Below are 72,089 nucleotides of genomic sequence, written 5' to 3' on the forward strand. Positions count from 1 at the left end.
AAGTCATCGTAGTCCATTTGTGGCCAACTATGCCTCAGCATTTATGGTAAGAGGCCTTTTCCGGAAGTGGAAGCAACTGTTTGGATATTGCTTCACAAGTGGGCCCATACCACATTCCCGGCTTCAGTCATTGCTGCTTGAGGGAATTTGTGAGCTGAGGAAGGCTGGAATGGAATGCATAGTCTTCATTTGTGACCAGGGTGCTGGTAATCGTGCAATGCTTGCTCGCCTTGGGGTGACAAAGGAGCAGCCATACTTTGAGGTTGATCATATCAAAGTGTTTTGCCTGTGGGATCCACCTCATTTGATAAAAAACATACGCAACAACTGGCACAACCGTGGCTTTGCATTGGATGGAGATGAAATCACCTGGGCTGTTCTGGAAGATCTATATGCTTACGACAGCAGACAGGAGATCCGATTGTGTTGTCGTCTCACAAAGAAGCATGTTTATCTCCCTCCTTTTCCGCCATGAGAGTAAAGTTAGCTACACAGGTCTTGAGTCACTCAGTTGCTGTAGGAATCAAGACACTGGCACAGATAAAGCAACTCAAAGGTCAACCACAGAGAAACTACATGGCCGCTGCCAAATTCTGCAAGAACTTTGATGGCCTCTTTGACTGCTTCAACTCCCAGCGCCTCAAGGATTCTCGCAAGCTTAAATCTGTCCTCTCTGATGTATCCGCACATTTTCCTTTCTTTGATCAATGTATGGAGTGGCTCCCCCGTCTGATGCTTATTGGTACTCCCCCCGGAACCAAGCAGCTCCCATGTGTGGAAGGATGGCAACATAACATCTTGTGCCTCAAAATGCTCTGGAGGGATATCTGTGAACGTCATCAGGGGCCTGTACCATGAAGCCGGATTAGGTGGCTAGCCGGCTATGTTTCAGCTTAGTTTCCGCCAACCCTGGGTTTTAGGTACTATGAAAGTAGCTCGGCTTAAATCGGTGTTCGTTGCCATGGTATCTTACGCTGCACGGCTAACCTGCTCCGGGGCAGGTTATGTTCTGGATTCGAGATCTCAGACTGAAGTTTGACCAATCAGCTGAGAGCAAAGAAACATATAGGTGACGTAACTTATTCCAAGTGTTTGTTGCAATGACTTCACCTTTTCTTCCAAATCCGGTGGACATCTCAGCGCAAATTGTTAGACGAGCACTTTGTAAAGAAAGAGTTTTTAGCCTGACAAAATCCCCTTGCCTTTCCTGATAGTTACTTGTATGAAAGATACAGCTTTTCCGCGGAAGGAATGTCTTATTTTGCGAACTTCTTGAGCCGCACATAAATAATTTAACACGTCGAATTCATGCACTTACTGTACCGCAAATGGTATTGCGTTTGTGTTTTTTTGCAAGTGGTACATACTGCACGGTGGGTGATGCACAGAAGCTGGGGGAAAACACGGTTTGTCGAACCATTCGCAAGGTGGTCCTTGCTCTGCAGGAGTACATGAATAGTTTCATTAATATTGTTCCCCGGACATTTATCGACTATGTCCATAAAAGAGGGCTTTTATAAAATTGCCGGTAAGATATATTGATAGGGAACACTTTTTTTTTTTTTCTTCTTCAAAAAGCACATTTCACAAATGTACTATACAATATAATACATGTTAAGAATTATTTTAAATCTTTATTATTATTCTGTTAATCTTATGATAGGATTCCCTATAATTGCTCCAGTCTCCACTGCTCTAAGAGAACATGAGGCAGATGTTAATAGGAAATCCTATCACTTCAGGTAGAGATGTGAATTTGTGAGATGATTATTTTCTGTGAGATGAATCTTTAAATTAGTAACATTAACAGATATAAAAATGATCTACTAAACATTTCATCTGCTGATGACTTGTGGTCATGAACGTATGATCACAAGTTTGGATGCTAAATGGCCTGGCTCCAGTGCTTGACTCACAAATTTTCCATGAGTCTGTGTTGTGTCAGCGCTTTGAGGAAAGCAAGTTAAATTTGGTACAGTACAAAACAGTTAATTTGAACTGAGATAGAAAAACCTACACAATAACCCCCTGACCTCAGATAGGGCCACAGCACCGCTTCAATGTGGCCCTCAGTAAAACCAGAGTGAAGATCGAGATGACCTTTGGCATCCTAAAGGCACGTTTCAACTGTGTTCAGTGCTTAAGAGTCACCAGAGCGGGCATCAGAGATAGTGGCTGCATGCATGTGCCATTCTGCACATTATAGCCACCAGTAGAACAGAGCGAGAACCACCACAAAACCAGCTTCTCCCCGATGAAACTGACCCGATCACACTTGACCACTCAGCTGGTGCAGATGTAGATGCAATCACCATACAATATTACACTTAATAAAAGCACATTGAAACTGCAGATAAGTCTCAAACTGTTTTATTGGTTTTGTGGGATGAGAGCCCAGTTAACACAGAACGTTCCCCTAATGTTATTTTTTGGTTATTTTTTTGGGAACCAAATACTTACGTTAGGGGAACGTTCTTTTTTGGTTTTATTTTTATGTAACAATAAAATAACGTTCCCAGAACGTTGCTGGGTGGTTACCATAAAAAATAACGTTCTGGGAACCATAAACTAACATTCTGAGAATGTTCTGGGTACCAAAAACTAACGTTATGGGAACCAAAAATTGTTAGCTGGGAGGGAGAAAGAGAGCAAGAGAAAGTTTCATTAATAAATATTAATACTAAAGTGTTACTTGGTTAAATAAGTTCACATACTGAGATCAGTTTTATTCAGCTGTTTGATCTCCATTTTTTTTTTTCTCAGCTCACAGTCAGCTCCTAGTGAACAGTCTAGTTCAAGTCTCCTTTAGTGTGCAGTCTAGTTCAAGTCTCCTTTAGTGTGCAGTCTAGTTCAAGTCTCCTTTAGTGTGCAGTCTAAGTCTCCTTTAGTGTGCAGTCTAGTTCAAGTCTCCTTTAGTGTGCAGTCTAGTTCAAGACTCCTTTTGTACAGGGCCCTGACTGAGTCTGTTTCCACCTGAAACATAATTCCACCACAAACATGATCATTACAAGTTTTCTGGAGGCTCATCAAAATCACAAAAAGTTCCTTGACTTCCTACAAACACAGGACTGACTGTAATTTATGTCAAGGGTTTTAAATCCTTACACATTTCTTCTGAAGGCCATTGAGGTAGAGGCCTCAGTTTCTGGGGCAGGTTGTGAAAAATCCTACAATAAAAGAGATGTGTAAGGGCCAGTCCCTTTTTTATGCCACACATTCAAATGTTTGCCATAATAAAAAGCCCAGTGCATTCACATCAGCAACTGTCTGAGAACACACCGACAGAGTGTCTTCATTTCCTCCACCCTAATAAATAAAAATAGGCCAATGTAAAGCATAACTGTTGTAAAGCAGGTTATGTTTGGTGTTCTGTCTGCTGCATACTGACCTCTGTGTGGGAGACTGTGTGTGTGTGCTGGCTTCAACAGAGACACTGTATTTCTCTCTACTGCAGAACATACAGTCAGCCATATTTACAACTTAAAAGTAGTAATGTATTGCACACGTACCCAGTGTTACTTACTTAAAGGAGCCAGCACCAGGGTCAGATTGTACAGCACCTGTAATCCCATCCATAATCGGCCGTCCCTTATTGCCTACTCAGAGCCAACTCCTCCGCCACAGTGTATTCTGGTTTTCTGAATTTAACTCTTTATTTCTGTTTGCTGCAAACAAGTATTTGTGATCAAATGTTCACAAAAGTAATAAAAGGTTGTGGTAAATACTCATCACTTTGAATTATTATTTTTATATTTTGTCTTTATCTGCTGCCAAGAACATTTGGAGTTGGGGTTGCATCTAAAAATCAAGGAATATTAATCTTTCTTAGTACATACATGTACATTTTTTATATATTATACAAATAGGCTATAGGGTATAGTAAACATATAGGCTACACATACATATACATAATTTTACATAAATATAGAACGTATTTGTTTAACTTACACATTAACAATCAGCAATCTTTCTCCAACAGTCTTCTCTTGCTTTGGCAGCAGAGACCGTATTGTTTCGAGCTTGAAATACATATTTAAATTCATCGTAATTCTGAATAATTATCTCTTGCTCCTCCGCGGAAAAATATAACGCTCTCGCTCTACTACCCGCGATTGGTTGTTCAGTGTCGACGTCACTCTTTTATGTGCAGGCGCGCGTGGAGTAATCATAGCTTAAAGATCAAAGCCTGAGTTGACAGAGAAAGTTGATGAGCTGCATCATGGTACCAATAAAGCCTGATCGCATCGGTTTGGATTTGTCAACTCAAAACCAATCCTGTAACCCCGAGTTTGTTCAGCTACCTTCATGGTACAGGCCCCAGGTGTCTTACCTGTTGACCAATCGGCTGAATCAAGACTGCCTTGAAAATGCATACTCATAGAGGTAAATAACATCAATGTTATATATTGTATTCACCTTGCCTTACACGTTATTTACCTGTAATCGGGGATGTTCTTCAAAAAACACACAAAAAAACAACACTTATAAAAGATTTAAGTGTATTCAGTAAAAAAAAAAAAATATATATATATATAATGCTCTCAGTGCCAAATTTAATTTACACTGTTGGTATTAGTTTGAATTGGGGCACACTTTTTTTAAAACACTTAGGAATTTAAAATTGTTGTAATTGTAATAAAAAGTTGTAATTGTAATTACTGTATTTAGCATGGTGGTGTGTATGTTTGTTTCAGCTCGTGGCGGTAATCGTGACAATCCTGATTCTGTCCAGTTCGAATGTGAATATCGGCCCGTGGCCACAGGACTGATGTTCAACAATTCTGAAAAGACCAACTGTGAGCAAGATCTTGACACCTTCCTACTGCAGTTCAGTGCATATGCCTCCCAGGAGAGTCCCCAGGTCATCAATGACACAGAGATGGTTCTGAAAGAACATGACTACAGTAGAGTGGCTGGCACTGGCTGCAGATAGTGGGGTGGTTGAGAGAGGCCCCCCTTCAGTACACATGTGTTATCCCCACCAAACAAAACCATGCTATGGAGACCATGGTAAGTAATGGTTTTTTTTTTTACTTTGTATATTAACATTGCTAATTAACTATTAATGTTTGCTTATATTTTATTATACATAAAGAAGATATGATGAATTACACTGAGGTCAGGGAGAGAGAGGTTCCCTTGATCAATGAATCAGAGAGGCCAGAGAGAATGCTCAGCCAGGACAAGCCGTCTACCTCTAGTTATGCTCAGGATCTCAAAATTCAAGGAAAGAGCTCAGCCAGGACCAGCTATCTCCAAGAACATGAGGTCTTAGCAACTCAGAATCAGAACTGGTTTATGAAAAAAAAAAATTGCTTTGGTTAACAAAACTAGATGTAGGGGAAAACAACTTGTGTAATATACACACTTATATCAGTAGATTTGGCTAATATTGTTATCGTTTTTGTTCTTAGAGCAGCAATGCTGTCCTGCAGCTTGACGACCCTCCTGAAGATGTCCTGGACGTACTGAGCAACACACCAATGTCATCAGTGCCTGCCTTTCAACACAATGAAAATGTGCTGGTGTACATGGCTGGTTACATTGGCAGTAAGGTGGTGGGAAAATTTGGTGACTGTAATGAATGTCCACTTTTCACTACAGCTGTTTCCACTATCTCTGATTTGAGGTACACTTTTTTGAAAGAAAAACAATACACTGACCTCACTTTGGAGGAGAAAGGCCTAAAAGTGCCCAGCACTGAACTGGTAGATTTCATCATAGCCCTGGAGTCAAACTTTAGGAGAAAAATCAGGTCAGTCATCCACACAGTTGGTCTGGGAAGGAAGCTATTTAATAGCGGCATGGGGGTGTACAACAGTGAGTGCAGGGAAGTTGTGTGTGACAAGGAAAAGTGCAAAAACACTCTTGTATACATGGTGAAGCTATTTAATAGAGTCAGAATCCATCATATATTACGGACCCAAAATCGACAACTCTCACAGCCCAAACAGAAGCGCAACAGAAATTTTTTAAAGCTAAGTCATCTGTAAATCTGTACATTAACTCTCTCTTTCTGTATCAAATGTAACGTGTTGTACAAAGTTTTTATCAGTCAAGATTAATTAAATTATAATAAAACTAAAGACTAAAACATATAGAATAGCTATACTTCCATTGTCATTCTATTTGTAGTAAATGTGTGCACTTTACTTGCACGATGTTGATTTGTGTGTAATGCAGGCAGAAATGATGTGGTGATCTACTTACCATCACCAATTTTATCAGTTAATTTTGTGATGATCTTCTATTACTATTAAATATTCTCTCTTGACTAATGTGTTGTCCCTTTCACCTACTCACTGTTCATTGTGTTTTTGGCTTTTTTAAGGAATTTGTCAATCATTTCATGAGGAACATGGGCTGTTGTTACTGGTGTTGGTAACATTGTGCTGTGTATGAAAATAGGAGTTATCCCCAAAAGTTATTGGGGTAAATAAGTAGCCCATTTGACAGGTTCATGCCGAAATTGTTTAATTATAAACCGATCCATAAGCATTATTTTGTTGTACATTATTCAACATGCTGTTTTAGTTTAGGCTATAGCAGACATCCCAACATGCAAAAGGTCATTTCAGGGAGGTATCCCCCCCACCCCCTGTAAAGTAAAAGAATGTGTCTTTTACTTTCGTTTTCGTTTCAACACTCTACCTCTGCCATGGCGCTCCTGTTTCTAGATACAGTTAACTGATTCATTTGGTTGGGGAGAAGAGATAAAATCCCGCCCACAATGACACTTGATTGGTTGACTTAACGAAACAGGCCAATCAGGATGCTCTCTATCTTACATGCGCTTGTTGAGTGCACACACACGCAAGGTCTCTCGCTCCCTCAGCCTTTCTGCCGTGTGCTCTACACGGTTTGGAGCTCTAGATTCTGGGAAATTTTAGCTAATTTGCGGGCATCAGGAAGCCGCTATCAATATGCGGGAGACTCCCGGAACTTCCCAAAGACTTGAGATGTCTGCTATAGAGATATTAAAAAAACTAGAAACTACCATTTAATTCCCTCAACCGCTTTTTAGAATTGGAACCGGTATCATTCAATTCTATGACAGCTGTGTTGCGTTCAGTCCAAAATGGCGGCGCTGCAGCTCTGCGCATGGGTGCGTTTGTTGCTATGGAACGTTCTATTGAGTTTCGCCTCTTGTTACTTCTATACTCTTTGCCAGGGCGGAACAGGCTGTGGGTGTGGCCACGACGGAGCAGTCTGTGGGCGTGGCCAGGGCGGAGCTGTCGGACGTCCAGGGCGGAGCTGTCGGACCCTCGGGTGTCCAAGGCGGTGGTGACCCTTCGGGTGGCCATGGCGGTGAGGACCCTTCGGGTGGCCATGGCGGAGATATTTCTTCAGGTGGCCATGGTAGCAATGGGACCCGCGGAGGAGAGACCTCCGCGGTTCCTCTAGCAGGTATACTGCGCCCCCCCCCAAATTTTAATGGGGAACTTGACAGTTACAAAGATTGGATCTCAGCGCTCGGGACTGGACTCCTTGTACTCAGGGCTGGGCAGGACTGGCGTCGGATCAGCGGGCTCTGGCGCAGGATCAACGGGCTCTGGGCTGGGCATGACCAGTGACAAAGAGGGCTCCGAGTTGGGCAGGATCAGCGGCGAAGAGGACTCTGGGCTGGGCAGGATCAGCATATCAGGAAACTCGGGGCTGGACGGGACCAGCATATCAGGAAACTCAGGGCTGGACGGGACCAGCATATCAGGAAACTCAGGACTGGACGGAACCAGCATATCAGGAAACTCAGGACTGGACGGAACCAGCATATCAGGAAACTCAGGGCTGGACAGGACAAGCATATCAGGAAACTCGGGGCTGGACAGGACCAGCATATCAGGAAACTCGGGGCTGGACGGGACCAGCATATCAGGAAACTCAGGGCTGGACGGGACCAGCATATCAGGAAACTCAGGGCTGGACAGGACCAGCATATCAGGAAACTCGGGGCTGGACTCATGGACAGCAGTCGATGCGCGTGCCGCCCGCACACACAGAACAGCCACAATCAGCACCGTGTCCTCATGAGCAGATCCAAGTGGAGCATACTCAGTCTCCGGCGGGCAGGTGACGGGCTCAGACTCTTGCTCGAAGACTGGCTCTGGCTCTTGCTCGAAGACTGGCTCTGGCTCTTGCTCGACAGGGCATGCGACTTCTTTAGTCGGAACTGGACTCGGAACTGGTTCGGGGGACATGACGCTCTCAGTCTCAGGCTTGGCGGGCATGACGCTCTCAGTCTCAGGCTCGGCGGGCATGACGCTCTCAGTCTCAGGCTCGGCGGGCATGACGCTCTCAGTCTCAGGCTCGGCGGGCATGACGCTCTCCGTCTCAGGCTCGGCTGGACTGGCGTGAAGTGCAGGCTCGGCTAGACTGGCGTGAAGTGCAGGCTCGGCTGGACTGATGATAGGAGGGAGATCAGAGAAGTCATCATCTCTGGAGATAGATTCGATTGTGCAGATGACTGGCTCAGGTTCTGGCTTTACTGGACTGATGAGATGAGGATCTGGCTGGACGTGGGGATGTTGGTGCTGAAAAAGCTGTCTGGACCCATATCGCACATATCCTCCCCTGTGACCTCCACGGATACCCCGGAACACAGCTTGGCGGGTTCCCACAAAGGTCTGCCTACATATCTCCATCCTTTTCTTTTTTATGGTCGGTTCTTCTGTCAGGTTTGTGCAGGTTTCTGAAGACGAGGGAACAGAATTTCAGTGCAGCTGGTTTATTTACAAACTCAGGTTACAGAAAAATCCAGGAACTCAGGAAAATCCAGGAACTCAGGAACACACAACCATACATAGACAAGAACCAACAAACACTGAGGGAAAACACAGGGCTTAAATACACTGGGGCTAACAGGATAATTAACGAGGTGATTGACAGGACACATAGGTGAAAGACATGACTAATTAGAACATAGGAGAAACTAAGAAACAGGACTAAACCAAAAGCACAAGACATGAACTAGATCACAAAACTAAACCACAACACAGAAACGTGACATATATATTGCTATAAAATGTACCAACATATCCTGAAATGTCTAAAGAATTAGAGGTGATGTTATTATAAATTTTAAGAGTAGTTAAATTGTTTCTCTTACGATTTCGTTTCTCTAAAGCAAAGAAATAACTCGAATTTCTTTCCCCTTGTTCCAGACATTTTGCTCGAGACCTTACAAATGCCCCTTTAGCCATTTCAATATACATATTATCTATGTCCTCTTTTAATTTTTTCATTATTGTTTCTTCTTCCTCTGAAAGATTATCCTTAGTCATTAAAACATTTCATTTATCCATAATACTTATTTCTTTGGCTATATATATTTTTTTATTACTTTACTTCGTTTAATTGCTATTTCTCTCACTTTAAACTTGAAAAATTCCCATTTTTGTATGTGATTCACTTCGTTATTATCAAATATGCTTTTTGCAGTTTTTTTGACTAAATCACAAAACTCATCATCTTTTAATAAATTATTATTTAGTTTCCAATAACCACGTATATTACCCTTTTGTTGTTTTGTTCCTGCTAAATGGATTGAAATTAATTTATGATCAGAAAATGGGGCATATGTGATGATTCTGACACAAATTGCAGACAAGAGGGAGATATAAGCAGATCAATTCTATACTGTAAGGTTCTACTGACGTTGCTCCAGGTAAATTCGTTAATGTCAGGGATTAAAAACTGCCAAACATCTATAATTGCTAGTTGTTCACAAATATACACAGTACTTTTAAATCTTGAATGTGGAGTTAATCTAACAGGTACTCTATCTACAAAGTCATCTGGAGCATCATTATAATCGCCTCCAATAATCAAGTCTGCATCCTTATATTTGTTTTTAAAGGCTTCCAGTTTCATACAAAGTTGTAAAAACATTATTTTTGCTTGAGCTGTATTGTTATAGTTATATCAATTACAAACTATAAAGAATGAATTGTCTAATTTGAAAACCAATATTATCCATCTACCCTCATTTGAGGTCACTGATTCAATTATATCTCCTTTAACTGTATTAAGTAGAATGGCGACACCTGCTGATTGTTGAGAGGCATGACAGAAATAACATATATCACCCCACTGTGCTTTTCAAAGCTTCACATCATTGTCCACCGAATGAGTCTCTTGTAAAAATATCAAATCAGCATTTTTTTCGTCTACTGAATAAAAAGACTGCTTTCCTCTTGGTGCTATCAGGAATACCCCTGACATTCAACGATATTATTTTTAAGGAACTACAATGGAAGTCTGTCATAATGTAAGAAAAGAAAAACACTGAACTGGATGTCTGTTAAAGTTCTAAGAACTAGTTAAAGAAAAAATACTCTGAGATAGAAAATATCAGAGATTAGCTTACCGCCAAGTAGAAAACTCTGAACACGAGTACCTCAATTAACTCCTAAAATTCTTATTTTAACTATTGGAGTGAACAGATTGCTCTTTTAATTGTCTACCAGGAGAGCAAATTAACCCATTATGATCGGTTGGCATAATTAACTTGAAATTGTACCTCACATTAAGGGAAGTTTAACAAGTTATGTGGTGTGTCTCACACCGTTAATGATGACAGCAGGACCCTGCCATTTAGTTTTCTCTCCGTCAGCGCGCGCTTGCTTCACAAGAGGCCACAGTATATTTCTGCATTGTCTCTCCTGTCGGGTTAAATCCTCATCCATCCGGAGGTTCTTTCTCTTCATGACATCAGCGTGAAGCTCTCCATAGTTTGAATCTGAAGGTGCGCATGGTAAACTGAATGATGATTGGACGTGAGCTCTTATCCTCTCTCGGGCGTCCGACCCTGTGCACAGTGTCCACCATGAATCCAAGCTTGCTCTTTTCCTCTGGAATGATTTCTGCAATAATCTCCAGCACCTCATTCCTCACATCCTCGTTGCTGCTTTCTAGAAGATTCAGAAGACGAAGATTCCATCTCCTACTGTACCGCTCCGACGACCAGTGTTGGGGAGTAGTTAACTACAAGTAGCGACGCTACTAACTTAACTACATTTTTCAGTAGCTTGGCAGTAGCTCAGTTGCTTTTTAAACAGTGTAGCTTTTCCAGTAGCTAACTACTTTTTGCAGCAAGTAGCGGTGTAGCGCGAACAAAAGCTACATTGCGTTTTGTCGAGCCTGTGCGAATCAGCGCGATGCAAGGATATTCTTCTTGTTAGATTACAAACTATTTTTTTGCCATTACCGCCACCTGTTGTTTAATCACGCATCTTGCGGCTAACGAACTGACGTACAGAAGTGGGTTGACACACCCATATTATCCATGTTGGAGCAAGACGTGGCGGCAGATTTGGAGGATGGAGAAACAACTAACGTTAATTACCCATGGCCTTATTTGTCCAAGTTCATGTCTCTCAAAGAAACGACAAGTAAAGGTTACACTTTTGTATGCAATCTTTGCAAACCAAAGTTTAAAACGCTGTCTACGTCGAAGACCTCAAGCACAAATTTAAGGACGCACATACAGGTGAGTAATGGGCATTTTAAATGTATTAATTATCCTGCTTTTTTGCTCTCTATGTTACATCAAATTTCTATTTCTGATTTAATTACAATGACCCGCCATGATCTGTCCGCCAGTTTGGCAATGAACATAAAAGACCACTAACGTTTGCGCCATCGTGTTTGTCAGTTGAACAAAAAATGTAATCTTAGTTTGTTTATCGCACGACAAAGGCTTTGATCTAATTAAATTGCTGTATAGATTTGTTGTGAGTGACTGGTATTTTTGAGAAAATGTTCAACATGCAATTTACGTTGGCTGTATATTTTGTTCTTGCAATGTTGTATTTGTTGCAATTTTGCACTTTTGACAAACAGTCTGAGATATTTGAGTGTTCTGTGTAATAAAACAATACTCTTTGAAATCATAATTGTATTGCATTGTTTTAAACACTAAATATTTTACTTAAAACATTCCTCAGACACTTATTCAGTTATTTATAATATACGTTGTTCAAAAAAATCAAAAGTAGTTTCAATGTAGCTAGCTACTTTTTGATAGTAACTTGTAGTGTAGCTAACTACTTTTCCAAAAAGGGTAGCTTGACTGTAGTTTAACTACTTTAACTTACGAGAAGCTTGAAGCTTGTCAAACTACAGTTTCAGAGTAGCTTCCCCAACACTGCCGACGACTCTTGTTTCTCCGATTGTCATCTGGTCACTCATTTCTGTCCTCAGTACCTTTCCCACTGGATTTCCAACCCTTTCACATTTTCTTGCACTCTAGCAATCTTGGACTATTTTTCGTTACCATTTCTTCAAACTTCAAAAAACGGTTGTTTAAGCCATTAATGGCTTTTAGGATGTCAGCATTTGAAACTGTTTCCTCTTCTTTAGTACAGACCTTCTTGGGATTTGGACTTTTTGTGGGAGTATCAGGAAGTACAGGTGTACATAAACCAGAGAACGAACTTTCAGCCTCTATATCCATTATCAAGCCTTCCTTTCTCACCTTCTTGGCATCTCTCTTTGACATCTTAGCAAACTTATCCTGGCTAATTAGCAAAACTTTAGCAACTTTGGCTAACAACGAACAGTTCGTAAGCTAATTACTATTTCACAAACTTTGACCAGCTAAAGTCCTTTTATTCGAGCGAAAGAACTTACTGGATGCAAGAGCAACGTTCCATTCCTTCGTTTATCGATGATACAGTCTCAATAAGTCAATTTAAATCATTGGCACTCGGTCAGAGTCTCGGAGCTCAGAATAAGACGTCTGCACAGGTCGCCATCTTGGACCAACCCATCTGAATTCCGCGCTCTCGCGATGCAGCAGCGTGACGTCACGTGAAACCAACCTATTCTGGATTATTCTGATTTTCAAATTTGTGTTCATTGTAATGGTCTTGTTATAGTCAAATCACCTTCATTTATATAGCGCTTGATACTATACAGATTGTTTTAAAGCGGCATCCCTGTAGTAAACAGGAAAATTACAGAATCAGTAAACCAAACAGAATTCAATTCTGTTCTAGCTCTGAAAAAAACATTAATGTGTTGACTTGTTCATATACTCTTTGTTTTGGATAGGAAATAACATACTTGCTGAGAGCTCTGAGCTCGAGACTTGACCCTGTAATGGAAAAAAAATTATTTACATTGATCTTCAACATATATTGCAAAGTAATGTGTCACATGTCTATATTGTGGAATGTGAACAGGATATATGTATGCTTGTACATCTGTCTCCGTGCAGAGTGAGCCAGGATGGGGATAGCTGAAGAGTGAACATCTGACCTTAGAGGTCAGGATGCATCTAAATTTGTTGGTCCCAGTGTCAGAAGTAGTGATGTGGAAAACTACTAGGAAAAGCAACAGCTGAAGGAGACCTTGGTAAAGAATATAAAAGGTGTCGCACAGCTCCTCCTCCGTGTCTTACACTCTGCAGGCTGGCAGGCTCTGAATGTCTGTAAGACTGTCTGACCTTCTCTCGCAAGGGAATAAATACTTTTTAAAAAAGACTAAATTTGACTCAGTGTCTCTTACACAGTGATGATTGTTTAATTATTGTTTTTGCCACAACAACCCGAAGCCAGAAGTCCAACACCAACCTGACAGAAACTCAGAGCCTGTCCACGGGCCTGTACCATGAAGGTAGCTGAACAAACTCGGGGTTACAGGATTAGTTTTGAGTTGACAAATCCAAACCGTTGCGATCAGGCTTTATTGGTACCATGATGCAGCTCATCAACTTTCTCTGTCAACTCAGGCTTTGATCCTCAAGCTATGATTACTCCACGCGCGCGTGCACATAAAAGAGTGACGTCGACACTGAACAACCAATCGCGGATCGCGATTTTTCCGCGGAGGAGCAAGAGATAATCATTCATAATTACGATGAATTTAATTGTATTTGTATTACAATTAAAATGTATTTCAAGCTCGAAACAATACTGTCTCTGCTGCCAAAGCAAGAGAAGACTGTTGGAGAAAGATTGCTGATTGTTAATGTGTAAGTTAAACAAATACATTCTATATGTAAAATTATGTAGGCCTATGTATACGTGTAATATAGCCTATTTTTATAATATATAAAAATGTGCATGTACTAAGAAAGATTAATATTCATTGATTTTTAGATGCAACCCCAACTCCAAATGTTCTTGGCAGAAGATAAAATATAAAAATATAATTCAAAGTGGTGAGTATTTACCACAACCTTTTATTACTTTTGTGAACATTTTATTACAAACACTTGTTTGCAGCAAACAGAAATAAAGAGTTAAATTCAGAAAACCAGAATACACTGTGGCGGAGGAGTTGGCTCTGAGTAGGCAATAAGGGACGGCCGATTATGGATGGGATTATGTGCTGTACAGTCTGACCCTGGTGCTGGCTCCTCTAAGCAAGTAACACTGGGTACGTGTGCAATACATTACTACTTTTTAAGTTTTAAATATAGCTGACTATGTTCTGCAGTAGAGGGAAATACAGTGTCCCTCTTGAAGCCAGCACACATGCACACAGTCTCCCACACAGAGGTCAGTATGCATCAAACAGAACACCAAACATAATCTTTATGCTTTACATTGGTCTATTTTTATTTATTAGGGTGGAGGAAATGAAGACACTCTGTCTGTGTGTTCTCAGACAGTTGCTGATGTGAATGCACTGGGCTTTTTATTATGGCAAACATTTGAATGTGTGGCATTAAAAATGGACTGGCCCTTACACCTCTTTTATTGTAGGATTTTTCACAACCTGCCCCAGAAACAGGCCTCTAACTCAATGGTCTTCAGAAGAAATGTGTAAGGATTTAAAACCCTTGGCCTTGACATAAATTACAGTCAGTCCTGTGTTTGTAGGAAGTCAAGGATCTTTTTGTGATTTTGATGAGCCTCCAGAAAACTTGTAATGATCATGTTTGTGGTGGAATTATGTTTCAGGTGGAAACAGACTCAGTCAGGGCCCTGTACAAAAGGAGTCTTGAACTACACTGCACACTAAAGGAGACTTGAACTAGACTAAAGGAGCTGAATGGCACATGCAGCCACTATCTGTGATGCCGGCTCTGGTGACTCTTAAGGGCTGAACACAGTTGAAATGTGCCTTTAGGATGCCAAAGGTCATCTCTCTTCACTCTGGTTTTACTGAGGGCCACATTGAAGCAGTGCTGTGGCCCTGTCTGAGGGTCATGATAGGGGGTTATTGTGTAGGTTTTTCTATCTCAGTTCAAATTAACAGTGTTTTGTACTGTACCAAATTTAACTTGTTTTCCTCAAAGTGCTGACACAACACAGACTCATGGAAAATTTGTGAGACAAGCACTGGAGCCAGACCATTTGGCATCCAAACTTGATCATATGTTCATGACCACAAGTCATCTGCAGATGAAATGTTTAGTAGATCATTGTTATCTGTTAATGTTACTATTAATTTAAAGATTCATCTCACTGAAAATAATCATCTCACATATTCACATCATCTCTACCTGAACATTAAGGCTGTAATAGGACTTCCTATTAACATAATCTGCCTCATGTTCCCCTAGAGCAGTGGAGATTGGAGCAATAGACTGCATACATGTTGCAATGACTCTAGGGAATCCTATCATAAGATAAACAGAAGAATAATAAAAAAAGATTCAAAATAATTCTTAACATGTATTATATTGTATAGTACATTTGTGAAATTTGCTTTTTGAAAAAAAAAAAAAGTGTTCATGTGATGTCACCCTATCAATATATCTTACTGGCAATTTTATAAAAGCCCTCTTTTATGGACATGGTCGATAAATGTCCGGGGAACACTATTAATGAAACTATTCATGTACTCCTGCAGAGCGAGGACCACCTTGCGCATGGTTAGACAAAACCGTGTTTTCCCCTATAGCTTCTGTGTGTCACCGTGCAAGAATGTACCACTTGCAAAAAAAAAAAAAAAAAAAAAAAAAAAACGCAACGCAATATTTGCGGTACAGTAAGTGCATGAATTCGACGTGTTACATTCTTTATGTGCGGCTCAAGAAGTTCGCAAAGATAAGACATTCCTTCCGCGTCACCTATATGTTTCTTTGCTCTCAGCTGATTGGTCAAACTTCAGTCTGAGATCTTGAATCCAGAACATAACCTGCCCCGGAGCAGGTTAGCCGTGCAGCGTAAGACACCATGGCAACGAACACAGATTAAAGCCGAGCTACTTTCATAGTACCTAAAACCCAGGGTTGGCGGAAACTAAACTGAAACATAGCCGGCTAGCCACCTAATCCGGCTTCATGGTACAGGCCCCACGTCTGAGCAAGAAAGTGTTTATTTTGTTTAACGTGTTTATATTTTATTTAACATTTGTATCTCTTGAATTGAAATGTTGCATGTATATTTTTAATAAACGTTAAAGAAAATCATAAATGTGCTTTTTCGTTTAGACTTGTTTTGGGATCCTTTATTAATTTGGATGTATTTTTTTATTATTAATATGGATTTATTATTATGCAACAATAACAAATACAAAACAAGACAAAACAGTAACAAACAATAATAGACAAAATAGATACAAATTAATTGAAAACAATATAACAGGCCAAAAAATGGCACATCTTTCACACTGTTTACAAGTCAAAACGCCCTTGGTGTCATGATCAATGAGACGGAAGCAAAGATGCAAGTAAAACTCTTTATTTGTAATATGGTCAGATCGAGGGTCTCTGGAAGGCTGGTGACGCAGGGACTAGATGGTCAGCAAACCGGTGTACGAAGTGATGTGGTGATGTCGGTGAATGGTGAAGTAATCCAGACAAGGAACGCCAGGTGAACACGAAACAGGAACAAGAGCACGAGACTGAAATGCCGACTGGAACAGGACCAAACACACACGGAGGACATCAAACAACGATCTGACAAAGAGAGAAGAGTGCAATGAGTATTTAAGGATGATAGAATAGACTGCAGCTGGTGAGGGGAGTGAGATCAGCTGGATCGCCAGACTCCCTTACCTGTCGATTGTAATCATCAATAAGGGAGTGATCCAGGATGTCTCTAGCAGGTACCCAACTTCTCTCCTCCGGACCGTAACCTTCCCAGTCCACCAAGTACTGGAACCCGCGTCCCCTCTGCCTTGAGTCCAGAATACGATTAACCGAATATGTAGGTTCCCCTTCTACGAGTCGCGGGGGGGGGGGGGGGGGGGGACTGGCGGATTAATACAAGAACGCAACACGGGTTTTATTTTGGATACATGGAAGGCGGGATGAATCCTCCTGTACACTGGAGGGAGTTTGAGGTGAACTGCCACTGGGCTAATGATCTTGGTGACAGTGAACGGGCCGATAAATTTGGGAGCAAGTTTATTAGAGACGGAGCGGAGAGGAATGTTCTTGGTAGAAAGCCACACTTTTTGACCAACGACGTATACGGGAGGCTTAGACTGGTGGCGATCGGCTTTGGCCTTGGTGCTCGCCCCCACTTGGAGTAGAGTCTCACGGGCTCTAGTCCATGTGCGGTGACACCTCTGGATCAATGCGTGAGCAGAGGGGACCGCGACTTCGGTTTCCAGACTGGGAAAGATTGGTGGCTGGTATCCTAAACTACACTCGAACGGAGATAGGCCCGTAGATGAAACTGGTAATGCATTGTGGGCGTACTCCACCATTGACAGATGTTGGCTCCATGAGGAAGGATTCTTGGAGACCAAACACCGCAACACTCTTTCCAAATCTTGGTTGGCTCTCTCGGTTTGACCATTGCTCTGGGGATGAAACCCTGAGGACAGACTGACAGTCGCTCCCAACAATCTACAAAACTCTCGCCAAAATTTGGACACAAACTGGGGTCCCCTGTCGGAAACCATGTCTGTCGGGAGGCCATGTAAGCGAAAGACGTGATCTATGACGGTCAACGCTGTCTCCTTGGCTGAGGGTAATTTGGGCAAGGGAAAAAAGTGGGCCGCCTTTGAGAACCGGTCCACCACGGTCAAAACTACCGTGTTGCCCTGAGAGGAAGTAACCCATCTGGGGGTCGATTGGAAGTCTTACCAGTGGCACAAACCGAGCAAGCCAAGACAAAATTGTGAATGTCGTGAGCGATTAGTGGCCACCAGAATCGTTGCTTGACCAGAAATTTAGTGCGATTAACTCCTGGATGACAAGCCACATTGGAACAATGCCCCCACTGAATGACGTCGGACCGCAATCCCTCCGGCACAAATAACCGATTCGGTGTGCAACCGGGCGGAGGCGTTACCCCTTCTAAGGCCGTCCTGACCTTCGATTCGACCTCCCATGTGAGTTTGGAGACAAATAGGGTCTCAGGTAAAATGCACTCGGGATTAGACGGGCGTTCAGAACGGTCAAAAATGCGTGATAAAGAATCGGGGTTGATGTTTTTGGAACCCGGGCGGTACGAGAGAGTAAAATCAAAACGACCGAAAAAAAGTGCCCACCGAGCCTGCCTGGAGTTCAATCTTTTGGCGGTTCTAATGTATTCCAGATTCTTGTGATCAGTCCAGACGATAAAAGGTACCCCCGAACCTTCTAACCAGTGGCGCCATTCCTCCAATGCTACCTTGACTGCCAACAACTCTCTGTTACCAATGTCATAATTACGTTCGGCAGGAGATAAACGATGGGACAAAAACGCGCAAGGGTGCATCTTGTCGTCTGAGGGTCGTTCAGGTCGTTCAACGCTGCACCTACCCCCACCTCTGACGCATCGACCTCCACCACGAACTGACGTGATAGATCAGGGGCAATTAAAATGGGGGCTGAAACAAAGCAACCTTTCAGTTTGACAAACACAGCCTCGGCTGTGTCTGACCACCTGAACGTAGTTCTGGGGGAGGTCAAGGCGGTCAGAGGTGCGGCTAGTTGGCTGAAATTGCGAATAAAACGCCGGTAGAAGTTGGCGAACCCCAGAAACCTCTGTAGGGCCTTACGGGAATCTGGACTTGGCCAATCTACCACAGCCTTAACCTTCTCAGGATCCATACGCATTCCCTCAGTCGAAACGATGTACTCCAGAAAAGGAACAGACTGTGCATGAAAAGCGCATTTCTCCGCCTTGACAAAAAGCCCATTCTCTAGCAACCTCTGAAGCACTTGTCGAACGTGCTGCACGTGTTCCTGGAGAGAAGAAGAAAAAATCAATATGTCGTCCAGGTAAACATATATTAATTGATCGACCATATCTCGCAGCACGTCGTTGACGAGTGCCTGGAAGACCGCTGGGGAGTTGGACAACCCGAAAGGCACGACCAAATATTCAAAGTGACCCCTGGGGGTGTTAAAAGCGGTCTTCCATTCATCCCCCTCCCTAATGCGGACCAAATGATAAGCATTACGTAAATCCAATTTCGTGAAGATCGACACTCCCTGCAACCTCTCGAAGGCTGAAGACATCAACGGCAAAGGATAAGTATTCTTTACCGTGATGTTGTTCAGCCCCCGGTAATCAATACAAGGTCGCAGAGATCCGTCCTTCTTCCCCACAAAAAAGAACCCCGCCCCCACTGGAGAAGAGGAAGGGCGGATGAATCCCGTTGCTAGAGAATCAGAAATATATTTCTCCATAGCCTCCCTTTCTGGAGCAGAAAGCGAATACAACTTGCCTTTAGGCGGAGACTTACCTGGCAGTAAATCTATGGCACAGTCATAGGGACAATGCGGAGGAAGAGAAACAGCATTAGACTTACTGAACACTTCCTTCAGGTCGAGGTACTCCGCGGGCACGTTAGACAAATCCACTGCCTCCTCCTGAAACACAGAGACAGAAACAGACGGACAGGCAGACACAAGACAAGACTCATGACATTTAGTGCTCCAGGTCAAGACAGATCTCTGTTGCCAGTCCACTCTAGGGTTGTGACGGATGAGCCAGGGGTGCCCGAGAACGATGGGTGCCAGAGGTGAGTCCAGTATATAAAAAGAAATAGTCTCGGAGTGGTTGCCTGACTTGATGAGGGTGATGTCTTCAGTGGTGAGGGAGATGGTGGGAAGTTCTTGACCATTGAGGGCGTGTACAGCAATCTTGTGTGTGAGGGGTTTGAGGGGAATCTGAAGTTTGTGTGCGAGTGTGTGTTCCATGAAATTACCCTCAGCCCCAGAGTCCAGAAGTGCCTGACAGTCGTGGGTGTTGGTTGACCATCTCAGTCTTACCGGAAGGAGGGTAGATGTGGATGAGGTCTTTTCGGCGGAGATCCCACCCGATAGTAGCCTCATACTTACTATCGGGATTTTTACCGGACAGTTGAATGCAAAGTGGCCTGCTCCACCGCAGTATAAGCAGAGGCCCTGGGATCTCCGCCTTTCCTTCTCCTCCCGGGAAAGCCGAGCTCGCCCTACCTGCATGGGTTCTTGATCGTAGACAGGGCTGACCACGTCCCCGCCACTGGAACGTGGATCCTCAGCTCCTCCAGAAGTGCGGCAGGACCCGTCGCTCGACACGGGACAGTCGTGCATCTACTCTCAACGCCAGCTCGATCAGTCCATTGAGAGATGTAGGCAGGTCCAGGGCGTAGATCTCCCTCTGGACGCGGTCAGCCAACCCATGCAGGAACATGTCCCACTGCGCCTCTTCGTTCCATTGACACCGGCGACGGCCCGATCAAAGACTCGTTTCATTTCAGCGGCGAGTGTCTGGAACGAGGCGCAGCATGGATCTTGGTTCTCCCACACCGCCGTTCCCCATAGCGCCGCTCTCCCAGTCAGCAGCGTCAGGATGAAGGCGACCTTGGCTCGCTCACTGCTGAAGGTCCTGGGTTGGAGAGAAAAATGCATAGAGCATTGTGTTAGAAAAGCTCTGCAGTAACTGGGTTCACCAGAGGAGGATTCTGGGACTGGAAGACGGGGCTCTGACTGGGAGGGGCTCTCTGGTGGTGTGGGGGGAACGGGCGGCGTGGGCGGCGCAGTGGGAGCTTGCAGATGTTGGAGTTGCTGGGTGAGCTCGGACACCTGCGCCACCAGAGCCTGAACTGCACGACCCGTGTCGTTGAGATTCTGCTCTTGGGAATCCATTCGACGAACACTGCTGGCAAGGAATTCTTCCAGCGAGGTGGATGAATTACTCGCTGCTTCCATTGCTTGGTCAGATCGTTCTGTCATAACTGACGACAGGAAGCAACTGCAAGTAAACTCGTTTATTGAAGGTAACAGTTCAAAATGTAGAAGATGCAGTAGCTGATGGGTGGCGCAGGGACTTCGATGGTCAATGGTGGTGCAGATGAAGTGAAGTGACTTGAGTGCGTTGGTGGTGATGAATAATATCCAGACATAGAACGGAAAACACCGAACAGGAACAAGGAAGCATAAACTGGAGACGAATCACAGGATTGGGAACACACACACAGCACGGGAGACTTCAACAACGATCTGACAAAGGAGATGAGAATTGAGTGAGTATTTAAGGATGATGAGATTAACTGCAGCTGGCGCCGTGAGTGAGAACAGCTGATCGCTGATGAACAATAATGGCCGGTCACGCCCATTCACACACCCACACACATGTAACAACATAAACACGAGACAAGCAGGAAACAATGCATTCATGAACCGTGACACGAAGATCTGCCGAGATATCAGACGATACTTGCGTGGGACCCGGGCAAATTTGGAGAAAGTGCTAGCCAGGATTTCAGCCTGACTAGCCTACCGCTGCGCACTCCTCTGTGCCGGCGTTTCCTGGGAAACAGAGCCTTCAGGTGGAGCAGGTGCTCTGGTATGTCAGCCAGGTAGAAGGGACGCGACTTTGAAGAGCCCTTGTTGTTATATTCAGCACACTAATCCACCAAAACTTTGATATTTTAAAGCTCTATACGATCATACGTCCGCAGAGAGGTCCTGATGATATTCAATAAAAACAGTAAAAAACTTGCAACAACCAGGAGAGCCAAACGGCGAACCAGCCACGTCGGCGCCATTTTGACGTAATGAAATTTTGACCTGAAGTTGAAGTGGATGTTTTGCAGTTTATATTAGTTTAAGGCCTTCAAACATATATATGAATGGATTAAGATAGGTCTCTGTGGCCTCTCTCTTTGCTTCTGCATCCAGGAGGTCCTGAAGGAATTTTTATGGCGGTTCTTACCTAAACCCAAGGAATGAGTTTGGTTGTTAGAGTCCACCTGTGACCAATGGGAAGTCCTCTCCTTGGTGGTGGTGGTCCCCCTTCCTGTCCTGTAAGAGGTATCTGGTAGTTGTCTTAGCATCTTATCTGATGTTGCTGCACATTTGTTTATATTCATTCACCAAGGATCCAATCACAGTGTGGCACATCTTCTTCCACACCGGCAGTTAGAGGGGCCTTGCCATAAACTGGTCCCTGGGATGCCATCTTAACTGATTTTCACCACAATAGCTACCATGAAAATACTAAGTCAGTGGATCAGTTACACAAAAGAGAGTCAATATTAAAGTGATGGATTTAAATATATTCATAGATTTAATAACGACGGCTGGCATTAAAGATGCTGAAGCAACGTTTTAAAACTTTAGCCTAAAAGAAACAAAAAAGTGTTATTATCAGTGTCCAGACCACTCATAAGCATTAGAGACCCCCTATAAGGACCAGAACAAATAAAATGAATTGAAAATAGAATACTAGAAACATAAAACTAGATGTTTCTTGTTTTTGTTTCATTATTGCTGACAGGATAAGTTATTTTCCAAGTTTCTGATCAGATGGGATGCATTTCCCTTTTCTGACAGTAGATGGCAGGGTTGCTCACGCTCTCACGCCACACAGTGTATTTAACCGTATAAACATGCGACTATACGTTGACAGACAAGACATAGCAGGATACTTTCGATAAGTAACAAAGTCTCAGCCTTTAAATGTTGTACGTTTTATTACGAAATAAAAAAAAATGCATATTGTGCACGCAATTGTGTACAAATCAGTTATTAAATTAACCTTTAATAATAATGTACCAGCCGAACCACAGAGTTCACAGTGTAGTTTTTCTCCTTGAGAAAAATTAACATACTATGTGTATGTATATCCAAATGAATAGATATTGAATCAACATTGATTCGCAAACTTGATGCTCACTTCATGCTGAACTGGAAGATGGTGATGTAAGTTTTCCTACCGGCATAAAAAAAATAAAAAAAAAAAAAAATAAAAAAAACTCTGAATTCAGAAGCACATACTAGTACACTACTCGTACTACATTTACCGTATTCTTTTGTCATAAATATGAAGAGTATGCTTGTATGCTGTCTGAATTCTGCAACTGATACTGTAACGTGCCAGAGAAAGCAGGAGAAGGTGAGGATCTAAATGCATTTTTTGTTGTTTTTTTATCACAAGGTAAATAAAGTAAAACAGATATCAACATGAAAAACTACAAAGGACTACAAAACATGGCACAGCACAGGAAATAACATTAGTCCACACAAAACAAGGGGAACACAAGACAGGAATCATGACAGATACCATCCATTACCCATCCACCCCCCACCCACACACACACACACACACACACGTACACAAACACACACAAACTCCACCCTCTTACAAACCTTACCAGGAAGTGACTAGTCATTATTTTTGCCTTTCATTTTTACTGAAAGCTGAAACGAGTCAGTGATTTGAAGAACAGAGGAGGACACATTATATTATAGCATTTTTGTTTATTTCTGAATTAACCCAGATTAGATTTTAATTGTAATAGTTGTTTAACCAAAGTTCAGAAAGTGAAAGTAAATTGTAGATCATTGGATCTTTTACAAGACGAGGAAATGGATTCAAAATCTGTGGAAGAGCTTTCTTGTCCTGTTTGCTGTGAAATCTTCAAGACTCCTGTTATTCTGTCCTGTAGTCACAGTATTTGTAAAGAGTGTCTACAACAGTTCTGGAAAACTAAGGAAACTCAGGAGTGTCCTGTCTGCAGGAGAAGATCCTCAAAAGATGATCCACCAGTTATTCTTGTGTTAAAAAACTTGTGTGATTCATTGATCAAGGAGGGAAATGAGAAACGTTCATCAGGATCTGAGGAGATCTGCAGTTTACACAGTGAGAAACTCAAACTCTTCTGTCTGGAGGACAAACAGCCTGTGTGTTTAGTGTGCAGAGACTCAGAGAAACACACCAATAACACATTCAGACCCATAAGTGAAGTGCTTTCATCTTACAAGGTAAGACAAATATCTCTAATTTCATATGCTGAATACAGTGCTAAACATAGAAACAGTATTATTTGTGTATACAATAGACCAATAGACCATTTTTACTCAGACTAAATCTTTATATCTCTCTGATATAAAATTCTGCTCTTCGATCCTCTGATGTTCAAATCTTCTTGAATGTAACAGCATTGGCACAAAACATCTTTTGAAAAGATAGAAATGTTCTGTATTTGCACAACCACAAATTTACAACTGCATGGATATAATAATTAGAATTTGCCATGATGATTTCTTGATGTTTCTTGATGTCCTGCAATTTTCAGACACACATGCTTCCATGAGAATGACCCATTCAACATATGAATAATTTAAAAACATCCAAACATACAATGTTTAAACCTCTTAGAGCTGCATAAGTTTCACAGATTTTCATCTTAACCTGTAGGAGGAATTTAATACAGCACTGACGTCCTTACAAGACCAGCTCAAACATGGAGAAGAAATGAAAGAAGAGTGTGATAAAACAATTGAACACATCAAGGTGAGGATATAAAGAGTTAAATACTCAACATTCACACACAGAGTTTATTATTGACATTAGTGGAGTGTGTGTTCATACAGCGCTGACTGAAGTGAATGTGATTTGATTTCAGTCTCAAGCTGAGCACACAGAGCGTCAGATTAAAGAAGAGTTTGAGAAGCTTCATCAGTTTCTCAGAGACGAAGAAGAAGCTACAATCACTGCACTGAGAGAGGAAGAGGAGCAGAAGAAGCAGAGGATGAAGGAGAAGCTGGAGGAGATGAACACACACATCTCAGCTCTTTCACACACAATCAGAGACATGGAGGAGATGATGAAAGACAATGACGTCTCGTTTCTAAAGGTGACAAATCAATCTGGCTTCATTCTCTGTGCATAAATCAACTTGTATAGAGAGACTCATTGACACTGAGAGTGTTTGATAAGATATTAAAATGTTTTCAAACTCTATATTTTCCAGAACTATAAAGTCACGATGGAAAGGTGAGTGAGCTGCTCGTATCTCTTCTCTCAGTGGATCTGAACTCAAATTCACTGCAGTTCTGACTCCTGAATGTTCCTCAGAGTCCAGATCTCACAGCCGGATCCACGGATGAGTTCTGGAGCTTTGATTCATGTGTCGCGTTATCTGGGTAACCTGCCGTTCAGAGTCTGGAAGAAGATGCTGGAAACTGTCCAACACAGTGAGTCTCAGCAGATTTGACACCAGTGCAGAAGATAGTTCAGATATAAACACACACAACATCAACATTTGATAGAAATATATTTAATAATTTCCAAGTGAATCTGAACTGTATTTCAGAAAATCATCAGATCATACAGCGAACTCATAATGAAAAGTTTATTCCTCATAATCTATATTTAGGATACAATTTTACTGTGTTTACTGAATTGAATACTGATTTTAAACCTGAAGCCTCAATCCATTCTGACAGTAACTGAGAGACCATGATTTTATGATTCATGATTTCTTTCAACAAAGTCTTTATATGTGTTTTACATTTACATTTCTATAATCATCCTGTAATCTGATGTTATTCTCTTTGCAGCTCCGTTGACTCTGGATCCAAACACAGCACATCCTTGTCTCACACTCTCTGCTGATCTGACCAGTGTATTGGACAGTGATGGAGATAAAACACTTCCTGATAATCCAGAGAGGTTTGATGAGTATCCATGTGTCCTGGGATCTGAGGGCTTTAACTCAGGAACACACTGCTGGGATGTGGAGGTTGGAGACAATACATACTGGAGTCTTGGAATAACCACAGCATCAAACCAAAGGAAGGGAGAGGATTTCTTTAACTCTAATGTCTGGCGTGTGTGGTACATGAACAGCGAATACACCTCACAATCCCCAGAGCAACCCGGCACTGTCTTAACTGTTAAACAGAAGCTTCAGCGTGTGAGAGTTCAGCTGGACTATGACAGAGGAACAGTGTCATTCTCTGATCCTGTAACTAACACACATTTACTCACATTCACATCCACCTTCAACGACACAGTCTTTCCATTCTTATATAATCTCTGCACAACTTCTCCTCTGAGGATCTTACCAGTTAAACTGTTTATTACAGCAGAAAATCACAGTTAAATCTGATTCTGTTTTTAGATTAATTCAGTTTTGCAAATTATGCTTCAATAACAACACTGTAATCAAAGGGTCTCATTGATCAATCACACTTAAATGTTAAACTTTGAGCTAACTCAGAGTTCTGTTAAGTCATTCTGTTTAAATATGTATATATGTATATATATAGCACCATATGCAAACTAATGCACTTCAATGTATTTTAAGTATATCTGCAGTGACAAATATGAGTCATAACACCATGAATAAAACAAAATGTCCACTGATGATGTAACAGGACCCGTTCTCAGCACCAGAGACTGCAGTGCATGCTGGGATTTGGTGACAGTGACACTGTTATTGAACTGAATGGAATCAATGTTGAATGTTGAAGTGAATAACAACATTATCATCTTCTGTAGAGCTGCTTATAGATGAACTGAACTCATTTCATAGTTGATGATCTTCACACAGTTATTGAACTGAACTGAATCAACACTGAACTTCAGCTGAACAATGACACTGTCGTCTTTTTAGAGCTGCTTTACAGCAGAATTGATTTCTGTTTGCATCATTGATCATTATTTTCCTGTTTATCTGTAAAACTGCTTTATAAAATAAAGGTATATAAATTTATTAACATTCTGCTAATAATATATAAATTCTGCGTGTTATAAATAAAGGTAATTTGACCTAAAGTCGCAATGAAAAGGAAATAGTGACGGATCTTTTCTTACATATTGTGACGCACATCCAAGTGTAACATAATAAAAAAAAGAAATAGTGTAGTGCAGGTTCATCAGCTGGTAATGAATCAGATGTTGAGATGCGGATGTTGCACTCAAAAATGAAGGTGAGCTTACAGTCGATTGTAGAGTTTAAGGAGAATAAATGATTGGATTAAATATTACAAATAAATAAATACGTGTACATGGATGAATCGTTTACAATAAGATCTGCGCTTTTTCAAAATAAATGTAATTTCATAAAAAAAAAAATTTCTTTTAATATGCACTTGTCACAATAATCCTGTGTAAATTAAATTTTACTGAAATAAAAGTTCAAAGTTAAATGATTTTCTCTACTCTTCCTCTTCCCTGAGTCAAAGGAAAATTGATAAGGAACTTGATATAAGGACATCATGTAAGTATTAACAGTGTTGTTGTCAACTCTTCACTATAAAGTAGATTCTGTTGACTATAAAGTAGCACTCTGTTGACGAAGGCTGTCCCAATGCGAAGGCTCCTCCAAATGTGTCCGTCGTTTCCCGAGAGATAAAGGATTCAACAGATACAACAGCTCATTCGCAGCCTTGCAGAATTCATTTTTTGAGAGAAATTGCTGGATTACAACCTTTGAATTGGGACACAGTCTGTGTGTGTTTGTGTGTGTGTGTGTGTGTGTGTGTTTGTGTGTGTGTGTGTGTGTGTGTGTGTGTGTGTGTGTGTTACCAACTCCCTCTGCTGGACAGGCTCATGTAGTGTAAGGGAGGATGCTGTCACACAGTATTTCCCAACCCTGCTGCCCTAGTGAGAAAAACCTACACCAAAATATATTTAAAATACATTTATTTCACTCAGTATACTACAAACCCATTAACATGTTTACTGACATTATTGTTTGAGACTTACTGGTATATATATTATAAATAAACTTTATTTGGAGTACTTCTTTATTGCACAATGCACATTTTTTTTATTTTAAGCCTAAAATGTTTTAGTAAGGACAGTATGATTTCTGTATAATATCGGTCTTTAAATGCAAGATATTTAAAGTGTGCCTAGAGTTTACTTGCACTAGTTCCATTTAAGCACAATCACATATACTTAACCTGCAATTAATGATTAAAGTGAAAAAATGTGAATACACTTTCTATTTAATTATCAATACAATGACTTTTACAACTGAATGGCACCAACAGAAACTACTGAAGGATATTTCTGCCCCCAAACACAATATTGAATTATTTTACTGAAAGATTAGTCAAACTCATTAAAACCAGTAATGTGTTTGAAAGTGAATTATTAAAAGAAGCTGCTCAAAATTAAGCGTAGTGTCAGTTTTGGCGGGTCACGTTAGCACATTAGAGCACATTAGAGTCCTACACTCAGCTGATCCACATCTATCTATAGGAGTATGACACCTATCACTGTATTCGTATATAAGCTCCACATATTATCAGCAGCTGTCGCATTTCTCAGGAGCTCATTACCCTCCTCCCTCCCCAGCTCCTCTCGTCCAGTCAGGATTTGGCATTCAGATTCCCCTTGAATCAGAATAAATTCTCGAATTATGTTGTACTTTAAAATCTTGGATTAATGATATCTGCAATACATTCATGTTGGTTCTGTTCTGTTTGCCATAAGGGGGGTTATTGCTGCTCTTATCCATGCTAGACTGCATGGACGCGCAGGGAGTTCTTGCCCAGAACAGAACCATACCGCCAATCCAAACTGTATGCTAATTGTCAATCGTATTTGACGATAGTGGTCCTGACAGAATTATTCAGAATCTGAGACTGTGTTTGTTTTTGCATGCAGCTTGCGAGGACAGGTCATGTGCATTATTTTTATCATCAGATTCAGATTACAAAATTACATTCTCAAATCAGGTAAATATTTCCATGATATTACCATAAATCTGTAACATAAGGTAAAGTAGAGTGTGAGTAACGCAGCTTACACTGGCACAACTGTGAAAGAAATGTTAATCAGAATAAATCTATATTAACAAATATGTTTTAACTGTCACCACCCCAAATCACAATTATTTGTAACTCTGGGGGTCCCGTAGCCTGACGTCGTCATACTCAGATTCTAGTCAGAATATGAGTCTGACACTGCTCCATTGGGCTGTGATTATGGGGCGTGTTTCAACCGAACCAGTAAAGAAAATGCCTCTGCACTCAATTGGATAGACCTACAACCAATCAGAGCAACGGAGTAAGTGACGTATGTTTTTCATTCATATTTCCGATCGACAAATGCCTTGATCGCGGTTCTCTGTTCCTCTTTTAAAATTAATACGCTGTCGATATCTTCTATAACAGGCGCGATGGCAGAATCTACACATGATGTTTTATAAACAAAGTTCAGGAGGAGCACGTTCAAATAATCAATCCAATCAACTTGTCATCAAACAATTACCGTCTACCCAATCAGCATGAGAAGAAGCATATATATATATATTCACTCTGTCAACTCACCTAACATTCCTTGACAGTTTTCAGCATCCCTCCACTCACTCTCGGCTTGTTCTTCGACAGCCTGGAATACGCAGGAGTACTTTGGTTTTGGGCCGAATACCAAGCCCGGAGCCCTCTCCTCGGACAGCATGCCAAATATGCATTTATTCTATCTGACTTATTTGTAAGTGTGAACTCGTGAAATCTCAATTCTCCAGCGGCAGTCATCTTTGTTGTAAACAAATTCAACCCAAGCGCTTTTTGGTGACGTGAATGATTACGTTACTGTTGATCATCTGTCCATCATCGTATAAAGCCCGCCCTGACAATTTGATTGGTCCGAACAGCTTTTGTTCGGGCATAATAGCTCCACAACAAGTCCTGACCGAACTTCCCGACCTAAAAATTTTGTGGGCGGGGCTAAGTTCGGCTGGCATCCAGGCTTTTATTTTCTAGAAGACTAAAATGTCTGGAGTCCTCATCTCATGTGGGTATAGACTAGTTTAATTGTATTTGTCAGAAGTACGGTTAATGTTTTATGTGGGAATTTTTTTTATTTTGGAAAACATCACACAATAAGCAAACAAAGTAAAGGCAGGATGGCCAAAAACGTAAGGAAATTATGTTATTTTGTGTATAACTAGGGTTTGTTCCATGACATTTATAAATATAAATGAAACAATTCCACATGTGTACTAACTGTTTTGACAGCTATAATTGTTGTAAAGTGTTCATATATTATTGCTATTGAGTGGTTATTAAGACTAGTACAAGGTTCTCTCTTAAAAATAAGTGCTCAGAGTTGGATGTTGACCTCACTGTGTGTACCATCACCATCAATAGTGCTTTCATTGCCATCCGAGAGGAATCCGCTTCCAGAGTGATGTGTCCTACACTCCAATGCTGTAAGTCTCTGCTTCAGCCGCTGTTGAGTAGCTGTGTATTCAGCCAGTAACCGAGCAAACCGAGTCTGTAGTATTTCAAGAGAAGCTTCCAACCTCTCCACTTTCTCCTCAACCCGCTCTTCTCCCATTCCACCGGCCTCCAACTCCTCCAGCAGACCCTCTTTCAGGAGAATCTGTCTTCCCCTCTCTTCCAGAACTTTCTTAGCATCCGGATACTCCATTACAGCCTCCATCAGGTCATCCTTTGACAAACAAAAGAGGTCAGAGTAGCCAATGCTACGGATGTTAGCTGTACGACGGTTGCCCATTTTGCTCCCTTTGATGTTGAGGATGCTAATCTCGCCAAAGCAGCTGCCGCCCGTCAAGTGTGCATACTGGGTCACCCCATCATCAGCCACAACAGCAAGGCGACCCTCTTTAATGATGTACATCTCTTTTCCTATGTCTCCCTTTCGGCAGATGTAGTCTCCAGGGCTGAAGACCTGAGGCCGCAGCTTGAGCACCAGTTCCACTAAAAGCCCTGCCTCACAGTCCTGGAAGATACGGACCTTCTTCAATGTTTCTAAGTGCACATTGATAGCAATCTCAGCCCGCAGTTTGTTTGGCAGATTCTTTAGGACATCCTGCTCATCAATTGCTTTCTTGTTGGTCCACAAGTAGTCGAACCATTTGATGACTTTAGCTTCTAGCTCTTTGCTGACCTTTCTGAACTGCATGTAGTGTTTGATGGCATCAATGTGAGCTTGGAACTCGGTCCGTGTGGCATTCATGTTTGATATCATGGCTCCTACATTACCAACAATGGTGGCGAAAATGAGAACGCCAACAAGGAAATCAAAAACAACAAAAAGATACTCCTCATCCCGCACCGGAGCTGGCATTTCCCCAATGGTCGTCAAAGTGAGGGTTGACCAGTAGAGGCAGTAGACATATCCTCGTGTTAGAGTCCCAAACTCAGGGTCAGAAATGTTTGGGTAGACCCACTGGTCGGATCCAAAGCCCAGAGACTTGGGAATGGCAAAGTAGATGCAGGCATTCCAGTGAATGATGACTAGGATATAGAGCACCAAGATGCAAATGCGGAAAATGTTGGGGCAATTTGTGCGGGTCTCTGTGCGGTTGAAGAACTCGAACAGGCGTGAGAAGCGCATCAGCCGATTGAAACGCAGCTCTGGTACGTGAATGCCAATGACGATGTAGGCTAGATCCGTGGGCAGTATGGATAGGAGGTCTAGCTTGAATTGCAAAGTATGAAAGTAGCTTTCTCTTAACTTGGTAAGGTCCTTCACCAGAAGACCCTGCTCAAGGAAACCTATAGTGAAGATATACATTGTCAATTCTTGATGATTGCTCATATACACTTAATTTTAGCACCAAAGCACCTATCTAATCAATAGTGCGAAGTGTCACAACAACTCTTTAAAAACATGTGAGATGCTAAAAGATTCTGACCTGTTCTCAGTCTTGCACAGGTGTCCAGTATATAAATGACATCAGAGAGAAAATCCAAAACCAGCCACAGAATGAAGCTCATCAAAGCAGGCTCTGTGTTTGGGATATGAATAATGAAACACCATCAGCTTGAGTCAGGACTAACCCTTTCACATATGGCACAACAACACTTATTTACATGAATCATCATCAAAATGAGTGCCTAGATCACACACTCTTGCTCATGAGGTCTAATTATACCGCTTGGATTTAATGGATGAACAGCTGCTACAAATAATTTCCTCACAGGCCATATACATGCAGTGTTCAGCATGCAAAATTAGTAGGTTTATTATTTCTTCCGCTTACAGTATTCAGATTAATTTACTGTATAATTTGCTGTCAAGGTTTTCATTGGAATCATTGGATTTATTTTAGGACCTTTGCTAAGAAATGCTATTGATGATTAATATATCAGCTTTAAACTCCAAATAAAATGATTAGTGTGTAGATAAATTTACATTTCTTTTGTCTTACCTAGCCACCACAAAGCACCAGTTGTACAATACAGCTGTGGCAATAACAAACAGCCAGCGGTAGTACAGGTCATCAGCAGGTGCCAGTATGAAAACATCAGACTTTTTCCTGATAACCAAATGCATTTCATAATTTTATGTGGTTGCATGTTTGTTAAAAAGGGCAATGGATATTTCATACAGCTATATATGAATGGTGATAATGGTGTGACAGGACAAACTCACTTGGTTTTGGTGCTGTTGTTCCCATCAGATATACTGATGCTTATCCGACTGGGAGCAACTTGAAGTTCAGGTCCTCGGAAGCGCTCTAAAAAAGAATCTGGCCTTTCCTCTTCTTCCTGAAGGCTCTTATGGGCCCAGTCTCTAAGAGTGACTACCATACTCACCAACCTTGCAAACAAAGGGAAATAATAAATCAATGTGGAAATACCCATTGTGAGAAACTGACCAGAATTTCTGACCATCCAAGTCTAAATTGAAATAAACTAAATAGCCTTCTAGATGTTCCCTAACTTCATATATGGAGAACTTTGAAAGGTACTGCAGCTTCCCAAAGGATCTCAACAAGAGTGCCCTGTCCTTTGGTTCTGGGGAGTCCTGGGAGAAATTGCCTGATTAATTTGGTTCAAACATTGTACTTTGCCAGGGTTCCTAAATGCTGTAGTTTCTGCTGTATGTAAGGATGTGAAGCTTAGGAAAATTACAGATCTACGGATCTCGCAGCACATTTCAGCTGTCTAAACAATGCACAGATAAGTGCAGGGAGTACCCCTATGTGCTTCAGCGGTGAGCTAAAAGAGTTCCCCTCTAAAAGAGCAACACAGTGAATCCCGTCTTTAAGCTGATATGGGTAAATTATGCAAGGCACAAATAGATCTGTTCGCTTCCCGTGAATCCTCCCTCTGCCTTCTGTGGTATTAACTGACCTAGCCCTCAGCATCAACGCACTGTCACCCCAGGGGTCTGCACAAGTATGCAAATCAGGGAGAAGGACAAGAAGTCCTATTAGTTGCACAATCTGGCAGCTGCGTCCAGAACACTGGAACCTCCATGTCTGGTCCCTGGATGGGACATGGAGGAATTCAGGGGGCTATCACCAGCAGTGATAGATACAATCATTCAGGCAAGAACCCCCTCTACTAGACGGCTATATGCTTTGAAGTGGCATCTTTTCACTACATGGTGTTCTTTCCGAGATTAAGATCCACGGAGGTGTGGCATTGGATCAGTGCTTTCCTTCCTTCAGGAGGGCCTAGATAAGTAGTTATCCACTTCCACCCTTAAGGTGTATGTGGCTGTGATGGCAGCAAATCATGACAATGTGGGCAGTAGTTCTTTTAAAATATTCAAGGCATTGTATGGAACAGATGGCAATGGCAATGGCAATTTATTTATATAGCACAATTAAATACAATTTACATTGTCCAATGTGCTTTACAGTATTAATAAAAATAAAAAATCATAGAAAACTACCAACAATAAAACCACAATACAAATATAAATTTGAGTAGAATATCATAAAATAAGTGCTTCACCAATTTAAAATAATAATGAGATACAATAAAATGGCGCATCAGCATGTGTTAAATGCCTTATCAAACAAAAATGTTTTCAACTTGGATTTAAAAACAAATACCGATGAGGCCACTCTAATTGAAATGGGCAAGTCATTCCATAATCTAGGGGCAGCTACAGAGAAGGCACGGTCCCCCCTACACTTCAATTTTGACTTCGGGATAGACAGGAGTCTCTGATTTGATGACCGGAGTGATCTAGTTGGATGATGCTCAGTCAATAGAGCAGACAAGTAGGGTGGAGCCAGACCAAATTTTAAAGATTTGTAAACAAAAAGTTAAAGTTTAAACTCCACTCTATAATACACTGGCAACCAGTGTAAAGAACGTAAAATTGGCGTGATATGATTCCGTTTTTTTGCACCCGTCAATAGTCTAGCTGCCGCATTTTGTACTAATTGTAATCGTGACATTGCTGAATGACTAATCCCAACGTAGAGAGAATTGCAGTAATCCAGCCTTGAAGAAATAAATACATGTATTACTTTTTCAAAATTTTTAAAAGAAAGAAATGTCTTTACTTTTGATAATAGTCTTAGCTGAAAAAAGCAGGATTTCACAACTAAATTTATTTGCCTCTCAAATTTCAACGTTTCATCCAATACTACACCCAAATTTCTCACCCACGGCTTCACACAAGAAGACAGACCACCAAAATTTACTTTAGGAATGGTGGAGAAATCTGAGGGTCTAAATAAAATAATTTCCGTTTTGCTCTCATTAAAATTCAGAAAGTTTGAAGACAACCAAGTCTTTACTTCGGTCAAACAGGCCATAAGAGTTTCCAAATTTTCTGACGAGCGTTTTAAGGGCAGATAAATTTGAGTGTCGTCCGCGTAAAAATGGAATGACAACCCGTGTTTTCTGATAATAGAACCTAGTGGAAGCATGTATAAAGAAAAAAGAATGGGGGCCAAAATTGACCCTTGAGGAACCCCACACGATAACACAGCTTTACTAGAAGAATATTCTCCAATCTTCACTGAGAAACTTCTGTTTGTAAAATAAGATATAAACCAGTCCAATGCACTCCCAGTAATGCCTGCACACTGTTCCAATCGGGCAATAAGTACAGAGTGATCTACTGTATCAAATGCAGCAGTTAAATCTAAAAGCACAAGAACTGCAAAGTCGCCAGAGTCACAGGTTATTAGTACATCGTTAAAAACCTTCAGCAATGTAGTCTCTGTCGAATGATGTTTTCTAAACCCAGATTGAAAAGTTTCAAAAATCGCATTATCAGTTAGGAAGCTTTGTAATTGTTGCAGAACTATTTTCTCCAAAATTTTTGTCATAAATGAAAAATTGGAGATTGGTCTAAAATTTGCTAACACTGTGGGGTCCAGGTTCTGTTTTTTAAGTAAGGGGTAGACTGATGCATGTTTTAGTGGTTCAGGTATAATACCAGTTTCTAAACAACGATTTAACATGATCAGAAGAAAAAAACGAACATCATCAAATACTTGTTTGAGAAAAAACGGAGGAATCACATCAGCAGAAGAGCCTGAAGGCCTAAGGAGCTCTACTATTTCTTGAAGCTGAGTGCCAGTAATATGGTTAAATCGACTAAAAACAGCCGTACAGCTATGGCGAATTGAGGGATCAGAAGGAGATGGAATAATTCCTAATCTTAGATCATGTATCTTACTAACAAAAAACTTTAAAAAGTCCTCACACATAGATGAGGACACATCAGCGAGAGAGCAGACCGAAGGGTTGATAGTGTTGTTAATAATTTTAAAAAGAATTTTAGGTCTATGACAGTTCTTATTAATAATTTCAGTAAAATACCTTGATTTGGCTACTTTTAGCGATTTCTGATATTGATATAACGAATCTCTTAATATTTCAAAAGAGACCTGAAGTTTGTCTCTTTTACATTTACGCTCCGCTCTTCTACAAATCTGCCTAAGAGAGCGTATTGTCTCATCTCGCCAGGGTTCAGCTCTTGGTTTAAAATTTTGTGCCTTGAGTGCTACAACCGTGTCTAAGACGTTTTCACATATAGAATTAAACATAGACAACAGCTCTTCAGCACTCATATTACCAAGACAGTCTTCCATTGGTATAGTAACATCATGGAAAGCTAAAGAAAAGGCATTTTTGGCAGCATTCGTAATACGCCGAGAACGGCGAGCGTGATTAATAGATTTAGGTGCATCAAAACTAAAAGGAATAGAAAACAAAATGGACTTATGATCAGAAAAAACATTCTCACACACCTCAAGATTACAGAGGGAAAAACCATGAGATAACACTAAGTCAAGTGTATGTCCATGATGATGAGTGGGAGTGTTGACTTGAAGAGCCAAATCGAAGGCATTTAATAAATTAGAAAATTCCTTAGCTAGCCGGTCGTCAGCACAACAAATATGAACATTAAAATCTCCTAAAATCAAAAGTTTGTCATATTTCGGAATAAACTCTACCAGGAAGTCCGCAAAGTCAGTTAAAAACTCCTTGTTGTATTTAGGAGGACGATATATTACTGCAATCAGAAGAGGCTCGTTAAGTTCCAGCGTAAACAGCTGCAGTTCAAAGCTGTTATACTCCTTCAACACAATATTACGGCAAGAGAAAACGTCCTTGTAGATGGAGGCCAATCCTCCACCTCGACCAGTCAAACGGGGAGAATTAAAGAATACGCAGTTTGACGGTAACAGTTCAGAGAAAGGACTTAAATCCCCAGCAGAAAGCCACGTTTCAGTTATAAATAAAAAATCCAGATCCAGAGAAGAGAAGAAATCATTAATGATAAAAGTCTTATTTACCACAGATCTGGCGTTAATCAAGGCCATTTTTAGCCGTGGCCGGTGCTCGGTGGATACCTCAGGTTGCTTCGCCCTAGGTAGTGTGCGAAGATGGTCTGTGCACACTCCTCCATAGAAGAAGCGAGGAGAACAGAAGCCAGGAAGCGGATCCGCCGCAGTCGGAATCAAGGGTATAATCCCAGTGTGTTCTGGCTCCAGAGACCGCCATCGGATGAAGCAGTTCTTGTCAGAAACTTCCGCAAGGAGCCCCAGTGGAGGCTGAGACTCACGATGGAGTGTCAAGAAGAGCTTTAACTTCACAGCTATGCCACCCCGTCTTCCGCATCGTCTCCTGCGCTTTTTCACCGGTAGGGAGCACGGCCAACGGCGCAAATAGTCAGGTATAGACAGCAGTAAGGGAGGGGGAGCGTAATATGAACCAGTTCTAGCTTGATTAAACAGTTTGTTTGAAACAACTTCCAAATTTAAAAGAGATAGTCGGTCATAAGTTAATACTGGTGAAGCACACTGTGTCAACTGAAGTGTAGAGCAAAACGAAACAAACAAACTAGACAGCACAGCAAGTGAAAGACGGCAGGCCACATACAACGGCGCCATCTTGGAGATAGAGACATGATTAAAAAAATGATCAAGTCATCGTTCATGCATTCGCTTATCAGTTATTAGGTCTGTCCTGTGAACTGTTGTGTTAACAGTCAAGAACCATCAACATAAACTGTGCTTTGCATGAAGTTGAAGTGGATGTTTTGCAGTTTATATTAGTATAAGGCCTTCAAACATATGTATGAATGGATTAACCCTCTGAGGTCAGCAATCACGCCGGCGTGATCTGCTCGCTTTTTTCCTTATCAGTGCAAAGGAGACTCTAAATAGTATGTTAACTTTGATGTTACAAACCAGTTTCATACATCAATCGATCCTGTTAAGTGTGTATTATTTTTGTGTATACTCACAATAAAAACAAAGTGTTGTGCTTTTTGCCAAATAAAGAAAAATAAACATGATGCGAGTTCAGCTTTCTCTCTGTCAGTGAAGTCAATTCTGAAACGCGTCCGAAAATGAACCATAACTCAGCGAATACTCAGTCAAACAGGCATACAGACACACAGGCATGAAGCTTGAATTCTCTTCTTTTGAATAAAGTAATTTATATAAAAAAACAAATATTCTCAGTTTATGTAATCTGTATGAAAAGAGAGAGATGTCAGTCGTTCTCATCTCAGCTCATTATTTTTAATTTGACTCCGCCCGCGGAGAGCGCGCGCTATTCAAACGCAAATTATCTGAGGCAATCCATGTAAACTGTGAACACCCCCATATTAGCTCGAGAAAACACATTGTACTTGTTTACACCGTCTCGCAGCGCTGTGAGGAATAATACTATCGTAATAATAATAATTGAAAATGTACCTCAGAAGTGCGGGTATTTGCGGGTAGAAGGAATACTGTAGTAAGTTTTTTTTTCATTCTCAAGTGAATCGCGTTTCTGTGTGTGAATGAATGAATGGCAGAGATGCGCGCTGTTTACCACAACTAGCAAAAAGACGGTTTAAATTTGAATTGCGTTTCTGTGTGTGAATGAATGATCCGCTTTTATATTCCTTATAATAAAAACGAAAGACCTATGTTACAGACATATGAAAGACAACATTTCGCTGACTAGTTTTGGATAGATTATACATTTTTATTCTAAAATATAAGCTTTTGTTTGCCAATTTTTGCTCATATGTTAAATAAAGTATGTTTTGTCAAAAATAAAGTCATCAAATAATATGTTATTAGTGTTTTTTCCAATGTAGCCTAGGCTATATTCAAAGTAATGAATCCTTAACTTTGAAATATGTATGTTAAAATGTATACTTTAGTTTTTACAAAGAAAGATTTCATTTGAGTTGTTGTAATTGTAACCTTTTTAATAAAAAATATATTTACAAGGTATATGTAAACAAACTATTAAAAGGTAAATATAAGCCTTTTCTTTAAATAATTTTTATTGTGTTTTATTAGTGACAAATTTGGGGAGAGGATACATATTCTAAAACTGAAAATACAGTATGAGAATTAACTGCACAATTACTAGACATGTTTTCCTTGGATATTTTGCAAGCACAATTTGTGGGAAAATAAAAAAAATTGATATGCTTCTAACTGTGAACCAATTTGGTAGAATATATATATCATTCTGATATGATTTTTTTTTTTAAATCAATGTTGGAAGCCGTTGTGCTGCTTAATATATTTTTATAACCAATGATACGTTTTTTTCAGGATTCTTTGAATACAATTTTGATTGCAATCAACAATTTTGATTATTTATTTTGCTCACATTTGATTTGCTTAGAGCCCGCATCAACGGGGCATAAGCATTTACTGTGAGATACCTGCCTTTACTTTTGTTTATTTATTGCTCACAATTGCTTTGTTTATAGCCGACTGATTATTTTTTTATTTTGCTCACATTTGATTTGCTTAGAGCAAATTTAGAACATTTAGTTCCTCCACATAGAGGAATTACAATAAAACAGATTGAAAAACAAAACCTTTGAATCTCCTCTCAGTCTATTCTTTGTTCAGGCTGCCTCACTTGATGGCCCATTAGCCATTGGGGGAGTGTCTATGTCACACCCCTGGTCTGAATCTCATTAATATTGATAGGCCATTACCACTCCCACGCATAAACCTCTTCTGACAAAAAAAACTGACTTACAAAGTTTAAATCAATGTATTGTTTTTATGTGAACGATTAGGCAGGATGATTTTCAGATCATTTTGAAGAAAAAACTCTAGGCGACAACATCCATTAGTCAAAAGTTTTATTGACACATATTTAGTATGTGTTTTGTGGCCTTATTTCAGAAGCTTTAGTTTTTAGTTTTTTTCAATAACCATGCATAAATATTATTCTCTCAAAAATACAAACATGAACATATATGTTGCTCACATATTATGGTAGCCCTGTTTGTGCTAAATAGAGTGTAATTACACCTTTGCCATTAATATGTTTATAAGCAACTGAAAAAAGCACAAATGTCAGGGCATGTCAAAACATCTCAAGGACCCCAAAAAACACATCAGACCCCTGAGGGTTAAGATAGGTATCTGTGGTCCTGAAGGAATTTTTATGGCGGTTCTTGCCTAAACCCAAGGAATGAGTTTGGTTGTTAGAGTCCACCTGTGACCAATGGGAAGTCCTCTCCTTGGTGGTGGTGGGTGCAGAAGGTCCCCGTTCCTGTCCTGTAAGAGGTATCTGGTAGTTGTCTTAGCATCTTATCTGATGTTGCTGAACATTTGTTTATGTTCATTCACCAAGGATCCAATCACAGTGTGGCACATCTTCCACACCGGCAGTTAGAGGGGCCTTGCCATAAACTGGTCCCTGGAATGCCATCTTAACTGATTTTCACCACAATAGCTACCATGAAAATACTATATTGTTGTTTTTAAAAGTCAGTGGATCAGTTACACAAAAGAGAGTCAATATTAAAATGATGGATTTAAATATATTCATAGATTTAATAATAACGGCTGGCATTAAAGATGCTGAAGCAAAGTTTTAAAACTTAAGCCTAAAAGACACAAAAAAGTGTTATTATAAGTGTCTGGACCATTCATAAGCATTAGAGACCCCCTATAAGGACCAGAACAAATAACATTAATTGAAAATAGAATACTAGAAACATAAAACTAGATGTTTCTTGTTTTTGTTGCATTATTGCTGACAGGATAAGTTATTTTCCACGTTTCTGAACAGATGGGATGCAATTCCCTTTTCTGACAGTAGATGGCAGGGTTGCTGTATATGAAGTATTTATGGGTCATAGTAAACCACAATTGTAACTATTAAAAAAGTGGTTTTATAATGAAAAGTACCATAAGTAGTTGTTAAACAATTTATTTAGAAAGTGTTCACTGTAAAAAAAAGAAAAGTTGACTTAACTTAAAATTATAAGGCAACTTGCTGCAGATTTTTTTGAGTTGACTCAACTAAAACATCTCTATAGTTGAGTTGACTCGACTATAACATCTCCAGTTGAGTAAACTCTATTAGTTGAGTCAACTCAAAAAATCGGTGCAGCAAGTTGCCTTAGAATTTTAAGTTCAGTCAACTTTTCTTTTACAGTGTGTATTAATAATCATTGTAACCATATATTGAGGAAATAGTTTATTAAGAAAAACACCTGAACTTGTTTTATAAAGATTTTTATTATGAAGCTGGTTTATTAAGGAAAACACTGTAACTTGTTTTATAAATATTTTTATTATGAAAATATTTTTTAAAGAAAAGCATACCACACTCAAGGTTGTAAGCATTTATTAAGCAGATGATGGTGGCAGAGTAGAGAGGAATTGAAAATGTATTAGAAAGAGCTTTGCAAAAGAAAGGAGAAAAATGCCATCATTGCCATCTATGTGTTGAGGACGAGATACAGAAGATACAGCCATGATGGAAAGGTCCAGAAAAAGAGGACAAAGAGACGAAGAGTTTTATATGTGAAAGTCCTAAGGGGTCTTCCAGAAATAATGACAGTTCAAGATTTTGTGTTTGACCAATTGGCTGTAAAACACTAAATGTATGCAGATGGAGTTTCCAGGAGTCCCAAGACAATCCCAAGACAATTATCATCAAAAGGCCCCTTGCATGTGAACACAACCCAAGGGCACACACTGGAATGCACCTAAAAGAAAATGAATACAGAAATGATTAGGATATACTTGATTGTTGAATTTTTAATAAGAATAAAGTAATCATTCAAAAGGATATATATAATTTAATTGAAGAAACAGGGGATTCTGACCCCAACCTTTCAGTATGTACAGTAAGGGAGATATTGTCAAAATTTCACCTGTAGTAAGTCAGTGTGGGATAGTGTAAGCCAATAAGAAAGCACTACAGGCTTTGGAACAGGAAAAATACTTTAGGGGAATTACTGTAATTTTTTTTAATTAATATTTGTATACTGAACTATACAAATATTCATAGTATCTCTATAGTAAGGGAGATACTGTGAAAATTCCACCTTTAGTAAGTCAGTCTGGTCAGTAGGAACATACTACACCCTTTGGAAAATGAAAAAATCTCTTTGGTGAATAATTGTAACTTTTACATAAAACATTTTTGCGTACTGTATGTACAATAGCCTACACAAAAGTACACTAAAGCAGTCTAGGTGAATACACAGCAAATATCAAACCTGAAATTTTTTTTTTTTTTTTTTTAACTTGACTATGTTCATAGTGAAGGTCTTACATGATCAAGTCTGCAACTTGGTTATTGCTTTTTATATTTGCTTCGTATATGTGCGGTTTTCTGCGTTCAATATCTTGTGAGCTGAATATTGTTACTTCACAAATAACATTGTTTTAATATTTAAATCTTCTTCTTAAAATGAGTTTTCCTTCGGGTTTGCACTTTGCAGATGGTCCCTTCTTAGCAGCCTGCGCATAGAGATCAATGTATTTTGTCCAGTGAGAAGGAAAGATCGTTTTGAGGAAAATCATGTTGTAGCTTCTGATGTTTAATCTGTAGTTATATGTGATAGGTGTTTTGTGTAGCAACGGCGTTTAGTTCACGAGTTATTGAACGCGGAAGTCCGCGAATGTGCGAATATGCGAATATAAAACCAACTTTACCTAAGTGTACATCTGTACTTTGCAAAAATGTAATTGTCTGTTTGCACACAATGGAAAAAATAGACCTTTTTAGACGGTCCCTAATCTTCTTTACCACACACATTGAATGTTCAGTGAACAGTCGCAACTTTGTATGCCATTAAAACAACATTTGCCCGTTTTGATTGATTGTGGAGAGTGTTGTAGTTCACCATCTTTGTCCTAAAGATCATGCAGCTGCTTTTATTTAGCAAAAATGTGCTTTATTGCGCTTGTTATTGAGACGTGAAAGTGCGAATATGCGAATATAAAACCAACTTTACCTAAGTGTATGTGATTAGCCATTGTAATTGTATTCACCTGTTGCCAATTAACTTTTAAATTACGTTGGATGATACGTCAACAGATTTTTTTAAACACTTACCATTCACCACTCGACATCGAGGTCCATGATTGTTTTGTTGTCATTCTGTTATATATTGCATTCATACAGCAGAATATGTTGCCTAAACGGTCACGTTTACACAGCTACTTAACAAAGTCACTTACGATATTTGAAAACAAACTGACGCCTGTAATTAATCCAGCGAACCCAACTCCGCTCCGTGTTTTAGCTTATTTGCCATGTCAGTGAGCACGTTTCCCGACCAAAACAAAAACACAGGGATTTTTTCCTTGAGGCATTTTTACGCTGTTTTGGAGCCATGATGTGCCACCTGCAGTTAACAGGCTGCTGCTTTGTCTCTTGGCTGATGCCGTTGGGCCGAGGGCAATGATTGAGAAGCAGTTTGACCAATGGCGTGCGTGAAGGCGGGACTTAACAAGAAAGGTCAAAACAGTGCAGAAACGCACACCAAAAAATGTCTACCATTACCATAGAAAGCAAAACGGGAAATTTCCTGCGACATTGTGAGGTAATCATACTGGGTAAATATGCTGGCATGTAATATTAAAAATAAAATTGTAATCAACAAGTGTTACTGTATTTACGTTGTTTCTGCTGTTGCAGTGCACCCTAGCTTGGCCTTGTCAGTGGGTGAGGTCACATCACTAAACTGTCTGAAGAAGTAAGGTGTCGTGGACCATCATCAAATTTGTAAGTGCATTACATATTTAATGAACAAATATTTTTTTAAGTAAAAAACAATAATTTTTTTTATGTAAGAAACGCAAGAACATCTAAAAAGAGTAACATGATCAGACATGATAATGAATATAGATGTGTGATGTATGATATATAACCATTTTCTCTCTTATTTTTTAAAGGCATCAACATGGAGATTGAATTGGAGACCATTGTTCTGTTCGAAGTGTAGTTTGTGAAAGATGCAATAATGAAATTAATTTGAATTGTCAATGTTGTATTTTAAGCATAAGCAATGTTTAGATGAGGGTACTGTAGCACTGTTTAAAGTTTTTAATATTGTTGTTATTTACAATGGAAACTACTGTAACAGAAGAAAATAAACAGGGAAAAATACAAATGATTTTCTCTAATGACTTTTTGTGTGACATATAACATACATTTCATGAACTACATATAAAATTATCTGTAAGCCATAATCAAAATCAAAATGCTGTACATACCATTCAAAATTATGGTCCATCACAGTTCATTTTTTCAATTAACGGTCAACACATGTTGTTTCAAATAACGGTCAACACATGTTATTTCAATTTACAGTCAAACTCTGTTAAATAATGATTAAAACATGATTTCAGTTTACAGTCAAAACATGCTTTATGAAGTAATGGTATCAACATGTAATTTATATCTACATTCAAATCATGTTTAGTTAAACAACTGCTACACCATGTTTTTACATTTACAGTTAAAACATGTTTTATTAAATAAGGGTTTAAAAATGTTACGTGAAATTACAGTCAAATAATGCCATTACATTTAATGGTCTATGCATGTATTTGCAATTATACAGACAAAATATGTTATTTCAGATTATGTTTTAAACATTTTATAGAACTGTATGGTCAATGTTCTTTTTTCATGTTGTTGTGTAAACATGTTACTTCAGTTCATGGGGTTTTACCGATATTTTCATTAATGGCAAACGTTTGGCACCCTGTGCTGCCATGCATTTGCTCGTTTTTTTCTGTGTTTTTTTTTTACAGTGTATGGCATGTGTAACATTTTTCTGTCAACTCTGCATAATCCTTCGCGATCGATTAGAGGGACTGATGACAGTACACAGGCTGCAAAAATATAAATAACTAATTTTCGACCAAAAACGAAGTTACGGTCTTTTGCCTTTGCACAACAGTAATCACAACGAGGCAACAGCTAGTATGTTACGGCACTGAACCATAGACTGTAAAAAAAACAGACAATTCATTAGCCTACCTTCCACAAGATCGCCGCTGCGTGACTGCAGGACTTCCCCTGACCCGCGACACAGGAGCACCCGACCGTCTCAATAGTGCCGGTTGATGTAGTCAGGATCCATGCCGAGTGAACGTCAGACTTGCTTTGGCTTGGTTGGACATCAGCCTTCATGAATATCAGGTCATCGATGTTGTTATTGATTAGCACCTTGCCAACTTTTCCACTGTGGAGGTACTGATACGCCTCTGTACTTTTGTAATTGCGCATTGTAGACCCATCCGCACCAAGTGACAACACAAAATAGTTAAAAATGTCCTCGTACGTTATATGTGGCCACTTCTTCATGTCATCCTCCCACTCGTGAATAGTTTGGGGATGTGGCACTGACCTGCCATTTCGATTGTTAAGCGATTTTTGGAAATGTTCCCACGACATAGTTCACCAGTTTAGTTAAGTTAAAGGGGCTATATGCAACTTTTTCCCCAAAATAAACGTAACAATAGCCTTTTTATTTGACCATTTATGACTCAAACATCTCCTGATGAGCATACTGACACCTTGTCAGCTCACAGTGGGTGCACCTATAAGCCTGTATCCTATTTTTCCTATTTTCTGTCGGGTCGGATTTTTCGCGCGCTGTCTGCGGATGTGACGTCAAGCGCGTTCATGTTAAACGTTTCAGATCACTCTGCCACCACCGCTAGTCAGCAAACAAACTTAGTTTCTCAAACAATATATGTATTTGACTGTTCTTACCTCTGTAAACATAATGTTGACTTCTTTGCAGTGGATGACTTGTGAAGTGTGCACGTACGAGAGCGAGCAGAAAGGAAGAGCAGTTCCGTTTTTTGGCCACAGGTGTCAGTCGCGAGTTTAAATTTCAGAAAATCGCATATAGCCTCTTTAAGGTTAATTAGCCCAGGGAAGCGAGGAAACGGAAGTGCCGCACAAAAAACGGAAATTGGACCCCTATTTACTTCCTGGTTCGAAAATAAGGTGGATAGACTAATTCAGGTTTGCAAATTATGCTTTGTTAATGCCAACTTCAGCCATTTTGGCGCAAGTGTTTATTTTTATTGGAATTTTCTTATTTCACCCTCATCTTTTTCTTTAATTAATCAATTTTACACTAGTAACACAAAATATTTACACTCACGACCTTAAGGACAAAAAATTTTTTTTTAAATTTTTTTAAAAAAATTTATCCCAGGGCCATTTAACAAACAAACATTTAACATTTTTATTCTTTTTGGTAAAGATACAAAATTTACATTTGGACTTTTCCACAAGATGGCGCCATTTTCTCAGGTTTGGCCTATAAAGCAAATACTCGCTTTATTCATGTTTTCTTCTTCTGTGTATTTGCATATCAATTGGATAAATTATGCAGTTATAATTCGTGTGGATGTCAGGATGTCAGTGTGGTTTGTATGCATGTACTAGAAAAAATTGTGTGTGTGTGTGTGCAATATTTGATAGAGAAAGTTTCTACTGTACTGCAAATCACAAATCCCAGCGTTGATTATACCAGTGGAGCTTTGTTGGCATTCATGGGGAAAGTTTAGTACTGTCCCCAAACTAAATCTCACTGAAAGCTCTTTTTTTTTTAACACAACTTGTTTAGATTCATGGCTTTTATTTCAGATTTAAATTTAACATGTTTTATTAAATATACATTTTATCTAAAAAAAAATAATATATATATATATATATATATATATATATATACACTGCTCAAAAAAATAAAGGGAACACTTTTTAATCAGAGAATATCATCAAGTCAGTTAAACTCCTGGGATATTGATCTGGTCAGTTAAGTAACAGAGGGGGTTGGTAATCAGTTTCAGCTGCTTTAGTGTTAATGAAATTAACAGCAGGTGCACTAGATGGGCAACAGTGAGACAACCCCCAAAACAGGAATGGTTTTACAGGTGTAGGCCACTGACCTTTTTTCCCTACTCATCTTTTCGGACTGTTTTTCACCAGTTTTGCATTTGGCTAGGGTCAGTGTCACTACTGGTAGCATGAGGCGATACCTGGACCATACAGAGGTTGAGCAGGCAGTCCAGCTCCTTCAGGATGGCTCATCAATACGTGCCATTGCCAGAAGGTTTGCTGTGTCTCCCAGCACAGTCTCAAGAGCATGGAGGAGATTCCAGGAAAACAGACAGCTACTCTAGGAGAGCTGGACAGGGCCGTAGAAGGTCCTTAACCCATCAGCAGGACCGGTATCTGCTCCTTTGTGCGAGGAGGAACATGATGAGCACTGCCAGAGCCCTACAAAATGACCTCCAGCAGGCCACTGGTGTGAATGTCTCTGACCAAACAATCAGAAACAGACTTCATGAGGGTGGCCTGAGGGCCCGACGTCCTCTAGTGGGCCCTGTGCTCACTGCCCAGCACCAGGGAGCTCGATTGGCATTTCCCATTGAACACCAGAATTGGCAGGTCCACCACTGGTGCCCTGTGGTTTTCACAAATGAGAGCAGGTTCACCCTGAGCACGTGACAGACAGGAAAGGGTCTGGAGAAGCCGTGGAGAATGTTATGCTGCCTGTAACATCGTTCAGCATGACCGGTTTGGTGGTGGGTCAGTGATGGTCTGGGGAGGCATATCCATGGAGGGATGCATAGACCTCTGCAGGCTAGACAATGGCACCCTGACTGCCATTAGGTATCGGGATGAAATCCTTGGATCCATTGTCAGACCCTATGCTGGTGCAGTGGGTCCTGGGTTCCTCCTGGTGCACAACAATGCCCGGCCTCATGTGGCGAGAGCATGCAGGCAGTTCCTGGAGGATGAAGGAATGATACCATTGAAGGGCCACCACGCTCACCTGACCTACATCCAATAGAACACCTCTGGGACATTGTGTTTCGGTCCATCTGACATTACCTGGTTGCACCTCAGACTGTCCAGGAGCTCAGTGATGCGCTGGTCCAGATCTGGGAGGAAATACCCCAGGACACCATCCGTCGTCTCATTAGGAGCATGTCCCGACGTTGTCAGGCATGCATACAAGCACGTGGGGGCCATTCAAACTACTGAGTACCATTTTGAGTTGCTGCAATGAAATTTCAGCAAAATTGACAAGCCTGCTGCATAATTTTTTCACTCAGATTTCCGGGGTGTCTTTGAATTCAATCCTCTGTAGGTTGATCATTTTCATTTCCATCAAACGATGTGGCATCCTTTCGTTCATAACACATTACCCAGTCCATATTAGTATAGATATCCAGCATGATATTTTTCCCCATTGAGATCTGATGTGTTTTCAAAGTGTTCCTTTAATTTTTTTGAGCAGTGTATATATATAAACAATTTCCATAAATTTAAACCTGTAACTTTTTCTTTTTTCACTTTTTTTCAACAATAAACTTCCAAGAGTCTTCTTCTTCTTCTTGAGGGTCTTCAGAATTAAATTTGTGCTCCGAAGCTTCAAATTAATTTTTTGACACAGACATTTTTGTCCTCTAAAATCCTCAGAGTAACTTTATACATTGACACATAAGGGTTAAGAATCTGATTTCTGTATTTAAAAAAAAATATATATATATACATTTTTTATTATTATTATTATTATTATTATTATAAATTTGATAAGTAACCATTAAATAACTCATAAAATAATGAAAGTATGTTTAAATCCATGTTTACAATGTAAGACAACATAAAGTGTCGACACATTTTAGTCCTAGTGTTAGGAATTGGAAGACTCAGTAGGATCCATTTGCAGCTTTTAATGAAGGAACGTCAAAACAGGCAAGGGTCAGGCAACAGCAAAACAGGGTGATCAGAGAACAGTCACAGAGAGTAGTCAGGTCACAGGCAGAAGTTCAGGGCAGGCAGCAAGAGACAATAATCCAAGAGCAATCCAAGTCGAGACAGGCAGCAAACAGGCAGAAACGAGATAACAATCCGAGGTCAATAAACAGATCAGTAGAATAGGGTAAAACGCTCAGTGATTACAGGCCATGGCAAGGCAATACTTCGCCGTGATCTTCTGTTTGAGTGTGGTTTATATGGAGTGTCTGAATGAGATGCAGGTGAGCCTATCTTGCACCCAGCGCAATTGACTTTGTACACCGACACATGTATCATTCCTATTTTGCACCCGACGCACAGCGGACTTTTCCCTCCACAGACGCACGTCTGTAAATTATGAAATGAACTTGCGCTCCCGGGGGCGGATCAGTGAAAAGAGGAGGCGTGTTCCGGCACAAACGTTCCCTGGTGCTATTTTGCAGTTTCAGAAAACAATTCCGTCACAGACCAGGAGAAACCTAGTCTAAAGTCAGTGGCGCGATATTCAGATGCTATTTTAAGGGCGCATGCTTGGCCATAATGTAGCGTGTGCACAACGCGCATACACTTTGCTTCTCTCATCTACACAGACGCAGCAGTTGCCATTTTTGCAAACCCTACATAATTAAGGTCGGATAATTTCCCATTATCATTTTGAAAAGGGGCATAATAGGGGACCTTTAAAACCCTATTCTGATGACGCAAGAGTTGCAACTATTGCAGCTGAGAAGGCCATTCTTGTGCTCTTTTTGAAGAATTTTCGGAGCCTGATGAAATCGGTATAAATAAACGAGCCATGGTCACGAATTTGAATGTCACTAGCTTTTAAGCCCTCATCACACCTGTCTTGACTCAGCGCGTTGACTAAAAGATCACGGAGAAGATAACATAAAGGAAAAAACACTTTAAACAGCAAAACAAAATAAAAAAGCATTGTTTCTCTACACTTTGGGCCTTACGGTACTGTGCAGTTCAGTATGGTATGCAATTTTTGCCGTTTCCATTGTCAGAAGTTGTGAATTGTTCCCTAATTCCGAACCGTACCACTTTTTTGGGACCCTTCCGTTGGGGTACCTAGCACAGTAGTCTGGTACCAGAGGGTGGAGCTCGACTGTTCCGTCATCAGTTCTTCCTCAGTTTCACACAGCAGAATAATATCACATCCTCCACTGCTGCAGTTGTGCGGATTCTTAACGCATTTATTGTAACTACATTTCATCTTTTTCTCATCAAACAACCAGACTAACGAATGGCTCGACACAACCCGTACCGGGGAAGAGACTAGACAGGGCTTTCTTCTGTGTAGTCCAGCAGTTCTCAAGTGCCAGGGGATCTTTTCAGTTTACAGTGTTAGATATGTGGCTGCATTTCAAGTGCTTTTTCAATTAAGAAAAATAAATAATATTATTGTCAAATGTAGCGATAATGTCAGATAATAAAAATACTCTAGTTCACTATGTTTAGTGAGCGTAAAAAGTGGAAGCAGAGCTCTGCACACACGTCCTGACTCCGGCTGTCACACAGCAACGCAAATTAAGAAATACGGCTCTTATTATTTAGAGGGCTGTCATTTTTAAAGTACCGGTACTAAGAAAATGTAATACCGTACCGTTTTTAATAGCAGGGTATCGCGATAGCTTTCTAGTACCGGTATATTGTGCAACACTACCAAGGAGCGGTTCTTCTTCACCCAACACCTCATCAGCGCAACACTGTTGCATGGAGAGTTGTTCCCTCAACACAGTGTGAAGTTTCCTGATGCAGCGCTTGAAACAACAATGAAGGAATACACCATGCTGAACAAGGCCAAGCTTAAAACAGAACCGTCCCTCATCTATGAGAAACATCATGACACAGGATCGTCTTCATGCTCTGAAAATGCTTTCTATGGAGAAGAAACTTGTCAGAGACATTCCTGACTTCAATTAGAAAGTCATTGAGAAGTTTGCCACTCGGAAGGAGAGAAGAGTAAAATTCCTGCAGAAAAACTTGCAGGTTTTTTCACCACTTTGATTTTTTTTTGGTAACACTTTACTGAATAAGGTCTCATTTGTTAACATTTGTTAATGTATTAACTTGAACTAACAATGAGCAATTTGTTACAGTATTTATTAATCTTAATGTTAGTTAATAAAAATCCAGTTGTTCATTGTTTGTTCATGTTACCTCACAGATCATTAATGTTGAAATTAACTAACATTAATAAATGCTGTAGAAATATTGTTCATTCTTAGTTCATGTTAACTAGTTTAGTAATGTTAACTAAATAAACCTTATTGTGAAGTGTTAATGATTTGTCTTGTACATAGTTGTCCTCTGTCTCATTTGTTTAAATCAGTCATGGAGGTATCCAACATTTTATTGAAACTGGTAAATTAACTCATTATAGCTGATTTTATGAATAAGGTGTCAAGGAGATGTTCTTTAACATTGCCTGTTTTGCATTAAATCACTGCATTTTGCAACGCTTACTGAAATAGTTTGATATTCCACAACCCACCAGCCGCCACTGCTAGTGACTAAGTATTAACTACTATTAACTAACAAGAAACTCTGATTAACTAATTAGTTAGTAATAGTGCTCAGTCAAATGTGGTAGTTCACTATTAGCTAATCCATAACTAGTGGTGAATAAAGTACCTGAAATCCACACTTGAGTAAAAGTATAGATATCTAACCAGAAAATGATTTTGGTCGCTGTTTAGAATATTACTTGAGTAAAAGTTTTAAAGTATGATATATTTATTGTACTTAAGTATAAAAAGTATTCTTTTTTATAACAAACGTGCTTAAGTATTACAAGTAAAACTACAAGTAAATACAAATAAATGATTTTATACACAGTTTTTAACTCGGTTTCTTCCACTTTGTTTTCTTTGAATTAAAAAAATGGCTAAATGTTTATTGTAAGTTTAAAGTAAAACAAATTAATGAAAAATGAACTCTTTAATTTGAATGTGGAGACCCCATTGTGTTTTTTGGGTACGAAGACTCTTTCATTACAACATAAGAAAACATTTCTCCCAAATATGCACCGGAGTAGCAGGTGTCGCTGCAAGAGGTCGACCGATAGTGGATTTTACCGACAACGATAACTATGTTGGACCACGCTGGCCAATAACAGATTAATCATCCAATAGTTTGTAAAATGGAAACTGAATGAAAACAAACATAACACATTAAAAAGTGCTGAACTTTAATACAAAATTTTAAGAAAAAAAAGGATACATTTATAAATATATAAAAAATATAAATATATAAATTTTATCATGATATTTTTTTTAATTCACTGTGCATTAACTAATACAATTTTAAAATGTTCAAATGTTTTAGTAAATGTTAAAATTAACAATGAACAATACTTGTATTAACTTATTGTAAAGTGTTACCATTTCATATAAATCCAAACAGTCATGTTAACAGATAGCCTGTTAAAAACAAGGAAGCCCTCAGATTGATTTCTCTTTTGGATAAGTATAAATTAATTTAAGAAGCGCCTTTTGATTTATTTTTTTACTTCGTTTTATTTAGTAGGCCCTCTTTTTAAATTAATTATTTGTCTGTTTGTTTTATTGTGATTTTTCTGTTTCGTTACTGATCACTTGATCAGACAAAATATGTATTACATTGAAAATATGTAATCGAAATCGAAATGATTTTCTGATTTGTAATGTTTCTCTCGGCTGCAATAGATGGTTTTGTTGTAATAAGCTGGTGGTTAATGGTTCTTTAGGAAAACATGTTCCCTCCTGCATAGTAAAATGAAGTCGAGTTTATAGTGTAACAGTTACATTATTAATCTATGTCTATCTCTTTTCAGGGGGTTAAAAAATAGTATTAAGCGTAAAGCTATTTTTTTTATTTTGCAAGTAACAAAACAAAAAGCAAATTGCGTCTTCTAACAAGACTCATTCTATTTTGAATGATGAAAAATTCTGGAAAATACAATGGGGTGATTTAGTTTTGTTTGCACATGGATCTTCACATTCGGCTGGAGTGATGATTCACTGGGGGAGCTTTTTTATTATTTTTTTTTTTTTTACTTTTAATGACTTTTCAGATGTACTTAAAAATTAAATATGATAATCTATAATAGGCCCTATAGCATTAAACAGGCCAAATCCATGTTTCCTCCAAACAATATTTTCTTAATTATCAAGAAACATGAAAGGTCATTGAACAACATTTATTAATTGTGTGTGGCACAAATGACCCGGGTTACTTGAATGTAACCCTGTTCCCTGAAAAAGCGGAAAGAGATGCTGCGCTGCTTAGTGCATTGGGAACGTCTTTAATCGTGACCAGCTGTGAATATAGTGTGTAACACGTCAAAAGAACGACTCAAGGCTATAAATAGATGAGCCACAGGTGCATCGTCAGGATATTTTGTCTGAAGAGCAGTCCTGGGACATCTTCAGCACGGCAATGCAGCGCAGCATCTCGTTCCGCTTTTTCAGGGAACAGGGTCTTGGAGGTGTCTGGACCCCTTACGGTTGTGTAGGTGTGCTCACAAGAACGCAAGAAGGCCTCAGAAGTTAGCTTGTGATGTTGACTCAAGGACGTGAGAGCCCGGAGTGGCATGAACATCCAAACTATAAAATCTTATGAATGTGTGCGGAGAGGACTAGCCTGCCGCATCACAAACAAGTTGTAAGGGGGCACCCCTTGCCAGAGCATTAGAGGAGGCAACCCTCCTGGTGGAGTAAGCCCTTAGACCCATTGGCGGAACTTGACCACACGCCTCATAGGCAAGAGCAATAGCATACCTGACCCAATGTGACATGGTCTGCTTGGTAGTGGCCACCCCTTTTAATGGCCCCCATAACAGACGAACAGTTGCTCTGACTTATGCCACAGGCTAGTGCGGTGGACGTAGGCCTGAAGAGCACGGACTGGACACAGTCTGTGAGATCTCTCCTGCTCCGGCGTTGTGAACGGCGGAGGGCAGAAGGTCTCAAGAGTGACCGGATGTACAGTCGAGTAAGGAACCTTAGGAAAGTAGTCAGGATGAGGATGCAGGATGGCGAGATCGACAGAGCCTGCATATCCTTGATTCTTTTTAAAGAAGTTATAGCCATAAGAAAAAACATATTTTGGGTCAGAAGTTTGTCAGACGCTGACTCTAGAGGTTCAAAGGGGGTCTCAACCAGACCCTTGAGGACTATAGCTAAGTCCCATGAAGGGATCTTGGTTCTTACGGGAGGCCTCAGTCGTCTGGCCCCATGAATGAAGTGAGCGAACAGAGGATGTTTCCCGAGTGGCACCCTGTCAACCAAGGTGTGGCAAGCCGAAAGAGCGGCCACATAAACCCTTAGAGTGGCGGGGCATGTGCCTGTTGATAATTTTTCCTGCAGGAAGTCCAGAACTGAAGCAATCTGGCAGTTGAATGGATCTGCATTACGTATAGTACACCACCTTTCAAAGACACCTCTTTTGCTGGCATAATTCTTTCTAGTGGAGGAAGCCCTAGCACTTAGAATGGTCTCAATAACGTCAGGCGAAAGCCCAGTGTCCCTCAGTTGGTAACCTCAGGGGCCAAACATGAAGGTTCCACAGGTTGGGCCTGGGATGGAATATCGTGCCCTCCGCCTGAGATAGAAGGTCCCTCCTCGCTGGAATCACCCACGGCGAGCCGTCGAGGAGAGATATTATCTCCAAGAACCATACTCTGTTCGGCCAACGTGGCGCTATCAGTAAGAGGCAAGACCAGGGATGGAAATTAGCACCCGCCACCAGCCAAATGCGGGTGATTTTGTGTTGTGGCGGGTAAACTCGCCTCACCTACCGGCCACCGTGGCGGGTAAATAAAAATAGCATACTGTTTCACACGGACGGCGGACACTTTTAGAGGAGGCACACCTTCAAAAAAAATGTGGCGTTACATCGCAGGCGTTAAGAGGTCTGCAGAGAAAACATCTCAGGAGGAGCCAGTGGACAAAGAGGTGAAGGTCAAAAAACGTTTTTTTAAAGAACGATGGAGAAAAGCAGACAATGGGGAGTCCCGCATTTGGTTAGTTTACGACGAGACAAGTTCTGCTCGGTATGTCGTCAACACGCTTTGTGTGTGTCAGGCACGGCGCCAGGATTTCAGTTTTGTATGGGCCAGACCAATTGTGGGTGGGCCTTAAATTAAAAACGTTATACAATCACTGTTTAACCTAATAAAAATTACTGACTAATATACTGTTATATTATCTGTGCGTATAATATAGATTTGAATAGCTTGATGCTCTTTAAATATTTTGTTGCATTGTAAAAAGTGTCGGTGCATAGGACGGACCTATCCGCGATCGCTCTCCATGGTTTTGACCAAAGAAGAGCGCTTTGGAATCTCCATTACGCATCATACCTGCCGTTGTCTCTTAGTGAGCTACGAAGACTCTTGAGGTATAACTTAACTAAAGGTATGCTACCACTAAAGGTATACCATTGCTAGGCATCTTCAGGGCTATCATCCACTCGCGAGGCAGAGGCGCAGGCGCCCTCCTAGCAACGGCGCTGGTCGCCGAGAAGGATATGATACATCATGAGATGCGCAAATATGTCTGGAGACATGACATGTAAGACATGATTTTGACCCCTTCATTGAGTTTTGTTTTGTAGAAAGACTCTTTTTAAAAGAGTTTCGTTTTGTATAAATTGTATCTTAATTTTGATCAATGTTTTATCAACCAATTGCCTGTATTTAATAAATAATATAGCAGACAATGTAATAAGGCGCCGGCATGATCACTTGCATTGCACGTGAACTGAAGGGCGCCGAAACTCAGCTTGTGCCTCACAGATTTTAGAAATATGGGCTATCTTTTATAGAAAGCTTGAAATGTCTACTTTTAAACGAAAATATTCAAAACCAAAAGAAATAGGCTCTCTGATTGTGAAATCCATATGAAATGTGCATTTCTCTCTGGCGTTCATGGCGAGTCCGCATTGTCAACTTCATCTTTGCAGCGACAAAGAAAACACCAGTTTATTAATAAATAATTAAATGTCTCCTTGCTATTTTAGACACATTCATAATCATTACTTTTACCGGTTCTTTGTGGCTAGCTTTAAGTGTGCGGTCGTGCACTTGAGTGCGGCTATATTACGTAAACGCTGATTATCCTGTGTAGGCTATAGCCTATTTAAGTAGCATAATTAAAATAATATACCTGGGCGATTTGTCCACGAATGGCTTACATGAACAATTACTAGTCGACTAGAAAAAAAAAAAAATTTAAGTCGGAGGCAGCCCTTATTACACATATTTTCGAGCCAGGCTCAGGCCATTCTGGATTGACCGAGCGACCCTGCGGAATGAGCGAGCGGAGCGGAATATTCAGAAATGCGCTCTCCACTCACATGCTCTGATCGGAACAAACCCGAACTACTGTCTGCTGAATTTGCGCAGAAACATCAAAATAGACATAACCAGCTTTTTAAAATTTTTAAAACTAAACATTTAGACTATTTTAGCACAAATTATGAGCTTATTGACAATTTTTTTTATAGTTCTTGACAAAATTAGAATATATTAAACGTTTTTTTTTTGAAGAAGAAGAAGAAGAAAAGTTTTGGGTGGGCCTGTTGAAAAGTGGGTGGGCGGCCTACTAACGCACCCATAACGCCGTGCCTGGTGTGTGTATAAGAAAGAAAGAGAAAATGTCAGTATTTCATTGAGACTTGAGATTAAATAAACTGTTTAAGTATTCTAGATCTTGTAGTATTAATTTTCACATGCAGTTACACATTGTCGGTTAAAAACAAGAAAGTGGCTGGTAAAAACATTGTAAAAACATTGAAATCCACCAGCCACAGTGGCCGGTGGACAAAAATGTTAATTTCCATCCCTGGGCAAGACCCTTGTTGGCGAACTCTCGCTAAAACTCCCGGTAGCAGAGAAACTGGAGGAAACACATAGAGGCGAATTTTGGACCATGTGTGCGCCATCGTGTCCAGACCCAGGGGACATTGTCTGATGGGAAGATCTGTTTCACTACTTCTGGGTGGAGTTTCCATTCCCCCATCTGTAATTTCTGTCTGGACAGTAAATCCGCTCCCACATTCAGATGCCCTGGAATGTACACTGCCCTGAGTGACAGGAACTTCTCTTGGGCCCAGAGAAAAATCTACCTCGCTATTCTGTTCAGATTGCATGAGCGCAGGCCTCCCTGGTGATTTATGCAAGAGACTGCCGCTGTGACACCCACACTAGGACATGACAGCCTCTCAAATGAGGGAGAAAGTATTTCAGGGCCAGAAATACAGCCATCAGCTTGAGGTAGTTGATGTGCCAATCGAGCTGATGACCCTTCCATTCCCCTTGAGCTGGACGACCACTTAAGACGGTGGTCATTAGCAGTCTGCGACGACAAGGCGCCCCTAGACTGGGATCCAAGGCGAGGAACCGGGGTCTGAGCCACAGAGAGAGGGTACGAAGCCCACGCGTGTCACCTTTATTTGCCTTTGAGGATTGGCCCTTGGATGAAATCGCCTGGCTTTTAGCCACAACTGAAACGGTCTCATGTGCAACAGTCCCAGAGGAATCACCGTGGATGCTGAAGCCATAAAACCTAACATTCTTTGGTACTGATGAACAGTGCAACCTTGGCCTAGCCTGACTTTGCTCAGGGTATGCTGTAGGGGTGTCAAAATGTATCGTTTTTACGATGCATCGCGATGCAGACGAGGGCGATTCGGTATCGGTTCAGTAATAGACCATAACCGATTATTATGTGTACTGTCGCTTTTCTGACGTCAGCACCGCATGCTTAGTCGCGGCATACAATGGCAGAGGGAGGCGAAACTCAAGTGCGAGCAATAATAAATGCTCCAACCACTTTAAAAGCTGACATCTGGGCACATTTTGGCTTTTATCAACAACATGGTAAGCCCGACCTGGAAAAGACACACGCTGTGTGCAAATCATGTCACATACAAATCAGATATGTTGGGGGTAATACCACCAACTTGAGAAATCACATCAGCCGTTTTCACCCCGAGCTGTTAACGCCTGTCAGTGCCATTGTTGATCCAGCTCAGCCAAAAATAGATCAAATTATGTCAACGTTGCCGCCCAACTCTGTAAGAGGGCAGAGAATTACCAGAGCAGTGGCATCTTTTATTGCAAAGGATATACGGCCCCTTTCTGTAGTGGAAAACCCCGGGTTTCGTCACCTGTTAAAAACACTGGAGCCGCGATATAAGCTCCCCTCTTGCAGCCACTTTTCAGAAAAGATTATCCTGGAACTCTACCTCGAAACCAAAGCCCAGGTAATGGCATTGCAATAACATGTGATTCCTGGACTTCGGTCGCGACAGAGTCGTATGTGACAATAACGGCACATTACATTAGTGATGACTGGAAGATTTTGTCTCATGTGCTGCAAACGAGAGCCGTTTATGAGTCTCACACGGGTGCTCATCTGGCAGAGCTACTGTCTCATGTCGTGGATGAATGGCAGCTATCACATAAGGATGTAGCACCGGTGTGATTAGAACGGTCAGTGCATGACGTGATCAACTGCTAAATTCAAATGTGCTTTCGCGCGTTGGCTGGAGCTGAGCCAGAGACAGGCGCGCTCAGCTGTCATATATCACAACTTTTCAGTGTTTTCATCCACATAATGTTTGTTTTAGGTTTCAGACATAAGTACTAAAAAAACAATACATTTAGAGTTTGTAAAATACACACTGATGTCAAAGGAAGAGGCAATAATAATCCTTTCCATTATAATTAGTTTTATTCATATCAGATACACATTGTGTAAGTAACTTTAAAGTTTACTCTATTCTTCTCCCAGTTCACCTGCCACTTACTTTTATGTATTTCGGGAGAAGTGGATGAATTCACTTGTTGTAAATCCAACAGATCCGATTCTCTGAACTGCGTCTGCGGCACAAACTAACATGCTGGCGCCCATCGCGCATACAGCTCAACTAACGCGATCGTTATAATGGTGTTCAAAAAACAAAACACTTCCACTTGCATATATTTGACAATCGGAATATCAGATATTTCATGCCATATCTAACAAATTTGTGAATATTTTGAATAAAAAAGGAAAAATGACATAAAAACAGATCATCATTCATTCAGCTCTGTTGTTGCTGCGGTGTGTCACGTGACAAGCAATGACGCGTCACCATGGAAACCATAAAGTGACACATTCTAAATAACGGTCACCTTGAAAAACTCACGCTGGGGGGTCAGCCAGAATATTTTAAATTTACTGTGAAAGGGTTAAACACATGGGCGTCGGAACCATTGTATATGGGTGGGACAAGACCCACCCACTTTTTAAGATGAATGATATTGGACCCATTTACTTTTACCGTCTCTGATTCAGCGCATTTGTCTGTTCGCTTTTCAGAGCGCCGTCAGTCAAATCCAATTATTAGGGAATTCCCTAAATTAAACTCCATTTCCACTGAATCGCTACATTATATTTCTCAACCAGCCGCAACTGACGAAAGTAACTGCCCGTTGTAAACTTTCAGTCAAATTGCGTTGCAAACATCAATAACAGCTTTAAATTGTCATTGCTGGCAAATTACCATGTGTTACGTCCCAAGGGACGCATGTGTTTTATTTGCTGTTGTAGTGTTTGTCTCTATTCTTTGTTGCTCCTCCCACTATCCACTTCACAGGTTTGGGAGTGCCACCTGATTTGTGTTCCAGCTCGTTAAGGTGTGAGTGGAGCAGTATATAAGAACCCAGAGAGTTCCAACCCAAGAGAGAGACTGAGGCTTTTCTCTGAGAGACTGTCATCTTCCGGTCCCAGCACTTGTTGGTTTTATTGTGTGTGTGGTATCAGTATAGTGGATAAGTGAATGTTAAAAGAAGGTATGCTGTGTGCTAACTTCTATGTGACTTGGTGGTAACCTTGTGTTTGTGGGTAACATCTAACTGGAGTTTTCTATACTGATTGGCTGTTTATTGGGATAATTTGTAGGGAGGTGGATGTTATTTTCTTTTTTGAGCATTAGTTTTCTCCTGTGTTGTATAGAGATGAAGTAAGGGAAGTGTTTGTCTTTTGGTTTAATTTTTGTTTGAAGCTAGGTAATTTATTTCTGAAAACCTTTAGTAAGAATTCTTTTTGTTTGTTATTTTGACCTTTTCCCCTCCTGAGGTTCTTTCTGTTATTTCCCATTTATTATGCACAAATAAAACTTGTGAAATCTTTTTACTTCATAAACTGGTGCCGTTGTAATTTGTGCTAGTCCTGGGACCTGGAGACGGGAGTTCTCTCTCTTTCTCTCCCCGCAACTTTTGTTACCTTCCTTTCTTGCCCCTAGACCTAAATCGGATCGTAACACCATGGTATTAGCGGGATAATCCACGGATAGCTGTGCATTTAATGCACGACGTGGAGGCAAAGAACCGCCCGATGTTAAGTGGAGTTTAGTTTACTTGTTTTAATTAAAAGGCACCAGAATACATGAAATGGTATTTACTCCAGTAACATTTTTCTGGGGGAGGACCCACCCACTTTTTTTTTTTCTTCCGACGCCCATGGAAACTTAAACATATGAACGGATTAATAAAATTGTAAATTAATTTTAGATAAATATATATATAAAATTTGCATTTACATTTGGGTTATGCAGTGTTTTTAAATTATATTTTACACTGGGGTGCCTTGAGATTTTATGCACTTTTGAAAGGTGCCCTGACTGAAAAAAGTTTGAGAGAGGCTGGTCTATATCACTGAAAAAAATGCTTCGTTGAATTTACTAAAAAAATGTATCTAAGTGGTTCCACACAGTTGATTTTAGCTACATTTAAACAAATGCATTACCTTTAATAAGTTCAACTTAATGCATTTGTTTAAATGTAGCTAAAATCAGTTGTGTGGAACCACTTACCATAAAATGTTTTAGTAAATTCAACTATCATTTTTTTCAGTGTGTATTCATTTTTACAGTGTACGCATTTCTGTTATTTTTTCCTTTTTGAATTTATTGTCTTTGTATTATTCTGAAACCTTTTTTTAAGTAAAACGAAACCAATTTTTGGTGATTCGAAAAACTTTTAAAATAAGTCTCAGAGTGTTTTTTTCCTAGAAGTATCTTTACTTTGTTATAGTTTAGATATTAATACTAAGCAAAAGCCCAGTGAAACGGACCCCGGACTGAACTGGATCGGACACCGCCGAGGACCCTGAAGCCATTTATAGCATCTTTAACCAACAGGTAAGGACAATCTTGGATTGTAATAGGTTAGAAGGATTTGGATGTTACAGTGGTATAGATACACAACAGTATGAATTTATGTATGTTTGTTTAGTGTTAGTTATATTTGTGAGTTAGTTAATAAAACTTGTGCACAATATGGATTTGGTTTCTAAATGTCTCTGCTTGCATACAAAGTCCCTTTTACGATCTTGATCTTGTTACATGCTCTAAGTGCTGTACATGCTAAGAAATAATTATTTTTCAGTGACCATGAAAGATACACTTTTCTTAGAATAAATGAATAATCAAAGAGTTTGTTGGAACTGATTAATTGATTGTAATATTAATTTAGCTTACCTCAAAGTTAATCTAATTAACTGACCCAAATATTAATAATTAATCATAATTGGTAGGGTAAGTGTATACCCATTAAACCCACCAAAATCTAAGTTTAGTTTTTTTTCATAGATATTGACATAGTTTATAAGAAAAATCATTTGTTAAAATGCAAGATTAATCTCTCATTTGAAATTGTATTAATTAGTTGATGTACATTTTAGAATATAAAATTAAGATAATTTAGGAATAAAGTCAGAAGTCTGGCATGGGCTTAATTGGTACTTTGGCACCATTTAAGCCCGCATGTGTTCCAAATAAGCCCACATCATCATTGATTCACAAAATATATATATAAAAAAATGATTTTAAAGAAGTAAAACATCAATATATTTATTCAGTGACAATTAATTGTTAATTATTCAGTGACAATTTATTCCGTTAAAAAAAATTCCTTTTGCTAATATTTAATTAGAGCCCTGGGTGGGATGGGTAGGTGTTAGTGGCGGTGGTCTGGAGCCTTAAGTCGGCTTGCCTGGAGTTGTAGCTGGAGTCAAGCTGGAGCCAAGCCGAGTTGGGGCTCCATACTCTGGAAGTGGAATAAACATATGGCAGGACTTTTACTCTTTGGCCCCTGGATTACCCACCTCTGTGTCACAGTGGTCCATATCCTCAGCAATGGACTTAGCATGCAGTACCGCCAGAATGGGAACTTCTATGTCTTCACCTTCCTCCTCCACAAAAAGGGATTCCAAGCTGGAGGATCGATTTGAGTGACGTAGCTGCTGGTGCGAAGGAGAGAGAGAAATGGAGATGGAGACGGAGATAGGGGGTTTCGGCCAGTGGTGATATTCACATTACAGGCGACAAGTGTCTTTCAACTGCTGCCAACTCAATGAGCAACCTGTCCAAGCATTTGTCAGCATGGCAATACAAACCTTGTGGCGAAAATCCTGCTCGCCGGTCATTTGAAGGAGTCACTCATCAGCCGACCCCATCTAAACAAGCTAAGCTTTTCTCAAGTCTTGGAGCGCAGCAGGTAACACAAAACGAAATGAACAGGCTAGTTGCAGGGTTCATTGTTAGAAGACATGCTTCCCCTGTCAACCATTGAATCACCCAGGTTGAGAAAAATACTAGATGAAATACCCGCGAATTGACGCGGATTTTCTGTTTATTTAATTAATTGCATTTTATGTTTCCTTTTTATGGGCTTAAGTATATTTTAAATTAAGATTTTATTTTATGGGATAAAGTGACCTTTATTTTTATATTTTTCATTGTCCACTTAATTATTATTATTTTTTTTTTTTTGCCATGAATCTAATAAAACGCTGGTTTTGTTCTCAGGAGAAGAGTTTTGTTCTCATGTGTTTTGAAACTTGTGTGTTGACCCCATTTTAACCCTCTGGGGTCTAAGGTGTTTTTGGGGCCCTTGGGATGTTTTGACATGCCCTGACATTTGTGCTTTTTTCAGTTATTTATAAACATGATAATGGCAAAGGTGTAAATTCACTCTATATAGCACAAACAGGGCTACCATAATATGCAAGCAACATGTATGTAGATGTTTGTATTTTTAAGAGAATAATGTTTATGCATGGTTATTAAAAAAAAAAAAAAGAAAGAAAGTTGCTGAAATAAGACCACAAAACTCATACTAAATATGTGTCCACAAGACTTTTGACTAATGGATGTTGTCGCTTCGAGTTCTAGCTTCAAAATTATGTGAAAAATATATTGCTTTATCATTCACATAAAACAATACATTGATTTAAATTGTGTAAGACAGGTTTTGCTTGGAAAGCCAATATGCGAGGGGGGCGTGAACGAGGAGATACAATGTCCCACCCATTATGCGTAACTACTTGCATAATGAGCCATTCATTCAGGTGTGACACTGACTGAGCCACAAGAATGAATGCAAGGACAAAAGATATATTTAGAAGAAGACCATATTGACCATTTAAGATTTTGCTTACATCTATCTTGTAAATATGTTTTGCTATTCTATTAAAAAGGTTACAATTACAACAATAATTACAATTTCAACAATATTTCAAGTGTACTCTTTCTTTGTAAAAAAATTATTATAGGCCTACATTTTATCATATGTATTCATTAGTTTGAATATAGCCAACATTGGAACAGCTAACATTCAAAAATAGTAAAAATAGTATTTTCTATATATATATATATATATATATATATACATGTACATGTACCTGTACATATACATATATATATATATATATAACATATGAGCAGAAATTGCTAAACAAAAGCTTATTTGATGTGGCAGTATATTCTACAGTAAAAACTGTACCCAAATCTAGTCAACAAAATGTTGTCTTTCATATTTCGCCTGACTGTTACATTGTTTTTATGAATGCATATAAATGTTAATTTGCAGTTTAATACGTTGCTTATACAAATAGCCTACATTTTATTTAAACATATTTCAGTCGATTTTTACTCATCTCAGTATAGCAATACAGTTTGCTAAAACATCTTCATTCATTCACACACAGAAACGCGATTCAAATTTAAACTGTCTTTTTGCGAGCTGTGGTAAACAGCGCATCTCTACCGTTCATTCATTCACACACAGAAACGCGATTTACTTGAGAAGGAAAAAAAACTTACTACAGTATTCCTCAGCTCAGTCGGATCCGTTGCTCCTCGAAATACCCGCACTTCTGAGGTACATTTTCCATTATTATTATTACGATAGTATTATTCCTCACAGCGCTGCGAGACGGTGTAAACAAGTACAATGATCTGATTAAACTTGTGTTTTCTCGAGCTGATATGGGGGCGTTCACAGTGTTTGCATCGATTGCCTCAGTCATTTGCGTTTGAATAGAGCACGCTCTCTGTGGGCGGGGTCACATTAAAAATAATTAGATGAGATGAGAACGACTGACATCTCGCTCTTTTCTTACAGATTACATGAACTGAGAATATTTGTTTTTTTATATAAATTACTTCATTTAAAAGAAGAGAATTCAAGCTTCATGCCTGTGTGTCTGCATGTCTGTTTGACTGAGTATTCACTGAGTTATTGTTCATTTTCGGACGCGTTTCAGAATGGACTTCACTGACAGAGAGAAGGCAGAACTCGCTTCGTGTTTATTTTTCTTTATTTGGCAAAAAGCACAACACTTTGTTTTTATTGTGAGTATACACAAAAATAATACACACTTAACAGAATCGATTGATGTATGAAACTTGTTTGTAATATCAAAGTCAACAGAGCAAAATGAATCTCTTTTGAACTGATAAAAAAAAAGCGAGCCTATCGCGCCGGCGTGCGATTGTCGACCCCAGGGGGTTAAAATGACCCAACCATAGCCTCCTTTATCCTGTTGTTTGTGGATTTTACAGTGAGGCATATTTCTTTGTGCAGATGGGGATATTGTTCTTTCATATGTTTTTACACGCCATTTTGTATACATTTATACAATAAACACTATGCAGACAGGTAATAATAGGGCTATGATGTTTGTCCATGTATCTACACAGTAAATTAAGAAACAGGAAAGTAAAGTAATAAGTAGTGAAGTTACTTTTCAAACGCAGTAACTAGTAAAGTAATCTCATTACAATTTACAGAAGTAACTAGTAACTAGTAACTAATTACTTTTTTTGAGTAACTACCCCAACACTGATCTCAGCAGAGGAGGATTAAACAACTCCACAGACAGCATTACCAGCTTCACTTATTATGACCGCCGCTAGCGTAGCTAGCGAAAGCGGTCATATAGGGATTGTCAAAGTTTTTTTTTTTTTTTTTTTTCGTCACCTTACTGAATTTTTCGTCAACGATACCAGGGACACCGAAACACCGGGGAACATGAAATTTGGTGGGCATGTAGCCCCACTAGACTTCTAAGGAAAAATTTCGTTTGGTCCCCGGGGGCCACTCCCCCCCCCGCGCTGGGCCCCCCCAAACCCAAAAAAATGCAGTTTTTCCTAAATAACTACCTGAACCGTGGCACCGAGGATGAAGAAATTTTTATGGTATGTTGGTCTACTAGACTTTTACGGAAAAAATTCATTTGGTCCCCGGGGGCCACTTCCCCCCCCGCGCTGGGGCCCCCTTAAATTTTTCGTCAACGATACCAGGGACACCGAAACACCGGGGAACATGAAATTTGGTGGGCATGTAGCCCCACTAGACTTCTAAGGAAAAATTTCCTTTGGTCCCCGGGGGCCACTCCCCCCCCGCGCTGGGTCCCCCCAAACCCAAAAAAATGCAGTTTTTCCTAAATAACTACCTGAACCGTGGCACCGAGGATGAAGAAATTTTTGTGGTATGTTGGTCTACTAGACTTTTACGGAAAAATTTCATTTGGTCCCCGGGGGCCACTTCCCCCCCCCGCGCTGGGGCCCCCGTAAATTTTTCGTCAACCATACCAGGGACACCGAAACACCGGGGAACATGAAATTTGGTGGGCATGTAGCCCCACTAGACTTCTAAGGAAAAATTTCGTTTGGTCCCCGGGGGCCACTCCCCCCCCGCGCTGGGCCCCCCCAAACCCAAAAAAATGCAGTTTTTCCTAAATAACTACCTGAACCGTGGCACCGAGGATGAAGACATTTTTATGGTATGTTGGTCTACTAGACTTTTACGGAAAAATATCGTTTGGTCCCCGGGGGCCACTTCCCCCCCCGCGCTGGGGCCCCCGTAAATTTTTCGTCAACGATACCAGGGACACCGAAGCACCGGGGAACATGAAATTTGGTGGGCATGTAGCCCCACTAGACTTCTACGGAAAAATTTCGTTTGGTCCCCGGGGGCCACTCCCCCCCCGCGCTGGGCCCCCCCAAACCCAAAAAAATGCAGTTTTTCCTAAATAACTACCTGAACCGTGGCACCGAGGATGAAGAAATGTTTATGGTATGTTGGTCTACTAGACTTTTACGGAAAAATTTCGTTTGGTCCCCGGAGGCCACTTCCCCCCCCGCGCTGGGGCCCCCGTAAATATTTCGTCAACGATACCAGGGACACCGAAACACCGGGGGACATGAAATTTGGTGGGCATGTAGCCCCACTAGACTTCTACGGAAAAATTTCGTTTGGTCCCCGGGGGCCACTCCCCCCCCCGCGCTGGGCCCCCCTTAACCCAAAAAAATGCAGTTTTTCCTAAATAACTACCTGAACCGTGGCACCGAGGATGAAGAAATTTTTATGGTATATTCGTCTACTAGACTTTTACGGAAAAATTTCGTTTGGTCCCCGGGGGCCACTCCCCCCCCCCGCGCTGGGGCCCCCGTAAATTTTTCGTCAACGATACCAGGGACACCGAAGCACCGGGGAACATGAAATTTGGTGGGCATGTAGCCCCACTAGACTTCTACGGAAAAATTTCGTTTGGTCCCCGGGGGCCACTCCCCCCCCGCGCTGGGCCCCCCCAAAACCAAAAAAATGCAGTTTTTCCTAAATAACTACCTGAACCGTGGCACCGAGGATGAAGAAATTTTTATGGTATGTTGGTCTACTAGACTTTTACGGAAAAATTTCGTTTGGTCCCCGGGGGCCACTTCCCCCCCCGCGCTAGGGCCCCCGTAAATTTTTCGTCCACGATACCAGGGACACCGAAGCACCGGGGAACATGAAATTTGGTGGGCATGTAGCCCCACTACACTTCTACGGAAAAATTTAGTTTGGTCCCCGGGGGCCACTCCCCCCCCGCGCTGGGCCCCCCCAAACCCCAAAAAATGCAGTTTTTCCTAAATAACTACCTGAACCGTGGCACCGAGGATGAAGAAATTTTTATGGTATGTTGGTCTACTAGACTTTTACGGAAAAATTTCGTTTGGTCCCCGGGGGCCACTTCCCCCCCCTGCGCTGGGGCCCCCGTAAATTTTTCGTCAACGATACCAGGGACACCGAAACACCGGGGAACATGAAATTTGGTGGGCATGTAGCCCCACTAGACTTCTACGGAAAAATTTCGTTTGGTCCCCGGGGGCCACTTCCTTCGCTGGGCCCCCCCAAACCCAAAAAAATTCAGTTTTTCCTAAATAACTACCTGAACCGTGGCACCGAGGATGAAGAAATTTTTATGGTATGTTGCTCTTAAGGGCCCACATCAACCTAGCCCATAATCACTCATTTGTGATTTGCGCCCCTCCCATAAAAAATGAAAATGCAATATTATTCTGCTTTAATCGCCCCTATCTTCAGTGGAGATGTTCAGAACTGCACCATATTTCATGTGTATGATTAACTTGACATCCTCTGGGGGTATCCTCTGCTAAGTTTTGTAGAATTTCATCCATGGGGGGGTATAAAATAAATTAATTTATGTGCACATTTAGTGACTGTACACTCATCGGCCTGTAGATGGTGCTGTTGAGCGAAGGGTTGCTGGTTTAGGATGATACTGTCACACACACACATGCAGGAATACAAACAAACGCAAGCATGCACACACACTGACATCCACACGCACAGACACACACCCATACACACACATACAAATCCACATGCACAGACACACACACACAAACACACACGCGCACACATGTACGCACACATACATACACGCACAGACACACACACACACACACACAGACACACACATACACAAACACACACACATACACACACACACACACACACACACACACACACACACAGACAGACATGCACATACTATTACTTTTTTTAGGTATATACATAAACACGCAATACAGCCAAATTACTCCACGTCATTTATTTTTGTGGAAAGCCAGTGCAGGCCTGAGCGGCGGTCATATTTTGTACCGCGATGCGGTACATCTAGTTACTAACCAGACTGACTTTATTTCTGTCAGACGTCTACAAAAGTTTTTATTGAGAATTAACAGAGGCTTAATTAGTGTTTCTATTAATTGGGCTCTTAACTCTTATATATTTTGTCTTTCCTGGCTGCTATGACAGTGTGTTTGTCAAACACTTTTGCAGCAGCAAAGAAAGCTAAAGTGAAACGAAATCAGGTGATGATGTTTTTTTGTTGATGGTTTTATAATCATCATGAAATAGACTGATTTACTGAGGTCTTTTAATTTAACAATTATGATGTCACATTATTATTATTTTCCCATCACAAACCCTGTGTTACTGCAGCATGAGATCCAGCAATATTATAAAACAAAGTTACAAGACTTGAAGCAAACATGAGAATGAAAGAGTTTATGATGACACACACAGACATCAATAATCAGCGTATGAATCTCAACAATGGTGACAATCAAAAGTACTTTGCTGCAATGCATGCTGGATATCAGCATAGTACAAAACTCCTAGCATGCATTGCAACATGAATAAATTATGCAGCTGAATTGTCCTATAATTTAGTTTGATTCTAAATATTTACTTTTATTTTTTGCTGTTGTTTTTGTTGTGAATTAGTAGCTTTTCAGTGATGTTCTGAATTAATCTGTTTATCTAAATATTTGTGATTGTCACCATTGATGAGATTCATACGCTGATTGTCGATATCTGTGTGTGTCAGCATAAGATTTTTAATTAGGGACCAAGCACCGAAGGTGCGGAGGCACCTATTGTATCTGTTCCCGTTCTTATTCTTCTTCTTCTTCTTCTTCTTCTTTTTCTTTTTCTTTTTTTTCTTCTTCCGCTCTGGGAATCTATGGCAGCCCATAGAACCGCTTGCGGGAAAGTTATGAAATTTGGCACACTGATAGATGACAGTCTGAAAAGTCACCATAGCAAATTTGGTGGCTTAAAACCAATCTCTCTAGCGCCACCAACTGTCCAAAGTTTCACTCATATTTATGTTAATAATTTTTGAACCGTAAGGCCTATCGACAAAATTCTTTTGTCCGCTTATTTCCTAGCTCAAGACGATTCTTGAAATTTTTCCACCATTTTGAATTTTCCGAAAAACCTACTTTTTCGAACTCCTCCTAGGCCGTTGCTCCGATTTTCACGAAAATTTAACCAGATCATCTCCAGACCATGCCGACAAAAAGTTATGGAATTCAAGTTGATTCGCTTAACAGTTTTCGATAAACGCACAAATACATTTTAGGTAGCGCTAGCAAAAACAGTCATAAGGCTGTATCTCCGCAACGTTTCATCGAATTCAGACCAAACTTGGTACATGTACTCACAAGCATGACCTGAGGCAACATGCTGCGTTTCGGCGCAGCGCCACCTACTGGTCCGGAGATATAAAAAATGGCTATTTTTGCTTATAACTTCTGAACAGTTTGTCCAAAAATCATAAAATTGGTCTCGTTAGATTCAGGGCAACATGCCGATTCTACTGAATTTCAATTTTACCATATCGGCCATTTTGACTGTCGGCCATTTAGAATTTTGTGCTAAAATGCTGTATTTTAAGAACGCATGAACGGATTGTTACGAAATTTGGTATTGGTCATCATCACGATCCCTGAAAGAACCTGAGAAGTTTCAAAACAGCGCCACCTAGTGGTGAATTTTTTTTTCCAAATGCTTATAACTTTGGGTGTGGTCGACTTATTTTCACGAAACTCATCTCATTAGACTCCTGAATCGTTGCCGAGTCCCACGATACCAGACATGCTTGGTTTTGCCTTACGGTTTGTGTAGCATTGTGATTTAGCGCTTAAAAAAACATTTGGCTATATCTTCGAAACCGCTAGTCCGATCGAGACAAAACCACCGTCAGAAGTTTGGAAACATAGGTCGATAACTAATTGCCAATGCCCAAATGCGAAAATATTGATGTTTAGGGGTAGTAAATTCCAATCAAAGTCATGTGTCAGTCATTTTTTACGTGTTTTTTCATATAAATGTCTATAACTCAGAAGCGAATTGAGATATTTTCACCAAAATCGACACACATATGTATGGGCTCACTCTGAGGACACATACAAAAAATGGTGGGACTGAGCCTCTTGGTGGCGCTATAATAGAACAAAACATGAAATTCCCATTGACTTCAATACAGTTTTGTGAAATAAAATGCTATACTAAACAAATGCAATGGTGTAATATTACAAAACTCAGAATGTGCCATCAGCACCATCCCCTGAAGGTACCCAAAATATTTCGAGACAGCGCCTCCTAGTGGTCAAAAGTAATAACAAAATTTCCAAAAAGGCTAATAACTTTTGAATTAATTGGCCTATTGAAATGACACTGGTCTTAGTAGATTTCTTGGGTCAGGCCGATAACATAGATACCAAGTTTTCCTTATTTGGCCGAACTTCCTGTCTGCCATCTTGATTTTCATTCAAAACCTACTTTTTCGAACTCCTCCTAGACCGTTTGTTCAATTTTCACCAAAATCGAATCGTATCATCTCCAGACCGTGCCAACTAAAAGTGATGGATTTCGTGTCGATACACAAAACTGCTTTCATATAGCACAGCAGCAAAGTTGAGGCATGATGCCAAAAGCACTATTCAGGCTTTATCTCTGCAATGCCTTGACATATTGACACCAAACTTTGTATGTGTCATTTTCACTTCACTCTGACCACATCACATCAGTTTTGTAACTGCACCACCTATTGGTCAAAAGTGATAATCAATTAAATCATATTTTTAATTACTGTTTCTATGATTTTTCAGCCATTTCGCCTATAATCCTTTTTAAATGTCTTTAATTGCTCATTGCTGCAGTTGGTCTGACACTTTCAGCAATGTTGGCATGTCTTGTCATCTAATTCTGCTTGGCCCCGGTAATTGCTGCTTGCAGCTATATTTTAATCAGTGTTGTATAAAGTACTAGAAAGCAATACTTGAGTAAAAGTACAAGTATCGTACTAGAAAAAGACTTTGCACTCAAAAAAGTCAACTAGCCACTTGCTTGATTTGCATGATACAAATATGTCTGATTAATAAGAATATAACGAGTTTACTTCTGTTAAATGATTCATTCTTGTTACTTGTAACTAAATTAAGAAATAATTAAATGAATTAGATCAGCACTTGTTGATTCAACGAGACTGAAGCGCTTCATATCAACAATTCTCTCTGGTGAGTCACTGCGCATGCTCAGCACTACGGCGGGAAGTTCGGGCACATGCGAGTCCAGAGACGGCTATAAGTGGAGTTTTGTGAGCGGTCTAATTGTTCTGCATCCTTGATATTGAGGGTAAGTACTTGATATGTACCTGTTTGTAATTAATACTGTGGGATTATAGATTAAAAATAAGTTATTAGACACTGTGGCGATGTTTCTGCAGGTTTATTTTCCCATACTTGAAGCATAGGCTATGTTGGGTTCAATCATGTGTCTTCGTCGATACGAGTTTCACCTTAACGTTAATATATGCGCTACAATTTGGTGCATTTCTGTCACAATTTAATGTTAGCTACGCGCCTAACTATTTACTACATAACCCACGTTAAACCTGAACTCTACCTCAACCATGGGAGGGTAAAACAGGAGATAAAGTGAATGCAGAGTCGAACACACCATGCACTCGTTTTTTTTTTTCTGTTTGTAAGTTAGTGTGACGTTAGCTGGTTTATGCCTAATGTGGCATTTTTACGACATACCCGGGGTATATTTACGTAATCTATCGGTTACATCAGAAACAACAGAAGTTAATGTTGAATGATCAATGTGCACTTCTCATCTATCCTTTCATGTTAACGTTAACGAGCTTTATTTATTTCTCTTTTGAGATTTTGCTGAGAGTGTGCCAACGGAGGGACTGTTGTTGTTATTATCTAAATTAACTAATATTGGCCTGGCCCTTCATGTGTATATCAGAAAAAATATTACTTTAAACGTTCTGTAACTAGACATTTCTGTCTTTTCAAACATAGTTCCAAAATGCCACATGCTACCCAGTTTATTGAATACAGTATGCAAAAATTGTCAAGTAAAATCTATGATGCAGTCGACCATACATTTGAAATGTCCTAACAAAAGGAATAGTTTATAATTAAAGTCATGATGGAATAGGTTTGGATGGTTTTATTCAGGGAATAGGGTTATTAATATAAGTAAAACACTTGATATTTAGTAACAACAGCCAGTAGTGGTATTTTCTTTGGCCCAGTTTTTAAAGTCAGTCTTTGAAATTAGGAGAATAACAAGCAGTGTTATGTGTTTTTCTGTTTTCTGGCCTTAGCATACACATTAGGGTAAATAAGTTGCAATTTTGCAGATTAACTTTTAGACACTTTTTTTTTTCAGTGAAAATGTCTTCATTTTCTTCATACAAAAAAGAAATGCATCACAATATAAAGCTGGCGGCTGGCCCCTTGCTCTTCTGGTGTGAACCTCACC

General features: G+C 40.2%; 1 protein-coding gene, 1 long non-coding RNA gene and 1 pseudogene across 3 annotated transcripts in view; 2 read left to right on the forward strand and 1 right to left on the reverse strand.

Annotated features, from left to right (window-relative positions):
• The first annotated feature begins 23,558 nt into the window (after window positions 1-23,558).
• Window positions 23,559-27,128, forward strand: LOC311303325 (nuclear factor 7, brain-like). Its single transcript, XM_084429749.1, has 6 exons — window positions 23,559-24,088; window positions 24,525-24,620; window positions 24,733-24,963; window positions 25,081-25,103; window positions 25,185-25,303; window positions 25,670-27,128. The coding sequence occupies exons 1-6, from the start codon at window positions 23,693-23,695 to the stop codon at window positions 26,212-26,214; spliced, it is 1,410 nt and encodes a 469-aa protein (XP_084285875.1). The 5' UTR covers window positions 23,559-23,692; the 3' UTR covers window positions 26,215-27,128.
• A 3,042-nt stretch (window positions 27,129-30,170) lies between these two features.
• On the reverse strand, window positions 30,171-44,812 carry LOC311303327 (cyclic nucleotide-gated channel alpha-2-like; annotated as a pseudogene). Its single transcript has 6 exons — window positions 44,564-44,812; window positions 39,767-39,828; window positions 32,472-32,639; window positions 32,248-32,355; window positions 31,732-31,824; window positions 30,171-31,591 (listed from the first exon to the last, which is right to left on the reverse strand). The product of its transcript is annotated as a cyclic nucleotide-gated channel alpha-2-like (transcript).
• A 27,220-nt stretch (window positions 44,813-72,032) lies between these two features.
• Window positions 72,033-72,089, forward strand: part of LOC311303480 — a 378-nt gene continuing 321 nt past the window's right edge. The window contains exon 1 of the long non-coding RNA XR_014629764.1: window positions 72,033-72,089. This exon is cut by the window's right edge and continues 11 nt beyond it. This is a non-coding gene — a long non-coding RNA (uncharacterized lncRNA).

The sequence above is a fragment of the Rutilus rutilus genome (genome assembly GCF_951802725.1).
Source record: "Rutilus rutilus genome assembly, chromosome: 14".
NCBI lineage: Eukaryota > Metazoa > Chordata > Actinopteri > Cypriniformes > Leuciscidae > Rutilus > Rutilus rutilus.

Excerpts from the sequence above, each read along its gene's own strand:
- LOC311303325 (XM_084429749.1), top strand. The coding sequence starts at position 23,693 with ATGGATTCAAAATCTGTGGAAGAGCTTTCTTGTCCTGTTTGCTGTGAA. Across the intron at positions 24,089-24,524 it reads AAGTGCTTTCATCTTACAAG|GAGGAATTTAATACAGCACT; the intron begins GTAAGACAAATA and ends CTTAACCTGTAG. Across the intron at positions 24,964-25,080 it reads ATGACGTCTCGTTTCTAAAG|AACTATAAAGTCACGATGGA; the intron begins GTGACAAATCAA and ends TATATTTTCCAG.